Genomic DNA, 72,089 nt, shown 5'->3' on the forward strand with positions numbered 1-72,089 from the left:
AGCTTTATATAACAGTGCTCATAAATATGTGTTGAGTTGAATTAAATAGTGGCAAAAGGCTCTGCCCTGCATGTTTGGCCTGTGTCCTGAATAGATGCAAGTGTGCAGGGAAGAGTGGCACGCTGAGATCGTCACTTAACTTGTCACTTTGGTTCTTTTCTCCAAGCATTAGTCACTGGGCCCAAAATTCACTTTTAATCACTTCCCATTTAGTGTTACTTTTGGCCTTAGTGGCCTTGTCCAACTAAAAGCAACCCTACAGCTAAGTATAAAAGTAAGACCTTTCATAAAGGGTAATAGGAAGGAAATTCTGACATATTCTATAACAGGGATGAACCTTGAAAACATTATGCTCAGTGAAATAAGCCAGTCACAAAAGGGCACATACTGTATGAATCTATTTCTATGAGGAAAAAAGAAATGACCAGGGACTAGTTGAAGCAACTAACAGGAGTTCCTGTGGTTGCCAGGGGGCTAGCAGGAGTTTTTAATAGGTACAGAGTTTCAGTTTTGCAAGATGAACAATTTCTGGAGGTGGATGGTGGTCATGGTTGTACAACACTGTGAATATGCTCAATGCCACTGGACTGTGTACTTAAAAATGGCTGAGGGGCTGGGGTGTGGCTCAGTGGCAGACTGCTTGTCTAGCATTAGTGATGGCCTGGGCTGAACTCCTAACAACATAGAAAATCAAATAGTTAAGATGGTAAATTTTATGTTATATATGATTTACCACAACTTTTTAAAAAGGAAAAAAGAGAGATATCAGACTGTCTACAAACTTTACAGAAAACTTCATGAAGGTTGAGCAATAAACTTAATCATTCATTTTATTGTTAAAAGAGAAATATCAGCATGGGTCCAAGAGAATGCACTTTCCAATCGCATTTTGTAATGCACTGTCACCTCTCTTTATTTGCTCCTTCTGTCTTCTTTTCTTTAGTTTTGAAATGGATTTGAAATGTGCTCAAATGGGTAAAAATTGCCACTTTAGTCAGATTGTGTCAGGTGTTACAGACACCTAGTAATAGGTTGAAGGTAGCGGGGAGTACACAGTGGGACAGAGGACAGCTGTTGAAAAATACAGCTAGGAGTGCCACCCACCACAGCATCAGAGCAAGACCATGAGAAGGCTCCTGCCAGGTGGCTTAGTTATTAGGAAGGGACACTTATCTTGTCTTCCTCATGGCCTCTACCTAAGGTTTCTGGCACTTCTGTCAATCTGGGAGGTAGACTCAAATGAGCCACTGACTGCTTAGTGAATTTGGACTTGCACCTTTGAAAGTCCATGGCTCTAAGCCTCAAAAATTCTTACCAGAGTAGTCCCTACAATATGGGAATGGTGCTTTTCCCAGGGACCAAATCACATGCTTGGTGAGTGTATGGGTTGAACTAGGACCCCCCTCTAAGATATGCTGAAGTTCAAACATGTACTACCTCAGAATGTGACCTTATTTGGAGTTAATGTCTATAATAGTCAAATTAAAATCAGGTTTCTAGGATCTGTGTGTGTGTCTGTTTCTGTGTATGAATTTCCCCTTTTGTAAGGACACCAGTTAAATTGAATTAGGGTCCACCCTAGCATGCATAAAGCTCTGGGTACACACACACACACACATACACACACACACACACACATGAGTTTGTGGTACTTTGTTGCAATAGCCTTAGAAAACTTATACAGCAGGAAAGCAGTGTCCATCTCAGTGGTCACTCTTTCTCTTATTCTCTGCTAAGTTCAAGAAATGCAAGGAGGGAGAGAAGGCTGGTGACAAAGAGCTTCTTTATCAAAGTACTATAAGTACTTTCTTGGCATAGGGATGTCATCAAGTGCCCTTACCTTAATGATTCACCATTACATCACCAGTGCTTCCCTGGCACAAGCTTCTTAACATATTCTCATCACAAAGGGGAGGAATATTCAGTGCTGAGTGAGAGAGGTGCTGAGCTAAGGAACAGAATGCTCAAAACTGTCATGCAGACTTCGTGCTGCCTAATCAGCAGCACTTGGCTATTGATAAGGTTTTAGTCCATCAACAGCCTCTCACCTCCTCTCAGTTCATTACTGCATGCAGCTAGAGTGCCTATTATGGGAAATATGTACTGCCATTAGTGGCTTGGACATAAAATTATGCTCTGTACATAGTTGGTCAAAGCACCTCTACTCAGCTCATCACGATTTTCAACTAGGACCAAGAAAATTGCCATCTGATTATTCTCTTCAAACCTATCAGTTAGGGAGCCTTTTCCAGTCCAGTGTCTTTTAAAGACTTGACAAAAATAGGTTTTGTCTAAAAAGATTGATCCTGATAAATGAGATGAAGAGCAGTTGAAAGTGTTTTGGGGAACGAACGTCATTTCATCTCATCAAAGTACAGTATCTTCCTCATGAATTCCTTTTAGTTCAATTTCTCTTTAGTAAGTTTCACTGCCTGAATTTGTACAAAATATATAGCAGTTGTGATGGCAATGATATCATGCTGGAAATTAAATCAAATGTGTTGATTATCTATTGGAATACTGACTCTTTTCAAAGGTTGTTTTTGTTGCTATTTTTGTTTAAAGAACAGTTACATTACATAGTAGGATGGTTATAGATGATAATAATATATCAAAATTTTCAAAAAGCCAGAAGAAATGATTTTAAATGTTTTCACCATGAATAAATGATAAATATTTGAGGATATAGATATGATTACCCTGACTTAGACATTATACATCATATACAATTATACAAACATCAGATGATAGCCCAAAACTATCTGTAAATTTTATATATAATACATATATATGCATTATATATATATATATATATATATATATATATCAGTTAGTTAAAAAGCAGATGTAAATTTTATTTTATTTATTTATTTTTTTCAGATCTAAATTTTAAAAAGGAATGGAGTGTTACACAGAAGAACAAGGTGAATACTAAACAAGAAGTTCTTTAATTCTGTGTTTACTAAATTGTTTTCTGTTCTCTATCCTATGCACTCGTGTCTACTCGCTGGCAACTATGCTTGTTATGGTAATAATGCCAAAATACACTTCTTCAGCCCAGACCTCTCCTCTGAATACCAGAGCTGGGAGCCATCTGCCTCCTGCTTACTTCTCCTCAGGTGTCCCTGAAACTCCTTAAACCCTCATCCTATCCCCCACAACCTGCTTCCTTTCCACTACCTAGAATCTCATTGTCTTGCTAAACTCTTGAAAAATCCTTCAATTCTCATCCTCCACACCTTTCCTCACTCCTTTCCCATATCAGTAACCAAAGCTTGTAAACTCAATTCTCTAAATCCCTTGCAAATTCTTACACACCCATTGATCCTCATGCTTGCAGTTATTTAGTATGGTGCACTGAACAAAAAGATATCCATCAGGGACTCATATTTGCTTTGCATGATGCACACAATGGACTCATTCATGGGTGGGTCTCCCCAGGTTTCTGTAGGTACAATGATGTTTTCCTTCACAAGGGTATGTCTAGGGCAAGGGGAAAGGGGGAAGCTCTGCCATGTGGCAGGACAAATTGTACTGGTGCACTGTATCCTTCCACTCTCAGACCCTGCAACTCTACCAAGGGAAGATAGAGTTGGAGCCAAAATACTTCTTTCTCCTTGAAAGGCATCTCCCATGTGCTATCTGGGAGGAAGTGGAAAACAACACAGGTCCTGAGCCTCAGTTAGGAAGTAGATGGAATTTCTTTGGTGCCTCCTCTTCCTTTCTTTATTTTTTTCTGAAGCACCCTAGGCTTATGTCCTTATGCTGGTTGTAGGTGTGCACAACCCTTGATTGCTTCCTAATCCATCTCCTTCAAATGGTTCACTGTACCCTTCCAGTACTGGATCCTAAATTAATTCCTTCCCATTCTCCATCATACATTTCCTCAGTGGGATGGTGAGTGGTTTCAGGTAGCCAACAGAGGTCAATAGTATGCTTATGCTACCCAGCCCCACCCCCACTACTGCTGTCCAGTCTTAGTCTCTAGAGTTTGGGTTATACTACAGAAAAGTCTGTGGTTAATTAATGGTGGTGATGGCATAGATGGATCTTTTTCCCTGTGTTTTGTTTTAACTATTCTCAGTCCTGTGCTAAGAGAATATCAACTTGGATGAGGTTGTCTTTAAAGTAAGATGAGAAGGGCTGGACTGTCGTTTGAGCTTACACCTGTTCCAGTCACTAACGAAACACTAGCCCCAAGGGCATGTCATTCACTTGGCACAGTCCTCTTCCATGCCTATTGGCAGTGAAGTACATTGGTATATGTCCCAGCTATGTAGGAGAACAAGAATGACATGCTGCACCCACTTACTTGAATTTAGCTGCTTACTTAAACTTAAAAAAAAAAAAACAGTTTTAGTTTCAAAGCAAAATTGACAGGAAAGTACAGAGACATTCCCTAAGCTTCCTCCCCTACTCATAGGCACAGCTTTTCCTGATATCAACATTCCCCACCAGAGTAGTCCATTTGCTACAATTGGATTAATTTTTAATTATGATATATGTCTGACATATATGTCTAAAAACATAACAATGCAATCAGTGTTTACATACCCACTAACCAGCTTAAGTAATTAAATTGTACAAATACAATGAGGTCCCCTGTCTGCCCTTCCTCAATTACATTCTCCTGTCTGTGCCCCAAGGTAGTCAGTATTCTGAAATTAGCGATTTTCTTTTGCATCTCTTTCTCTATTTTTTGTTCAATATTTATGTATCACTAAAATATGTCCTCTTATTTACATATTTAATCCTAAGAAAACAGAATTATACTTTTTTATCCTTATACAATATGCTTTACTTACTCATATGCTCTTGAGATATATCCATGTTGATGCATGTGCTTTTGGCTCATGTATTTTAACTGCTCTATAGTATTACATTGTAGGGGTTTACCATAATGTGTTTATCCATTCACCTCTTTTTTGGGTACTAGGAATTTAACCAGGACACTTAACCACTGAGCCACATCCCTCACCCCTTTTTTATTTTTATTTTTTATTTTGAGACAGGGTCTTGCTAAGTTATTGAGGCTGGTCTTGAACTTTTGATTCTCCTATTTCGGCTTCTCAAGTCACTGGGATTAAAGGCATGTGCCACCATGCTCAGGTATCCATTAACCTCTTGATGGTGGATTTTGATGTTTCTCATTTTCTGTCTTCACAAACAGGTATTTGTGTGAACATTCTTGTATATCTCTCAATGCAGGAATTTCTCTAAACATTTTTTTCTCTACTTAAAATGTTTTTATTTTGAAGTGATTTTGGATTTACAGAAAAGTTTCAAAAATAACACAGACTTCTTTTATACTATTCACTCAGCATTCTATAATATTAATATCATATAACCATTGTACAACATTTAAAACTTCAACTAATATTGGCACAATACTATTACTAACCTACAGACTTTATTAGAATTTAAACAGTATGAACAGTGTATTTCAGACTTTATGTTGTGACCCATTAATGCAACAATTATCAATTAGGCTACATATTGAATCACATGGGGAATCATCAGATATTCTAATTTAATTTGTTTGGGTCATGGCTTCAGTAATGGAATTCAAAATCACCCCAGATGATTGTGATATGCAGCCAAAGTTGAGAAACTCTTTATTAATAAATCATGAAATTAGTTTAATTGGTCATGTTTAAGTATTAAAAATGAAATGGAATAGAAAATATCAGAAGGCTTTGCATGCAGGATTTGAGTTCTTGGAGAACTTTTGCTTTAATTATAAACATATATTGAGTTACAGTGTAAAATCAATTTCATATAATGACTCATGAACAAAAAACGTTAAGTCTCTATCCAGGTTATAGATCAGGGAATGAAATTTTTAGGTTACAAAATACATGAATCTTTCATTTTACTGGATGTCACAAAATTGTTTGATAAAATATTTGCACTCAATTTTACACTATGAATACCATGTATTGTCATTTTTTAAAAATATTTTTGCCTATTTGGTGGATGTGAAATTATTTTTTATGTTCAGTGGGCATTTCTCAGGTGACTGAGGTACGGCCATACTATGGAATTCTACTCACCAATCACAAGGAATGAACTTACAATACATAAACTAGACCAGAAAACTCTGCAGAGAATTGTTCAGAGTAGGAGAGCCAATTCTGAAAAGTTACATGCTGTACGATTCTATGTATGTGATATTCTTGGAGTAACAACATGACAGGATAGCAAGTAGGTAAGTGTTTGCCAGGGATTCAGGCAGGGACCAGAGCATCAACACTGGAGGAAGGTGGGTGTGATTATAAGGGCAACATGAGGAAGCATTGTGGTGAGGGAAGGACTACTCATCGTCTGGATGGTGGTCGTGGGTAGTCATCTAGGGGATAAAATTTTATAGAGTTTAATATCCATGCATGTGAACACACACATACACACACACACACACTACTGCCCAAGTTTCTGACAGAGCATTGATGTCTAAAATAGATATCAGTACACTAAATAACAACTCATTTTTTCTTAAATGGGCAAAAGATATGAAAAGCAATTCCCAAAGAGGAAGCCTGATTGATATACATGATCTATTTTGAGTTGATTTTTATATAAAGTGTGAGGTTTCGGTCTATCATTTTTTTTTTTTTTTTTTTTTTGCCTAGGGATGTCCAATTGCTTTGGTAACATTTGTTGAATTTTGCACCTTTGCCAAAAAAAAAAAAAAAAAAGGGCATACTTATGTAGGCCTCTTTGGATTTTTAACCTATCTATTTCAGGCTTTTACTGCTCCAGGCTACAATATACATTGCCTTAATTTCCTCAGAGATATATAAAAAGTGAATCATTATTTTGTAATTATACCAACATTGTAATTAACAAGGATTTCACAACAATACCTAATTAAACACTGATCATGCAGTGTGAATTTAACTTGATCACTGCTGGTTTCTCTCAACTCCTCAGGGGGCTAATTCTAACAATTAAATTAGCCTGAATCCTTAGATAATTGTGAGATGAATCCGAAATTATATGTATAAAAATATGAAATTTTACTTTCAAAGTCTAAAAAAGTAAACTTCAAAACTAGTAGATCATAGAATTGTCAGAAGGGAAAACAGCGGGTGGAAGTGGCCTGGTTTTGAGGTTCTGCTGGCAAATGAAACTAAAAGTCCCTTCCTATTTTATGTACCAGACCTTTACTTATATATAGTTATGTTGCCCTGCACAGAAGTTGTGTTGTTGGAAGTGTGTGTGCATACCACCTTATTATGTAATGTGTAGCAAGAGTCATTTCTAGTTTAGGAGATAACAGACCTAGTATCTAGTCCTACTTCTGTCTCTAACCCTCTGTGAAACCTCATGATCTTTGGACTTCTTTCAGCTCAATAAAATGGAGTTGAGGTTAGCAAGTATCTTCAAGTCCTAATGCCATGACAGGCCCTGTGAGCTCTACTGACAGGAACAGTACACAAATATTACTTTCAACTTAATTTCTAGGTTATAAGAGTTACTACAATTGATGGGACACTTTAATTTTCGCAGTTTCCTTGTGATATAATTTCCATTTTACAAATGTGGAAATTAAGGTTTTAAGATGTCAAGTTTAGATGGTCAGATTAGCTCAATTTGATCTGGGCTTAATATGTAAGGCAGGGTGTTGATCTGATATCTGATATTCTACCAAGGGTAGAATTTTCACAGCAGAAGAAAATAACAGTAGTTAGATATATTTATTAGCCTCTTTTCCTATTCTGTCTTTCTCCTTTACAGTTCCACTGTCTCCCTTCTTAGTCCTGTTGAATTATTTTTATGTGGTGCTGAATTCAACCTGTTTCTGCTCATGGGGGATATGAGTTTATAATTTTCTTATAATGTCCTTGCCTGGTTTTAGTTTTACTGGATAAACTAGCTTCACCAAATTAACCATAATATGTTTTCTCTTCTATTTTCTAGAAAAGATTGTATTAAGTTCGTTTTAATTCTTGAATGGTAGAATTTTCAAGTGAAACAACCTAGGCCTGGAGATGTCTTTTATGGGAATTTTAAAATTATGAATTTAATGACTTACTAGTATTAGGTACTATTAAAATTATCTATTTTATACTGAATGAATCATGGTAGTTAGTGTTTTTCAAAAAACCAATCTATTTGTCTAAATAATCAAATTTATATGTCTAAAGTTTTGGTATTCTCTTATTATCATTTTGATGTCTGTAGGCCTGACAAGATATGCTGTTTCATTTCTAATGTTGATCATTTGTGTTTTCTGTCTTTTTAATTTTTTGGTCAGTTTTGCAAGAGGTTTGTCAATCTTATCGATCTTTGCAAAGAACCAATTCTTTTTTAAAATTGATTTTTCTGTTGTTTCTACTTTTTTCAGTTTCATCAATTTCTGCTCTCATCATTATTATTTCCTTCCTTCTGTTTTGCTTGGGGTTTATTTTGATGTTTTCCAAAGTTTTTTTTTTTTTTTTTTTCATTTGCAGTTCTGAGGATTGAACCCAGGGCCTCACACATGCTAGGCAAGCACTCTACTCCTGAGCTACACCCCCAATGCCTCTAAGTTCTTGAGGTGGGAACTTAGGTTATTGATTTGAGACTATTTCATTTTCTCTAACATATACATTTTCTAATATATGCATTTCCCTCTCAGTTGTTTATTTGTGTGTTATAAATTCTTATATGCTATGGTTTCCTTTTCATTCAATTTGATGTATTTTTTTTTAAATTTCCCTAAGACTTCCTTTTTGACCTGTGCTTTATTTAGAAGTGTTTTGTCTAACTTCCATGTATTAATAGATTTCTCTATAGCCTTCTCTTATTGACATTTAGTTTAACTCCATTTTGGTCTGTTAAAACACTACATGATCTGAATTATTTTAAATTTTTTGAGGTTTGTTTTATGGCCCAGAATGTACTCCATCTTGGCATAGGTTTCATGAGTCCTTGAGATCAGATAAGATTAGCCCTCTGGCTTTATTCTCTTTTTCTAAAAAAATTGGCTATTGAAGTTTTTGCCTATTTATTTGACAATTTAATCTGATATCTACTAAAACCTTGTTGGGATTTTTATTGTGATTACATGGCATCTACAGATCACTTTGGGGAAAATTTGATATCTCAATAATATTATATTTCAAAACATGGACTTGGTATATAAATTCATTTAGTTAGAACTTCTTTTATTAATTTCATCAGAATTTTGTGATTTTTTTCAGACTTATAGTTAACTATTTAAATTTTGATACATTTATAAATAGTACTTTAAAAAGTCTTAATTCCAATTGTTCATTACCAATGCATGAAATAAAAATTAATTTTTATATGTAAGTCTTTTATTGTCAAATTGTAAAAATTAGTAATTCTAAGAAACTTCTGATAGATCTCTGTGATTTTTCTATGTAAACACATCATTGCAAGCAGAGAGTGTTTCATTTCTTCCTTTTTTATCTGTTTGAAAGTGCTTCTGTCTTTTATTTGCCTTATTTCATTGACCAATACAATGTTAAGTAAGAATGGTGATAATGCACATCCTTTTCTTTTTCTGATTTTAGGGAGATAGCATTCAGTTTTTTACATTGAGAATGCAGATCATATTGTTTGTGCTCTGTATCAGGCTATTCCTAGTTGTGCAGAGTGTTATAAGGAATAGATGTGGAATTTTACGCAGCTGTTTGCAAAACTCCAGTGGATCATATGCTATTTTTCTTCTGTTAATATGGTGAACTGATTGTTTTTTTTTAATGCATAACCAGTCTCATGTTCTTGGCATAAACCCCATTTAGCAGTGTTGTACTATTCTTTAATATATGTTGCTGGATTATACTTGACATTATTTTGTTAAGAACTTTTGAATTTTTACTCATAAGGAATATTGGTTTGTGGTTTTTCTTTTCCAATAAGTCTTAGTTTGGGTACAAGGACAATTTTGACCTCATTAAATGAATTGGGAAACCTTTTTAGTTATATTACAAAGGGGAATTAATGTTATAGATGGAAATAAGGTCACTAACCTGGAGATGGGTGAGATTATTCTAGTTTTTCAGGGTAAAACTAATGTAATCAGAGAGGTCCTTATGAGTGAAAACGGGAGGCACCACAGAGAGAATCAGATAGATTGGCGGTGTGAGAAGAACTGGGCCCAGCATTTGTGATTTTGATGATGGAGTAATGTTATAAAAGACAAGGATGACAGGAGTCCTTTAAAAAGTAGAAAGAATAAAGAAATGAATTTTCCAGTACAGTCTTCTCAAGAGACAGAAAAAGAAAAAAGAAAGGAAGAAAGAAAGAAAGAAAGAAAGAAAGAAAAGGGGAAAACACAGAAAAGAAAGAAAGAAAGGAAGAAAGAAAGAAAGAAAGAAAGAAAGATAGATAGAAAGAAAGAAAGAAAGAAAGAGAGAAAGAAAGAAAGAAAGAAAGAAAGAAAAGGGGAAAACACAGCTCTCTAGATACTTTCTTTTAGTCCAGACAGACCCAGTTTGGATTTCCCAGAACTGTAAGATAATAAGTTTATATTGTCTTAGTTCATCAAATTTGTAGTGATTTATTATAATAGCTATAAAAATTCATATATGGGCTTTGATATTTGTAGAGCTACTCAGGATAACTTTGTGTTATTATTTTCAGTCTTACCCTTTTTTATCTCAAAGTGTTTTTTTTTTTTGTATAATTGAGAAATTAGCTTCAAATGATGGTTTACAATGTAGAGGTGATCATACCTTTTACCAACACTCAGGATTTGAGTTGGGTTTACCTTTAGAGGTAGGTAATCTTTGGCCAGTTCTTAAAATTTTAGTTGCAGATTATTAAGAATACAAATAACAATAAATGTTGGTGAGGATGTAGGAAAGAAGGTATACACTCATACATTGCTAGTGGGACTGAAAATTGGTGCAACCACTCTGGAATGCAGTGTGGAGATTCCTTACAAAATCTGGAATGGAACCACTGTTTGACCCAGCTATTCCACTTCTAGGTCTATAACCAAAGGACTTCAAATCAGCATACTACAGTGATGTAACCACATCAATGTTTATGGCAGCTCGATTCAGAATAGCTAAGGTATGGAACCAACATAGGTGCCCTTCAACAGATGAATAGATAAAGAAAATGTGGTGTATATACATAATGGAATATTACTCAGCCATAAAGAAGAATGAAATCATGGCATTTGTAGGTAAATGGATGGAGTTGGAGAATATCATGCTAAGTGAAATAAGCCAACTCCAACAAATCAAAGGCTGAATGTTCTCTCTGATATGCAGATGCTAACACTCAATAAGGGGGAGGGGGAGAATAGATATTCATTGGATTAGAAAAAGGGGAATGAAGGGAAGGGAGGTAGGTGGGAATAGGAAAGATAGTAGAATGAAATGGATATAACTTTCCTATGCTCATATATGAGACCAGTGTAATTCCATATCATGTACAACCACAAGAATGGGAAGTTATGCTCCATGTATGTATGATATGTCAAAATATATTCTACTGCCATGTATAACTAAAAAGAACAAATAAAAAAGTAATTTGGCAATAGATTCAGCAACAGATGTCATTTTGAGAGATATTTGAAATGTAGAAGTCTAATATGATCTGGGCAAATTAGTTTACTAAATGTAAAACATTCCACATAATTCAATTTTAATATTAATTTTATAAATATAGGAATAGGTCATGTCATTGCACACTGTAAAAAATTTGGGTTGCAGTTCTCTACTACTTTAAAAATCAATCCATAATTCATATATCATTAAATCTATCCATTTTAAGTAAGCACTTCAGTAATTTTCATTGTGTCCACAAGGTTGTGCAATCATCCCCATTCTCTAGTTCTAGAATATTTTCATCATGTGCAAAAGAAACCCAGTCTTCCTTTCATCCAGTCACTGGCAACTACTGAACTACTTTCTGTTCCTATGGATTTGCCTATTCTGCAGTAAATGTAATCCTACAATATGTGGCTTTTTATGTCAGACTTCTTTCACTTAGCATGTTTTCAGGGTGAATCCATATTATAGCATGCATTAGTACTTCATTCACTTTTATGGCTGAATAATATCCCCCTGTATGAAGGTAGCATATTTTGTTTACCCATTCATCATTATTCAAATGGACATTTGAGTGTCTTCCATATTGTGGCTATTATGAATAGTGCTGTTATGGACATCTTTGTACATGTTTTTGTGTGGATATGTGTTTTCAATTCTCTTCAATTACTGATTTCAATTACAGTAGCTAGTAGTGGAATTTCTGAGTCATGCTATTTCTGTTTAATTTTTTGAGGAACGGTGAAACTGATGTTGGTAATGTAATTTTGAGTTTCCTGGTGAAAAAAAAATGAATCATGCAGCTAGGACAATGTTATCAATCTGTCCAATTCCGCCCTGCAGTGTTCCTCAGGCGTTGATGAGAATGAATGGCATTTTAAGAATGTCAGACAAGACAGAAAGCCTATTTCCCTGGGGCCTCTTCAAAGGCCACTCTAAGCAAGAAATGAGGGTACCTGGCTCTGAATGAATTTGACTTGGGTGGACAATGCCACCCTCCTCTTCATGGAGTTTTGATTTCTATCCATGAAGCAAAATTGCACAGTTTGCCATTGAGCTGTCAACAATTAAGAGACCTGGCCCGTCTAGAAGCCAAAAAGTTTGGCCAGCTTTGAGTGCACAAAGGTAGCTGTGTCATTTGTCATCAAGACCAAACTGAAACCTACTCTTAAATCAAATGGTGGCCTCAGTTATCAGGTTTTTTTTTCTCTTCAACAGGTAATGTTCTTTCTAATATCCATCATCAGCTGGCAATTCCCTCAGAGCCCAACTGCCACCACTGGCTTCCCACAAGCCTCTCAACTCCCCGCCCCCCCCCCCCACACTCCTCCTGCTCTTGAGGCTGATTGGCTGGGTTGTGTGGGCGGAGCCAAAAGAGTCCCCCAATGAGCAGATCCATGGTCTCAAAGGGCAGGGAAACAGCCCAATGAGCTTCACCGCAGAGGAGCCAATCAGCTAGGTGTTGCTGGGGCCGCTGTGAGCCAATCATCAGCTGGCAGCTGGAAGTTTGCTGGGGCCCCTTCAGCTGTGGCTCTCAACAATCCATGTCTTTTACAAGTCCATGAATCCATAAATGTACTCTCTAGTCTTGGAATTCAAATTGGAGTACTTTGATTTTTCACCAAGAAGATCTGACTACTTTTACATTTAGAATCACAGAATCTCTGAGCTGGAAAGTAATTAACATCTTTAATTGAGCTCCCTCAGTCAACAGGCTGGGAAACTGAGGCTCAGAAAGGAATAACTGCAGAGGCCATGATCACTCTTCAGATTTCAGAAGAGATGTCAAGGGGCAGAGGAAGAAGATAAATCTTCAAAGCTTGGGAATAGAACCCACAGCATCTTTGGGTGGGCTCTGAGGAAGCTGCCCACACTTTTTTTTTTCATTCCAGACTTCTTTGGCTTCAGAGACATGCAAGTGAGATGGCTAATGAGGAATCATGCTGGGGGAAGAAGACTCTGCCAATCAAGTTGTGGAAGTCAGACAAGACTGGGCAGGAAGCCACTTAAGTGGTTTTTGAAAAGTGATTTAATAACAGGTTGTGGCTCTGATCCCTCCTTTATTTAAAATATCTACTCTTGAGAATATCAATTTGGGAGTACTATACACACTTATCAAAAATAGGTACAGATAGATATGCAGAGAACATGAGGAGATACATTCCTCTCCAGAAATGGGCAACTGAGAAAGTCCATTGGAACAGATCCCTTTTGTTATGGTTACCATTGTCCTTCATTTTGCAAATGAAATAAGAGACCAGGAAGCATTAGCACTGGCACTGAAATCCAGCTATGTGCTGGGTCTGTGCAAGGATGGTGTCACAAGTATCAAGTGAAGAAAATACGAAAACATAATCTCTAGGAGTATGTCACAGAGGCGACCTTCAGGAAAGGGTATTGAACTCAAATTTTATGGAATGAACTGCAGAAAGCTCTGAGTCCATTAGGTAGAACTCACAGTGGCCAATAATGCCCATGTGTTCAGATGGGCATTATTGAATTGAGCTGGGGTATTGTACTGGTATTTGTAAAGCACTCTAGGATCTTCATCTGTACAGCTCTCTGGGCTTACCTATAAGGTCTCACAATGAGTGGAGAGAGTATAGCTAACATTGGGGGGCGGGTTAGTATTCAACTGAAAAATTCTGCAGTGGTAACCAGTTGAACCTGGATGGCAATTAAATATGGGCACAAATCAACCTGTTTTTATGTTTTTCTTATTATTTGGCAACATATCTGGCTGAAGCTAGGAACAACAGAAGGCATTGGGACTAATGGGAATTTTCCTGGGAGCTTTGTTCTTGAATTGCTAGAAGACCACAATGGTTACACAATGGTGCACAGATAAAACAACTGGGGAATTTCAACAATTCAGTGATAGGAAAGGGAAAAGTAGCCAAGGCTGGAGACAAAATACCCTGAGGCTTCTTGGGGATGATTCTATCAGATTAAGCTAGACTCTCAGGGCTAATAGAACTGGCTTGAGATGTGTCACTTTTGAAATGAGTGCCCTGCCTCTAGCCAAGGTCTTACAAAGAAAAGGTACTTAACAAATATTTGAAGAATGTGTCCAATTGGAGATTCATGGATTAACAAGGACCACAAAGAACTTTATAGGTTATATTATTTAATGTAATAGAAATTAAAACTGAGAACATTTAAATATATTTTTAGACATTTGAAATAACATTTTAATGAAAATAACCATATTTTCCAAGTGAAAAAAAAAACAGTGAGAAGAATGGCAACATTTTATATCTTTGCAAATTTCTGTAACTTCTGGTTTAATCCAGACAGCTGAATTTTCCTTTCCTGTTTCTCCCTTCAGTAGACTGTGATATCAATTATCATGTAGCCTTTTGAAAACTCTGTAGCACACTCTTGAGAGGATAAAAAGCAAATAGTGTCTTATTGTTATGAAAAAAACCTTGATCTGGTGGCCCTTAAAATCTCTTAAACAGCCCCAGAGGTCTGCAGAACCACTGTTCTAGGGCATAGGTCTAGGAATGTAATTATAGAGTCCATAGTGTATGCACATTTTAAACCTTGCTAAATATTCTAAATTGCTCTTCAAAGAGATAATACTGATTTATATAACCAGCAGCAGTATTTTACAGTTCCACTTTCTCACATCTGAATCAATTTGATGTTATCATTACTTTAAATTTTACCTATCTGAGGAGTCTATTTTTAACTTTCATCTCCCTGATTACTAGTCTTTTCAGAAGTTTATTCTGGTTTCCTCTTCTACAAATTGTGTTTTTATTTTTCACACTTTTTATAGTTTTTTCAGTGCTGGGGATGAAACCCAGAGCCTTGCATATGTCATACAAGCACTCTACCACTGAGCCACATCCCTAGCTCAGATATTTTTTTCAGGATCAATTTGTGTTTATAAATCCCAGATACTAATCCTTTGTCACAGTATTGCTTCATATTGTATTTTCTCCAGATATCTTCTGATACACAGAAAATTTTATTTTGAATGTAATAAAAATCATCCATAGTTTTATAGATTACAGGTATTGAGTTTTACTTAAGTATTTCTTTCTTACCCTGCAGTCATAAAAATATTCTTCTAATTTTTTTTCTAAGAATTTTAAAGATTTTATTTTCACAATAAAAATAAGCCTGAAAATTAGCAAAGATTTTTGTCATTATGTTAGATAAAATATACTTCAATACTTTTTATCCTTTTACATAAAGATAACCAATGATGTATGATTATATACTGAAAATTCCAACATCTCTTCTCCCTCATTTCCATCTCTGGGGAAATTTTTCTAGAATCTCTATTCTGTTCCCATAGTCTGAGTTTTCCAGCATTATTTCTGTTCTTCAAAATAGTTTGCTTATTCTTAGCACTTCACTGGTAAAATTTTCAGGAGGTATATAATACATACAAAAGAATTTATACATTGTTCATGTACAGTTTAAATTATAACATGAACAATTAACTAGTACGTGGGGCCCCCATAAAGCTATACCCAATCACATCACTCTTCATCCTTGAAACACTATAGGCAAATACTAGTCTTCAGGTTACATTAATCTGCTTTTCTTTACAGTTTAACCAACTTTTTATGTTTGTCCCACAATATATTGTTTGTTGTTGCCTGTTCATTAGCCTTATATAAATGGAATCATTTCTTCTTTTTTCCATTTTCTCTAATGACTGGCTTCTTTAGTTCATTGCATTCCTAATATTCAGCTTTGTGTGATGACTGTGGTTGGAGCTCAACATTTTTCCTACTGCCTGGTGTTGCTGTGTGAATATATGATAATATAATCCTCTATTAGCAGACACTTAGGCCATTGTTTCCAGTTTATGTGCATTGCAAATGAGCCTGCCATGGCTATTGTACATGCTTGTAGATGAACACTCGAGTGAGTTTTTCCAAACTAAGGAATATATGGATGCATAAACTGGAACCCATTATCCAAGTGTCTGTTGGTAGTATTAGACTACTAACTGCAGGTCACCTTGTGTGGCTCCTGATCTTATAGGGAATACTTTTGAATTGTCATGGTTAATGATGAATTTATGTTTCCTTTTCCTTTTCTTAGAAGCCATTTATCAGATTAAAGACATTCTCTTCTATTTCTGCTTTGGCAAGAATTTGTATCATGCGTTAATTTCAAATTGTGTTGAATGCTGTTCATCTTTTTAGGTGATTATTTGGATTATCTTCATTGTGTTACTGAGATGAATTCCATTAATTGATATTCTAACCTTGAATACTAGTATTAACCTTATGGGGTAACATTTGTTTAGGATGTCTGCATCTATGTTCATAAGGGATGTTGATCAGTAGATATTTTTTAATTACAATATCTTTGTCTGGTTTGGGTAGCAGAGTAGGGCTAGCCTCATAAATATTTGGGGGGCACACTTCCTCCTCTTCTGTTTCTGCTATTATCTCTTCTTTAATGTTTAGGTAGAATTCACCAGGGAGGTTATTGGGCCTGAAGTTTTCCTTGTGGGAGGATTTTAAGTATGAATTCAATTTATTATATATCACACTACATATTAATTTACTATATATAATATATATAACATATATAATATATAAAAACTATATATAACACACACACATATACATAAAAAGTTATATTTATAAGATTTAACTTAGATATCATATATTACTCTTGTATATTAGGTATTATATGTCAGATATATATATATATTTGTAAATTCAGGTTTTCTTTTGTATATGTGTAGAATGTGGAGTGATGTTTCTTCTTTCATGTCTGATTTTGATGACTTGCACCTTCTCTTTGCATTTGTCATTAGTGTCAAAAAACTAACCTTCCTAAAGGCTAGCTTTTGGATTCATTAATTTTGTCTATTGCTCTTTTGTTTTTCATTTTATTGATTTCCACTTTGCTTTTTATTAACTCCTTCTTCAGCTTACTTTTGGTTTCATTTGTTGTTTTTTTCCCTGATTATTTACCTGTAGAAGCTAAGAAACTTCCTTTTCAATAAAGATTTTTAATTATATAAATATCCTTCTGAATACTGATTTATTAGCATCTCACAAATTTTGCTATGGTGTATTTTCATCTTCTTTATTTTTACTTAAAAATCGAATTATCTTTTGAAAGGATTTATACAATAAGAAAATGACACATACTCACTCAAATAGTTACCATTTCCAGTGCTATTCATTCTTCTGTGTACATCCATATTTATATCTGGTATAATTTTCCTTCAGTGTGAAGGCTATCTTTCAATATTACTCATAATGTTGTTCTGTTGGTGATTAATTCTTCTGGCTTTGATGTGTCTGAAAAGATCTTTATTTTGCCCTTATTTTTGAAAGATATTTTCCCTGGGTACAAAATTATAGGTTTGCTGACTGTTTTGCTCACTACTTTAAGGTCATTGCTCCAATGCCCTCTTGTATTATTTCCAATGAAAAATCTGTTACCTTCATTTTATTCCTCTGTATATAACAGGTCTTTTCTTTCTGTGGCTGCTTTTAAGATTTTTTTCTTTTAATCACTTGTTTTGAGCAACTTGGATCTGATATGCCCCCGATGTAGTTTTCTTCATGTTTTTTGAAATTTGGTTCCATTGAACTTGCATCTATGAGTTTATATTTTCATTAAATTTGGAAAAGTTTTGGTTATTATGCCCTCAAGGTTTTTTTTTTCATTCCTCTCATGTTTTGGGGACTCCATTTTATATATTAGACTGCTTGAAGTTGTCCCACACCTTACTAATTGTCTTTTCTCTGTCCTTTCTTTCTGTAGTGTTTTTCCCTCTGTCTCATTTTTCAATAATATCTATTGCTATGTGTTTCGATCTGAAATTTCAACTCTCCCATTAATCCCATTCAGTGTATTTTTCACCTGTGGCACTATAATTTGCATCTCTAAAAATTCAGTTTAGGTCTCCTTTTATGTCTGCCATGTCATTACATAATATGTTAATTCTTGTTTGTACCTTTTGGAATATATAGAATACAGTTGGAATAAATGCTTTAATATCTTTAATACTTTTAACAGCTGTGTTAGTTCTGGGTTGAACTGAATCAGATACTTTTTCTCCTCATTTAGTCATTTTTTCCTGCTTCTTTATGTGTCCGGTGATGTTTGGTTAAATGCCCCATTATCGTGCAATTTACCTTGATGTGTGCTGCATATTTTTAAAAACAGCTTGTTGAGTTATGCACATGCCATGGAACTCATCCATTTAAAATATAATTCAATGGTTTTTAGTATATTCACAGACATCTGTAATATCACTACAATCAATTTTAGAATACTTTCATCACTTGGGAAAAATACAACCCTTTATGCTTTAGCGATTCTCCCCTTTCTTCACAGGCCATGAACAACTACTATGCTGCTTTCTTTATATATTGTCTATACTGAATTTTCAAGTGAATGGAATCATATAATAAATATGTGGGCTTTGGTAACTGGCTTCTTTTACTTGGTGTAATGTTTTTGAAGTTCATTCAAGTTGCATTGTGTATCAGTATTCTCTTTTTTTTATTGCCCAAATAGTATCTCCTTGTATAGAGATAGCATATTTTGTTTATATATTCATCCACTGAGTTGTTTTCACATTTTGTCTATTATAAATAATGCTGTTATAAATATTCATATAGCATATATAAGTTTTGTGCGGGTATGTTTTCATTTCTCTTGGGTACATACTGAGTAATACAATAACTGGATCAAATGGTAACTCTTTAATTGTTTGAGGAACTGCCAAACTGTTTTTCAAAGTGACTGCACCATTTTTTGATCATATTAGCAGGATATGAAGGATCTGTTTTCTCTGAATTCTTGTTATTCTGACTTTTTATTCTAACCATTCTAGTGGGTGTGAAGTGGAATCTCATTGTGGTTATGAAGTATTTCTTTCATGATACTGAACATCTTTCAAGTGATTATTAGCCATTTGTATATTTTCCTTGGATGAATGTCTATTCAGTTTCTTTGCCCACTTGTCAATTGTGCTATATGTTTTTATAACAGCTATTAATGTGTTCTAAATACAATGATTTGCAAATAAATGTTTTCTCCATCACGTGGGCTATCTTTTCACTTCCTTGATGGTGTCATTTGAAGATAAAATGTTTTTAAATTTTTTAAACTTTTTTAATGTTTATATTTCTTTTGTTGTTTATGCTTTGGTGCCATACTTAAAAATAATCTTCTAGTTCCTTTCCAATCAGAAAAGAGACAGAAAATGAGTACGAGGCTCAGAGAGGTAGAGGCTGGATGGAGGTGGCCAACTGTCTCCAGAGCCAGAGAGGAAGGGGAGCCTTGAGTGGGCAGAACTGAAGTGGGTGAGTCTCCATACCAAGTCCAGAGCAGATGGAACCCAAAACATGCAGCCCAGGACCCATCAGGAGTGCCAGGACCAGCGACCTGAGGGCAAAGCTTCCAGAGAGAAAGCTCAAGCAGGGCCTCAGGAGCTGCCATGGGGGCCAGATGATAGTATCTTACAAGGGCCAGGCACAATGGCACACGCCTGTAATCCCAGTGACTCTGGAGCCTAAGGCAAGAGGATCACAAGTTCAAAGCCAGCCTCAGCAACTTACTGAGTCCCAGTCTCTACATAAAAACTAAAAAGGGCTGGGGATGGAGCTCTGTGGGATAGCATCCCTGGGTTCAATCCCAAGTACTGAAAAAAAAAAATGGCAGCACAGTTTGGGCAAACTATAGGTTCATAGATCAATAGAACAAATATAGTCAATAAATACACACACACATAGACAATTGATTTTCAAAAACGATGCAAAGTGAATGTAATGGAGAAATGATAGCCTATTTAACCCTTAGTGCTACAACCATGGGATAGTCAGTTCATATGCATAAACATTAAATTCAACTCATACCATATAAAAAATTCAGTAAAAAATTTAGTAAAAATGTAACTGCTATAAGAATGAAACTTTTTAGAAGATACAATCTTTGTGACATTGGATTAGGCAAACAATTTTTAGACATGTTACTAAAAGTATAAAAGTTGAATGAATAAAAGGATAAATTGGGCCTCATCAAAATTTAAAACCCCTCTATGAAAAATGCTACTAATGAAATGAAAAGACAAGCTGTGGATTTGGAGAAAATATTTCAAAACACATATCTGATAAGGGACTTAAAAACAGAGTATATATTTTAAACTATGAAAAATCAGTAATAAGAAAATAAACACCCTAATAAAATCTTCAGAAAGATTTGAAAACAGAATATTGGATGGCAACCAAGCTTATGAAAAGATGGGCTCAACATCATTAGTCATCACAGAATTGTGAATTAAAGTCACCATGAGATGCGCTTATCAGAGTGGCTGCAATTCTGTGTGCTAAAAGGAGGCAGAACAACTGGAACTCTCATATATTGCCAATGGGAATGCAAAATGGCGCAGCCACTTTGAAAAATATTTTGGCCGCTGCTTCTAAAGTTGAACCTGCAGTACCTTTCTACAGCCCAGTTATCTCTCTCCTAGGTGTTTGCTCAAGAGAAGTGAAAACTTATGTTCACACAAAACCCTGTATGTGAATGTTTGTAAAGGCTTCACTTGTAAGCCTCAAGACTAGAAACAACACAAATGGCCTTCAACAGATGAAAGGGTAAAAGCAGAGTGGTACTGTCATAAATGGAATGCTAGGCAAATATAAAGTAATGAAGTACTAATACGCAGAATCCACATTGATGAATCTCAAATACATCATGCCAAGTGATAGAAGTCACCCTCAAATGGTTATATACTGTATAATTTCATTTATATAACATTCTGCAAGAAGAAAAACAAAAATGACAGAAAAGAATGAACAGTTATCAAAAGTTGGGGCTATTGAAAGGGTTTGACTACACAAAGCATAACAGTATTTTAGGGCTATTGGGAATGTTCTGTCTTGATTGTAGTGGTAATTACACAACCCTATGCGTTCATCAAATCTTGTAAACTTATGCACTAAAAAGGGCTCATCACAGAGGTAAGGGTATAACTCAGTGGTAGAGCACTTGCCTGGCATGCTTGACACTCTAGACTTGGTCCCAGCACTACCAAAAAAGGAAGAAAGAAGGGAGGAGAAGGAAGTGGGAAAGGAGGAGAGAAGAAAAAGGAAGGAAAAAGAAGGAAGAAGGAAAAAGGTAGAAGAAGGAGGAGAAGAAGGATGAATTCTCTGTGTAACAGAAGACAGCTTTGAGCTGTGACCAAATGTAAAATGGAAATTTTTGCAAAAATATTTTTCAAATGTGCCTAGTGCACAAATTTAACCAAATAGACTTTTCTTGGTTTCTCTAGTTTGCTCCAGGTGTCTCTGAGGGTTTTGTTATGAGAGCAGCTTTAGAAAGTTACAGCTTCTAACCTCAGACCTCCAGATTCTATCTTTACACAAGCTGAAATCAGTCATTGTTATTTTAGAAGCTTGAAGCTTAAGGATTCCCTCAGAACTCTTATGGGGCCCATCAAAAGGAATCAGCCTACCCTGGACTCTGCTCTCCTGTTCTGTCTCAATTTTGTAAAGTGCCAAGGATATTCAAGAATTATGGTAACTTGTCAGACACAGAGAAAGACTACATCTGTCCCAGGTCCTTGGGGCTTCCAATTCTCATTATTAACTTTGATAGAAACTTTCCAGTAGGGTCAAGTTGGACAATAGTCCATAAGCCATTGCCTTTACATGGACTGCAGTAATAGAAATCAGCTTCAGACTTTGTAACTGCTCATAGGTTCTCTTAATAATGCACCATGAAATGAGTACCTCTAATTAGCCAGCCATGGGGTTTTGCTGCAACAGGAGAACTGCCAAATGCAGTTCATTAAACCTTAGGGGCCTGCTTCTATTTAGTCCCAGGCCTCTTCTGCTCTTCCCCACCTCTAGCATACAACCCCAATACTTCCTCCCTTCCAGCCCTCCTAGTTATGCCTGTTTAATCTTCCCATTCTTTTGTTTGTTTTTCTTGTGCCTTTTCTTTCCTTTCCTTTCCCTTTTTTCCTTTCTTGTTTTTCTTTCTTTCTTTCTTGAAAAAGAAAAAGACAAAATCTAGGGGATTAAGCATGCTCATGTGGGGCTCTACCACTGAGCTCCACCTTCAGACCATCTTATAAAGTCAAATTCCCATCACTATCCTCCAGGATGTCCTCTTGAGACTTTTTCCCTGAAACAGTGTCTCGCTGTATTTACTATCCCAAGTGATACAAATGCCCCCATCTTAATATTATTTCTACACTATGAATGATATAAGGAAAAGGCAGGGTTTAAGTCATCCCTGTTCTAGTCCACCCCTCCTCATCTTCCATCTCCAACTCCACATTCCAACTCAGGATATACCATGGGGACCTCTTCAGAATGGGCAATCAGAAAATGCTACCGACAGAGAAATCCAGAAGTCAAGATGAGCAAATGAAATTCTGCTGTGTGCATTTGCCCATGGGAAATTAGACAGGTTTTGAATATATTCTGTATGCATTCGAATATCTAATATTGTTTTTTAAGTGTTTAGAATTTCAATATATGAATTTCAGTTATAATTATGACTTCTAAACTCTATGGATTTCTTCCACACAGAAACAAAAACTTTTCAGCAAACACCAATGAACATCTACTTGAATTTGAAAAACTTGTGGATTCTAATTGTTTAAAGAATACTTCAAAAGCAGAAGGGAATTGATCAGTATGTAATGCAAAGAGCTCATCTGATTACAGGTGAGACACACAATTCCCTGTACAAATGATAGCAAAAGACTGCACCGTCAATTAGACAAGGGAACACAAATCTGGAAGTTTTATTCAGACCTTATCTGATTTGAAGCCTGAATTATTTACTGTTGAGATTTGTAAGAGATTAGAGCTCTCTGCTTAAACACTAAATCAAGCTTAACAGGAAGAGATATTGCAAATAAACAATGTTCCCTCAAACTATGTTTTTAATTTTTTTATTAGAAAGGAAATCTATCTGAGCTTTTTATTGCAGACATTGATGGCTCTATAAATTTTTATGAGACACGTACTAGAATTCATGTGCCTTGTAGGAAGAGAAAGTGATCGGCATTAACTTAAGGCTATAGCATGGCTTACAAAGCTCCGAGCTAGTGTCCAGGAACGTGTGGGTTCTGGGTCCAGCTCTCCTGCTGACTTGGACAAGTGCCTTCTCCTCCTTGGGCCTTAGTTTTCACATCTAGAGACGATGAGCCTATGTGTTTATTTTCTTTTGATGAACCTTGGGCAACAAACTATAGTTAAGTTGCAGTTCTCCCACTGTTTTATGTCATTGTTTGATATTTAGTTTATTTTCAACCATACTCAATAATTTTTAAAAATACTAACAACTTCAAAGATTGATATGATGTCAATATTTCTAAAATATCTCTGGCATTTTCTGTCCTGGAATGCATTAACCTTCTCATCATTTCAATGAGTCAATAATTAAGTCAAATAAAATGTCAGACTTCTATCAATTTCCTCAGTTGCATTTGTTACTATGGAGAAACACCATTGAAAGAATTAAAGCAATATCCCTCAACTTCGTCAATCTTCATCTGTACTCGGAATCCATAGTTTAATACATGCCTCTGCCATGATGTGGCAGTGAGGGACCAAGAAATTTTGGGCATTGAAACATGCTTGGATTGCTACCACTCAGAATCTGGTGAATATACTATTGACATCAGTAGATGATCCCTCTGTGGACCTTAACATGATATATTGTGCTCTAATGTTTTAGGATCTAACCAAGAGTGGCCTGGTCACCAGGTCTAGAAATAACATCCTGAATTGGACACATAGATAAGTTATCTGTGTCAGAGGAAATCACCTACCTTTTAACCCATATTTTGGCTTCATGTATCTGGGCCTTATTGAAGTGGGATGTATTCAACTTGAAGGGCCATTTTTGTTCCTTTGCATTGATTGATTATCCAAAGACAGTTTCCTTCTAAGAATTTGTGAGCTTCGAGCTATCTGATGTCCAAGGTCCAGTGAGAGAATCTCACTATACGTGACCCATGGAAACAGAAATTTCATATTTGATGAGTTGGTGGTTTTCTTGGTGGTTGTTTTTGTTGTGCTGGGCAACTGCTCTACCACTGAGATATACCCCAGCCCCTTTGATGAGTTGGTGTTGCTGCCCAAATATAAATCCAATCTTCCAGGAAACTGTGGGCTATTACATGCAGGAGAGCTCCTTGGAATTCCTACAAAGGGAAGTGGATGTGAAATGATTTTCTTTCAAAAACCTGGCTTATTGCTCTGCAAAGTAGTCAAGTTTGGACTGACAATATGCAATTTTGACAGCAGAAATAAGAAATGAAATTTTCTTATTTCCTGGAATTGTATAGACTTTGGGGTTGATAATAAATATATTCTTTAAAGTTTTTTTTGACACTTTGGGCTTAGAACTGGGTTTTTTCTCTAATAGGTATCAACTGTAATGTGTATCTCATATATATTTCTATAAATAGCTATATATCTATATATCTGTGTGTTTTGCAGTGTTGGGGATGGAATCCAGGGCTTAATGCATGCTAGACAAGTATTCTAACACTGAGCTTCATCCCAGTCCCAAAACAAACATATGTAACATACATATGTTTATACACACACACACATTAACTATGCATCAAAACTGTTATAACCATTTAAAGCAGGTTCAGCTATTACTGAAGCTATTAGTTTCTAAAATTAAAAAATATCTTACAGATTCTAAGAAGCTATTAATAAAATTATTGAAAGATCATGAGAATATTTCCATTTTATCCATCTTGAAAAGATTTTAATGATAAAGAAAATTAGTGTCTATTAGAGGCATACTCAGTCATATTTTAAAGTTTGCACTACTTTAGAAATTGGTGTTAGTCATCAATGTTTATATCAGCTCAATGAAAAATAGCTAAGCTATGGAGTCAACCTAGCTGCCCTTCAACAGGTGAATGGACAAAAGAATTGTGGGATATATACACAATGGAATATTACTAAGCCATAAAGAAGAATGACTTTATGACATTTGTTTATAAATGGATGGTCTGGAGGCTAGCACACTAAGTGAAATAAGCAAATCTCCAAAAAATGAAGAGTGAATGTTGTCCCTGATATATGGAAGCTAACCTACAATAAGGCAGGGGAGAATAATATTTCAAAGGATCAGACAAAGGGGAATGAAGGGAAGGGATGGGGGATAGGAATAGAAAAGATAGCGGAAAGAATCTGACATAACTTTCCTATGTAGGTATATAAATGCACCACAGTGAATTTCACCATCTTTTATGTTCACAAGAATGGGGCCCTAATTAGAATAAGATATACTCCATACATATATAATTTTTTCACAATGGACTCTACTGTCATGTATAACAGAAAAGAGCCAATAAAAAAAAAGAAAAATTGGTGTTGGTATAGCTGACATTGCTTAGTGAAGTATTGATCTGATTATTCTTTTTGTAGAAAAATCTCAAATGCTGTCTATTTTTATGCCAGAATCTTTTTTGAGCTTTGTTCTGTTTTGAACTTTATAACCACTTCAAATATTAAATTACTTTTTCTGTGTTAAATGTCAAACCAACCTGGCCTATCTTCACCTCACTGCTGGGAATGGACCCCAGGGCTTTGCACATGCTAGGCAAGGGCTTTACTAGTGAGCTATACCCCAACCCCCAACTTGACTTTTTTTTGTCTTTGAAAACTATAGGTGTAAAATTATATTACTGTTAGTGCTATTATTTTCTCATTAGATTAATGGATACTTGTGTCATTAAGAACGTACCAGGCATCTTGTGTTTTTTCAGGGGTCTGGCACCAAGTGGAGGGCAAGGTTCTAGAAAGTGGAACTCAGTAAATGGCAACTCTCAAAGAAACATCCCCAACTGGTTGTAGCTGAGTGATGTTCTGATGAAGTAGATCAATGATAATAGCCACGAGCCCAGACTCAAAATAATCTAGATTTAAATCCAGGCTCTTTAAATATTGTGTGACTTTGCACAAGTCTCTCATGTCCCTTGAGTCTCAGATTCTTCTCTTTAAAGTGGGAGAAGGAAATAATAGTCCTATCTCAAGGGAAAGGTATGGAGGTCCTACACATAAGTGCATGATATGGTGCTTGGGTACACAGTTGGTACTCAGTAAGTGGCAAACTGGGGCTCCAGGACTTAACAAGGTTCTGACTAAACATCATAATAGCTCATAAACTTGAAGGCAGGAAATCTGGGCAAGACAGTTAACCTCTCCTAACCTCAGTTTTGTCACCTGCTAAATGGAGATTCTTTTTACAAAGCTGACATACAATTCACACACTATAAAATATACCCTTTTGGCACCACAGTGTGCTACCAAAGTCACAAATTAACTTTAGAATATTTTCATTAACCCCAAAGGAAACCTATACCCATTTGCAGTCACTTCTTATTCCCCCACCCAACCCCTGGTAATCACTAATCACCTTTCTGCCTCTAAGAATGTGCCCATCCTGGGGCTGGGGATGTGGGTAGTTGTAGAGTACTTGCCTACCATGCTCCAAGATTAGATTTGATCCTTGGCACTGCAAAACAAAACAAAACTACAAAAAATAAAACAATCAAGAATTTTTCTGTTTGGGGCTTTTCATATAAATGGCATCATGTACCATATGGCTCTATGTATCTATCTTCTTTCATTTAGCATAATGTTTTAAGGAATGATATAACTGTACATTATTTTTTGAGGGGAGAGGTTACTGATGATTGAACTCAGGGGCACAACCACTGAACCTCATCCCCAACCCTATTTTGTATTTTATTTAGAGATAGGGTCTCACTGAGTAGCTTAGCATCTCACATTTGCTGAGGCTGGCTTTGAACTCGCAATCCTTGGGATTACAGGCATGTGTCACCATGCCCAGGTTGTACATTTCTTTTTAAGGCCAAATAGTAATCCATTCTATGAATATATTACATATTATTTATGCACTTATCAAATGATGAACATTTGGGTCATTTCCATTTTTTTGGCTGTTATAAATAATGTCAATATAAACATCCCTGTACAAGTCTCTACGTTAGTCATAGGTTTTCATTCATCTTGGGTGCCTACCTAGGACTAAAATTGCTGGGTAATATGGGAACTCTGTGTTTAACCTTTTAAGGAATTGCCAAACTTTTTCCCAAAGTAATTGAAATGTCTTACATTCACATCCAACTTATGAAGTTTGTAATCTTCACATTTTTCCTAACACTTTATTGTCAGACTTTTTAAATAATAGCAACTCCATAATCAATCATATTATAGTGGACATGCAGTGAATAAATGGGAATCCTGACTTTTTTCTTTAGTGAAAATTATAAAAATTTGATAATAAGGAAGATTTTAGAAAACTGGAATTAGTTCATCAAGTAGAGTATTTGTAAAAACAAAAAGTGAGCTCATAACTTGGGCTTAATCACAAATGTCAGATTGGGGATTTCTTTTGTAATTAATGTGGAACAGTGTCTGTCAGGATTTATATAAAGAAAGTGTTTCTAGGAATATTCTTCTGACACTGGTGAAAAAATTTCAGTATTCAGATAGCTTTGTATTACATGTTTATGTGGGTCAAGGAAATTGGTCAGATTCTCAAAACTATGACACAATAAAAGAAAAATAGCTTGGTCTTTCCAGTGTTGGCATAAAGTGAACATTAGTTAAAATCATGCCCAAAACCTGTCCCTTCATTGACACCTGGGAAAACAGCTACAACTTTGCCAAGAACAAACTAAATGCTCAATAAAGGAAACTGTTTTCTTCTTTTCATTATCAGCCTGGCCAGTGGACCAAAGTTAGGGCTAAACGTAGAAGGAATGTATACTTTGATGAAAGGTTATAATTTATTATCATATTCTTTATCATTATTTCTAATACCTTTGTTGAGGTATAACTGATACACTACAAACTGAGCATATTTAAAGTGTACATTTTGATAAATTTTGACACATGTATGTATCCAGGAAACCATCATTGTAATAAGGTAGTGAATATATCCTTCACCTCCAAATCTTCCTTGTGCTCCTTTGTAATCCCTCATTCCTACTCTCCCCACTTCCAGTTCTCAGGTAACCACTACCTGCTTTCTGTCACTATACATCAGTTTGAATTTTCTAGACCATTGTGTAAATAGAATCATTCAGCATGTATAATTGTTGGCCTGGCTTCTTTCACTCAGGATAATTATTTTGAGATTCATCCATATGGAACACATCAATAGTTTATTCCTTTTATTGCTTTTCATTGCTGAGTGCTATTGTATGACTGTAACACAATTTGTTTATTCATTCATCTGTTAATCGACATCTGTAAAGTTTTTAGTTTTGGACTATTACAAATAAAGCTGTTGTGAACATTTGTGTATAAGACTTCATGTGAACATGTGCTTTCATTTTCCTTGAATAAATACCTAGGAGTGAAATGGCTAAATCATATTGTAGATGTATACTTTCAATTATTTAAGAAACAGCCAACCTGTTTTCCAATTTGTGTGTGTGTGTCATTTTACAGTCCTCTCATGTATGCCAGAGTCTCAGTTCTCCCACTTTTTGTGAATTTGGGATACTCAGTCTTTTTTTTATTGTAGCCATTCTAATGATCATAGAGTTATGCCATTTTAGTTTTAATTTGCATTTCTCCAGTGATCCTTTTCATGTGCTTATTAACCACTCATATATCTTTCTCAGTGATGTGTATTCAAATCTTTCACTCAAATTTTAAAAAAATTGGCCTGTTCATTTCTTGTTATTAAGTTTTGAGGGCTCTCTCCATGAATTCAGACACAATTTCTTTATCATATATATTTTCCCTCTGTTTGCTATTTGTCTTTTAATTCTCTCAACTGTGTTTTTCAAAGAGTAAAAGTTTCTTTTTGTTGTTGTTGTTTTGTTTTCATTTTTGTACCAGGGATTGAACTTAGGGGCACTTAAATCACTGAGCCACATCCCCAGTCTTTCAAATATAGACAAATCCCCAGTCTTTCAAATATAGACAAATAGAGACAAGGTTTCACTGAGTTGCTGAGCGCCTCAATTTTGTTGAGGATGGCTTTGAACTTGATCCTCATGCCTCAGCCTCCTGAGCCGCTGGGATTACAGGCGTTCACCACCTCACCTAGCTAGAGTACATTTTAACTTAGATGATGTCTGTTTTGTCAATTTGTTCTTTTATGAATTGGAGTTTGGTGTCATATTTCAATTTTTTTTGTCTAAATTAAGGTCACAATAGTTTTCTCCATAGTTTCTTCCAGAAATTTCATATTTTTAGGTTTTACATTTTGGCCATGATCTATTTGAAATTAATATTTGTATATAATGTGAGAGACCAATCAGGGACTTTTTCTTGCATATTGATATCCTATTTTTCCAGTATTATTTGTGGAAAAGACTACGTTTGCTCCACAGAATTTCCTCTGCATGTTTGTCAAAATTCAGCTGTTTATGTACATACACATATATGTACATATGTCAGTGTTCTCCACAGAAAAGAATCAATAGAATATATTATAATACATATATACATACATATGTATGTGTATGTATATATATATATACATACACATACATATATATGAGAGAGAGACTTATGAAGGACTTGCTCACATTCCAATATTTCATTTCTTTTTCTTGCCTGATTAAGCATTAAGCATGATGTGGTGCTTTTGTATATTGCCTTTATTAAGTCAAGGAACTTCTCTTCTGTTCCTAGTTTGTTGAGTGTAACATGAAAATATTTGAATTTTGTCATCTATGTCTATTGAGATGATCATATCTTTTTCCTTTTGATCAACTCATATGGGTATCAGATGCATTGATTTTTAGGTATTAAATAAACCTTAAATTTCTGGCATACATCCCCTTGGTCATGAAGTATAATCCTCTTTATATGTTGATGTATTCAGTTTCTAGTATTCTTTGATGATTTATGTGCCTATGTTCATAAGGGATATTGTTTTGTAATTTTTTTCTATGATATCTTTGGTTTTAGTTACAGGGCAATATTGACCTAAAAGAATAAGTTTGGAAGTAATGTCCTCTCCTTTTTGGTCTTTTAGAAGATTTTGTGAATTACTCATGCCAATGTATCCTTAAATATTTGATAAAATCCATCAGTGAAACCATATGGGCTTGAATTTTTCTTTCTGGAAACAATTTAAACTGAAAGTTCAAGTTCATTAATGGTTATAGTGTCATTTGTATACTACATTTCTTCTTGAATGACCTTTGATACTTTGTATCTTTCATGAAATTGTATATTTCATGTAAGTTGTCAAAATAATTGCTATATGTTTTTCATACTATTTTCTTATTTTATTATGTATGGAATATCTTGATATCACCTTTCTGATTTCTGATATTGAATCTTTGTGTCTTTTATCCCTTTTTACTCATCAGTTTCCCTAAAAGTATTCTTTCCACAGAATCATTTCTTTCTTTTTCTCATCACATTTTATTTATTTTTATTGTTTTTAGACATACATGAGAGTAGATTGTATTTTGACATAATATACATACATGGAGTATAACTGATTCTAATTAGGATCCCATTCTTGTGGTTGTACATGATGTGGAGTTTCACTGTGATGTATTCATATATGAACATAGGGAAGTTATGTCCAATGCATTCTAATGTCTTTCCTACTCCCACTCCCACTACCTTCCCTTCATTCATTCTCCTTTGTCTAATCCAATAGACTTCTATTCTTACCTGCTCCTTTTTGTGTGTTAGCATATGCATATCAGAGACAACATTTAGCCTTTGGTTTTTTTGGGGGGGGGGTTGCTTTATTTCACGTACCATGATAGTCTCCAGTTCCATCTAATTATAGGCAAATGTCACAATTTCATTCTTCTTTATGACTGAGTAATATTACATGTGTATATACACCACATTTTCTTTATCCATCCATCTGTTGAAGGCACCTAGGTTGGTTCCACAGTTTGCCTGTTATTAATTGAACTGCTATAAACACTGATGTGGCTGTGTCACTGTAGTATGCTGATTTTAAGTCCTTTGGGTATATACTAAGGATTGGAATAACTGGGTCAAATGATGGTTCCATTCTAGGTTTTCTGAGGAATCTCCATACTGCTTTCCAGATTGGCTGCATTAATTTGCAGTCTCACCAGCATTGTATGAGTGAACTTTTTCTTCCACATCCTTGCAATATATTTACTGTTACTTGCATTCTTGATAGTTGCCATTCTGACTGGATGAGATGGAATCTCAGTGTAGTTTTAATTTGCACTTCTCTAACTGCTAGAGATCTTGAACATTTTTTTCATGTATCTATTGACTATTCATATTTCTTCTATTATGAAGTGCCTGTTCAGTTCCTTTGCCCATTTATTGATTGGGTTATTTTGGGGTTTTTTTTTTTGGTGTTAAGTCTTTTGAGTTCTTTGTATATCCTGGAAATTATTGCTCTTCAGAGGTGCAGGTGAAAAAGAGTTTTCCCTATTCTGTGGACTCTTTAATAATTAAAATCAGAACCAAAATCAATGAATTTGAAACACATAAATTAAAAAGTTGATTTTTGAAAAATAAATAAAATTATAAACTCTTAGCCAAGCTAATGAAGAGAAAGAGAGACAACTCAAATTATTAAATTCATGATGAAAAAGGAAATATCACAATGGACACTACTGAAACACAGATGATAACCAAAAACTATTTTGAAAATTTATACTCCAATTAAATAAAAATCTTGAAGACATTGACAAATTTATAGAGGCATAAAACCTATCCAAATTGAATCAGGAATCAAATCAAGCAATGAAATTGAAGACATCATCAGAAGCCTACCAAGAAACAAAAGCCCTGGTCTAGATGGATTCTCAGCCATGTTCAACCAGACCTTCAAAGAAGAAGTAACATCAACCCTCCTCAAATTATTTCATAAAATATAGAAGGAGAGAATCCTTTCACACTCATTCTATGAAGTTTGTATCACTCTGATGTCAAAATCAGACAAAGATACATTAAAGAAAGAAAACTTCAGACCAATATCCCTGATGAACATAGATATGAAAATTCTCAATAAAATTCTGGGAAATCACATACAAAAACATATTAAAGGGCTAGGGATATAGCTCAGTTGGTAGAGTGCTTCCCTCACGTGCACAAGTCCCTGAGTTCAATTCCCAGCACCACACATAAATAAATAAAGAAAGAAAGAAAGAAAGAAAGAAAGAAAGACTGTGTGCCACAATCAAGTGGGGTTCATCCACTTGATTGTTGGTTCAATATACGGAAAGCAATAAACGTAATTCATCACATCAATAGACTTACAGACAAGAATCACATGATCATCTCAATAGATGCAGGAAAAGCATCTGACAAAATTCAGCATTCATTCATGCTCAAAACCTAGAAAAACTAGGGATATCAGGAACATACCTCAACATTGTAAAAGCTACCTATGCAAAACCCAAGGCCAACATCATTCTAAATGGAGAAAAAAATGAAAGCATTCCCTCTAAAACCTGGAACAAGAGAAGGATGTCCCCTTTCACCACTTCTATTCAACATAGTCCTTGAAATTCTAGTCAGAACACTTAGATGAAAGAAATTAAAGGGATATGGATAGGAAAAGAACTCAAACTATCCCTACTTGCTGACAAGATGATTCTCTATTTATAACACTCCAAAAACTCTACCAGAAAACTTCTAGAACTCATAAACAAATTTAGCAAAGTAGGGCTGGGGTTGTGGCTCAGCAGTAGAGCACTTGCCTAGCACATGCAGGGCCCTGGGATTTATCCTCAGCACCACATAAAAAAATAAATAAATAAAGGTATTGTGTCCAACTACAACTAAAACTTTAAAAAAAATTTTAGCAAAGTAACAGGATATAAAAGTAACATCCATAAATCAATTTTGTTCCTATACACTAACGATGAAACAATTGAAAGAGAAATTAGGAAAACTATCCCATTCACAGTAGCTTCATAAAAAACAAAATACTTGGGAATAAAATCTAACAAAAGGGGTGAAAGACCTCTACAACGAGAACTATACAACACTGAAGAAAGAAATTGAAGAAGACCTTAGAAGATGGAAAGATTACCCATGTTCTTGATTGAACAGAATTAATATTATCAAAATGGCCATACTACCAAAAGCACTATAGAGATTTAATGCAATTCCTATTAAATTCCAATGATGTCCTTCATAGAAATAAAAAAAAAGCAGTCATGAAATTCATTTGAAAAAATAAGAGGCCCAGAATTGCTAAAAAATCCTTAGCAAGAAAAGTAATACAGGAGGCATCACAATATCAGACCTTAATTTATACTACAAGACTGTAACAAAAAACAGCATGGTGTTGGCACCAAAACAGACATAAGGACCAAGGATACAGATTAGAAGACACAGAGACAAACCCACAAAAATATAGTTTTCAACTAGTCAAAGGCACCATAAACATACATTGGAGAAAAGATAGCCTCTTCAACAAATGGTTCTGGGAAAACTGGAAATCCATATATAGCAGTGTAAAATTGAATCCCTCTCTCTCAGCCTGCACAAAACTCAAACTCAAAGTGGATCAAGGACCTAGGCATTAGACCAGAGACCCTGTGCCTACTAGAAGAACAGGTAGGTCCAACTCTCCATCATGGAGGCTTATGAACCAACTTCAACAGAATTCCCTTTGATTAAATATATTTTTCTCTTTTGTTTTTGTATTTTCAATACTCATCCCCCCGCCCCATTTCCTTCCTTCCTTCCTTTCTGGTGCTGGGGATTGAACCCAGAGCCTTGTGCATGCAAGGCAAGCACTCTACCAACTGAGCTACATTCCCAGTGTGTGCCCCCACCTCCAGCCATTTTCTTAGGATTTAATGAGCACGTATTTTTCTAGGTTCTTTTAAATATATATATTTTTTGTAGTTCGCAATGGACCTTTATTTTACTTATTTATATGTGGTGCTGAGAATTGAACCCAGTGCCTCACATAGGCTAGGCAAGGGCTCTACCACTGAGCTACAGCCCCAGCCTTTTTCTATATTTTTAAAGGAGAAGTTAAGATTGTTAAAGTTTTTCTCTTCAATTATAGGCATATGCAAATTTCCCTATAAGTACAGATTTGGTGGTTTCACACAAATCCTGTTGTTTTTTATTTTTATTCTGCTTAAAATATAGTCTAGCTTTCCTTTACTTTAGTCTTTGTTCTATAAGTTACTTAGAGTGTATTTTTTAGTTTTCAAATATTTGGGGATTTCTCAGACACCTTTCCCATATTTACTTCAAATTTAGTTCCATTGTGATCAGAGAACAAACTCTGCATCACTAACACCTTTCTAAATCATTGAGAGTTGATTTATGATCCAGAATATTATCTATCTTGAAAAATACCCAATATCTGATTGGAGTATAAATTCTAATGTTATTGTGATTATGCTATAAATGTCAATTATGTCAATTTAATTGATGGTGTAGTTTCAATTTTGTGTGTCTTTGCTGGTTTTCTGTCTACTTGGTTTTCCACTTATTGAGAGAAGGGTACTCAAATCTCTATGAGTGTGGACTCGTAGTTATATTTCTCCTTGTAGTTATAACATGTTTTGTCTCATGTTCTTTGAAGCCTTGTGATTAGTGACATTAAATCAAGAATTTTTATTATTTTTTAATTGATAGTTTTAATATGAAAACTTCTTTGTCTTTAATCCTTTTCCTTCCTCTGAAATCTATCTTGTCTCATATAGCCACTGTGGCCTGTGGCAAACTCCATCATCCCATCCCTTGCATCCAGGGACAAAGTCTCGACTGTGAGCTCCTCAAACCAAGGGAAGTAACCAGACTTCAAGGTGTGTCTTCAACACAGAGTGCTTTCAGGTGCGACAGACCTGAACTAGGTGCTGGTGGCCAACAAAAGCGATTGGACCATTGCAGGGGGTGTCTGTGGAGAGGCGTGAAGGAAACACCCTCTCTGGGCCTTGTGATGCACCACAGTTGAGCCTGGGGACATGAGGAGGCATCCCGCATCACTTTGGGAAACCTCTCCAGGGGCTGGGCGTATCCTTCCTTTCTCCAACCAGACTGACTCTCCTGGCCTCCAGGTCACAGGCCCCTTCCCTATGGTCCTGACAGATGGGGATGCTTTGTGATGTCTCAGCCCTTCCCCCTCCTCGGCAGGCTTAGGGGTGTGGCCTGGGGTGTGACTTGCTGACCCAACAAAGCCCAAGGGTGTGGCCCCCTGTTGTCCTGGGGACCATAAATAGAGGGAGCTCAGTGGCCTGGACAGACTACCTGGAGGTGCTGGTCCAGAAACATGGGCAGGAGACCCATGGCATCCATTTCACACTGTGCAAATTCCAATTCTGGCAGCAAAGCGGGCCAAAAGAAGATGTGCATACATCATCGAACCAAGTACAAGAAAAGCAAGGTGAGCTGAGCCACCCAAGTCCTGCTCTTCTGCCCCTGGACTGCCTTCCCTACCTCCCCCTGCACAAAGCCCCTGTTGCCACCCATCCTCCACGTGAGCCCCCAGACCAGTGCCCCTCTGTGATCTCCTTGTTGTCCTTCCAGGGCCGAAAGATGACAAGAAAGTCTAGAAGGCCCCTTCGAGGGCGTTGTAGGAACAAAGAAGCTGCCAGAGCTCCGACCACCGCAGCTGATAGCAATAAGAGAGGAGCAACCCAAGCCAGCCACAGTCTCCTGTTGAGGAAGAAAGTCCACTGTTCAGAGGAGCCAGAGGGGGATGACCAGAGCCTGGAAAGCAGCTGCTGCGGTTGCTGCAGTGAGGACCTGTAACACCAGCGAGGCCTGAGACCTCAGAACCTTCCCTGAAGGCTCCACAGGTCTGGCCACAGAGAGGTGGTCACTGCGCAGAAGAGAGTGCACATCAAGAGTACGGAGATTGTGAAAATAAAATCAGCCTCTCTGGCATGTGTGCGTGAGTGTGTGTGTGTGTGTGTGTGTGTGTGTGTGTGTGTGTGTCCTCTGACGGTGGGGACAGAGGAGCAAGGGGAGGTTGGTGTGTGGGAAGAGGGAGGTGGGTCCGTTGGGGCTGTGGGTCTTCCAACAGGGCCACAGAACCAGACGTGGAGGATGAGGACAGATGGGCGCTGAGCACTGAGGACTCATTTCCTCCACATGGGCTTACCAGGAAGGAGGGCTATTTTGCAGGTGTAGGTTAGCAACATCAGGGTACAGATTGCTAGGACCTAGCTGAGGTGAGGTATGTGGGATGACAGGGCCACCCCCACTGGAAATGCAGACAAGTCTATTACCTCTCGCTCAATTTAAAGATGTTTTTTTGCATCCAATCCTATGCTAGAAGAAAGTAAACACTTTTCAGAGGACTAAAAATTTTACCCTAATGTCAATGACAGTATCACCAAGGACTGTAATAAAGGCATTTGGAGGCTGCAAAACCAACATTGATTAGGCTACTTTCTTGTTCAAAAAACAATTGAAATGAAACAATTGCCCTACTAGGGACAGGGCAGTGAGAATATTTTGCCACTGGTATTTGGGGGGATTTGTTTCAATATGTAACACATTAGAAAAAATAAATCTCAGCTCAATAATATAAACTTATACCATATGAAACTAGAAACAAAAAAGTCAATCCAAAGCAAGCAGAATGCCAAAGTAAGGACATACTAAAGATAATAGCAGAAATCAATGAAATCGAAAACAAAATTATCAGGGAAAATCAAGCACAAAGCTGTTTATGAAAATCAATAGAATTGATAAACCTCTAGCCAGATCAACCAAGCTAATTAGAAATATGTCAGATTACCAATATCCAGAATGAAAGGGAGGGTATCAATATAGGTACTTCAGACATTAAGGAAACAATATACCAGCTACTTGGATGACTCAGATAGGAGGATTGCAAGTTAAAGTTCAGCCAGAGCAACATGGCCAGACCTCATCACCTCAAAAAAAAGAATCTAAAGGAGCAATTAAGGAACACCATGGACAATTCTACAGTCATGACAGCCTGGATAAAATGGACAAATTCCCAGAAACATATAAGCTTACAAAGGAAATTGAATTCATAGCTTAAAATACCCAATAAAAGGAAACTTCAAGTCCATGTGGTCTAATTGGTGAAGTTTCCCAAACATTTAAGGTAAAAATATATTCATTACACACTACAAACTCTTGAGAAATTACAAGTGGAAATATTTCCAAATATTTTATGAGGTTATAATTACCCTGATTACCAAAACTAGGCAGAGACATGACAATAAAGATAGACACCAGTATTACTTATGAACATAAGTGTGAAAGTTCTCACGAAAATATTAGCAAATTAATCCATTAATGTTTAAAAAGGACAATGCGTCATGACTAAGTGGGCTTTATCCTGGAAATGCATGTTAGGCTCAATATTCAAAAACTGCTGAAAATAACACAGTAAAGAAGAAAACCATGCAATCATACCAATGGATGCAGAAAAATTAGTGGATAAAACCCAATACCCATATGTGATTTAAAAAATATAAACTCTGTAAACCTGGAATAAAAGAACTCTCATAACCTAACATAAAATGTCCATAAAAACCCTGAAGCTAGCACTATACTTCAGTGTGAAAGACTGAATGCTTTCCTTATATGTTGAGCACAAGGCAAGAATGTCTGCCTTCACTATTCCTATTCAACATTATACTTGAAATCCCAGCAAGTGCAGTAAGGAAAGAGAAAATAAGTAAAATGCATACATATTTGAAAGGAAGAAATAAAACCATCTTTATTGGCATACAGCATCTCTAAGTAAAAAAAATCCAATAAAATCTAAAATTGTTCTTAAATGTACTCAGTAAAAGAATTTTATTGCAAGCTGATAGTGTAAAAGATCAATAATAGATACAGAAATCTATTTTTTGGCACTGGGGATTGAACTCAGTGGCCTTAACTAGTGAGCCACATCCCCAGCCCTTTTTTATGATTTTTATTTAGAGACAGGGTCTCACTGGGTTCCTTAGGGCCTCATTTAGTTGCTGAGGCTGGCTTTGAACTCACACTCCTCCTGCTTCAGCCTCCTGAGCTGCTGGGATTACAGGTGTGCACCATTGTACCCGGCTAGAAATTAATTTCTTTTGAGACAGGGTCTTGCTATGCTGTCCAGGCTGGCCTCATACTAGGGATACTTCTGCCTCAATGTAAGTAACTAGGATTATAGGTAACTACACCAGACAAATTAATTATCTTTCTATATACTATCAATTCATATTTGTAATTTTACATTTTAACAGCTTTATTTGAGGTTTAATTTATGTACAAAACTGCACATTTTTAATGTATATGATTTGTTTTTTTGGATATATGCATACACCCATGAAACTATTATCACAGTCAAGGTAATAAATACATCTATCAACTCCAAAAGTTTCCTCAAGTACCTTGCTCTTATTGAGGTAAAAACACTTAACATGAGATCTTCTGTCTTCAAAAATTTTGTAGCTCATAATATCATATTGTTAACTATAGGGATTATGTTGTGCATTAGATCTCTAGAACTTACTCATCTTGCAAAATTGAAACTTCATACCCATTGAACAGAAATGCCCCATTTGATACTCCTCTCAGCCCTAGCAATCATCGTTCTATTCTCTGCCTCTATGAGTTTGACTATTTCTGATACCTCATGTAACTAAAATTATGACATATTTATTCAGTGACTAGTTAATTTTACTTAGTAAATGTAAAAAGCAGTATCATTACTGTAGCCCCCACAGATGGAGTTCTTAGCAATAACTCTAACAAACTATGAAAATGCTCTGTGTGATGATGGTGAAAGTAATAAAAGATCTAAATACATGGAAATACATACTATGACCATGAATTGGAAACCTCAATATCATTAAGATAAAAATTCTCTACAATTTGATCTATGGATGCAGTCCCATCAAAATCACAGCAGATTTTTTTGTAGATATTCACAAAGTGATTATAAAATTTATATGGAGAGGCATCTGAAATATGATATAGGTAAATTTTTTGAAAATAGGAACAAAATTAGAGGACAGACACTGCCTGCTTATAAAATTTAGTATGAAAAAAGCAAGAAAACAAAAACAAAAACCTGTAATATTGGTAAAGGAACAGACACTGATATAAAGAACCTAGAAGTACAATTAGACATACACAACTATGACCAATTGATTTTTGATGAAATTTCAATGGCAATTTGGTGGGAAAAGTACAGCCTTTTCAACAAATGACAATTAATCAATTGGACATCCACATGAAAAAAAAAAAAAGAACCTTTACTTAAGGTGGTACTAAGGATTGAACTCAGGGTCTCACACATGCTAAATATGTGCTCTACCACTGTCCTATAACCTCAGCCTCAATATCTTATGTATAAATTAATTCAAAATGGATCACAAAACAAAATGGAGAACAACATTATGAAATTACAGATAAAAACATAGAAAAAATCTGCATGACAACACCAAAACCATGATCTATAAAGGAAAACAAATTGGATTTTATATAAATTTAAAATATTTCCTATGCAAAAGACCCCGTTAAAAAATGGAAATTCAACCTACAGAATGGGAGGGATGATTTTTTTAATAGTAGGGATTGAACCCAGGAGTGTTTTACCACTGAGCAACATCCCCAGACCTTTTCATTTTTTATTTAGAGACAGGGTATTGCTAAGTTGCTTAGAGTCTTGCTAAGTTGCTGAGGCTGGTGTTGAACTTGCAATCCTCCTGCTTTTAGGTGTGTACCACCACTCCCAGCAGTAATGACTTTTTAATCACATATCTGACTTGTATCCAAAATATATCAAGAACACTCAAAATTCAGCAATAATGTCAAACTAATTAGAAGAATAGATAAAACAGATACTTCACTAAAGAAGATAAATGATGGGACAAGAAGATACATAAAAGAAATACACAGCAAAACAAAAAGTTCATATGAAGACATTTAGCATCACTAGTTAGTTGTTTTGGAAATGTGTAGAACCACAATGCAAGAGGCTGGGGGTTTGGGGTGCAAGTTGGTGGTAGAACATGCATGAGGCCCTGGGCTCTATCTTAGCACCAAAAAGAAAAAAAAAAAACACATTGAGATATCACTACCCATCTATTAGAAGGAATAATCTTTGGGAAGAATTAGTAAAAAAGGAAAAAAAAAAAACCCTGATAAATCAAGTGCTGGTGAGGTTGTAGAGCTACTAGAAGCCTTATCTAATGCTGGTGGAAATGCATTCAGCAGCGTTTTAATAAAGTTAAACATACACTTCTCATATGATCCAAACCTACTCCCATGTATTTACTAAAGTGAAATGAAAACACATGTTCATACAAAAGCCTGGGTATGAATGTTTATAGTGGCTTTATTTATTTATTTATTGTTTTGATTTTTTTTATTAGCTACACATGACAGTACAATGATCTTGACATATCATACATTTGAATCAAATGGGGCATAATTTCTCATTTTTCTGAGTATAAGTATCAAACAAAAACTGGAAATAACTCAAACATCCCTCATCTGAGCAATGGATAAATAAACTGTGAGCCATCCATCCAATGGAATATAACTCAGTAATAAAAAGAACAAACTATTGGTATGCACAGCAACATGGATGAATCTCAAACGCATCATGTTGAATAAAAGAAGCCTGTCTAATAAGACTGTGACTTCTATGATCTCATTTCTATAACAGCATGGAAATGGCAAAACTATAGGTATGAAGCGTTCATCAATAGTTGCCAAGTGTTATGTGGAAGGAGGGCAGGAAGTTTGCCTAAAAAAGGGGCAGCATGAGAGAACCTTATTTGGCATAGTGATGTGTATTCACTGTAGTGGTGATTGCGTGAGAATTGTTAAAACTCATCAAAGTGTACACCTAAAGACTGCATTTTTTCCTGAATGTAAATCAATCTTAACATAGAAAGTTATTGATGAAAAAAATTACTTGAGTTTTTATTAATCAAAGTGAGTATTGCTTCCTCCATCTCCTCCTTCTCTTTTCTTCAGTACTTCCATATCATCTACCACTGAACTACATTCCCAGTCCTTTTTATTTTAATTTTAAACTTTGAGATAGGGTCTTGCTAAGTTATTGAGGACCTTGCTAAGTTTCCCCAGCTGACCTTGAATTTACCATCCTCCCACCTCAGCCTCCTGAGTTGCTGGAATTACAGGAGTGCACACCACATCTGGCTATTACTGCTGTTTTTAAAAACAGAAAGCAGAAGATAAGGGCCAAGATTTGGGTGAAAGATAGTCTGTTCATTTGGGGACACAGGGCTTGGTGGAATAATTTCTGTAAATGTGATGTTAAGGTAGAGATGGTTGGAGATGCCTTGAAAATCTGAGTTTGGTGCTCAGAGCAAAAATAGACTGCATTAGAGATCATGATTTGGGGATCCCATCAGGTCATGTGAGTTTGGAGAGCCCACCTGTACAAAAAGAGCATGTCAGGGGCTGGGGATGTAGCTCAGTGGTAGAGCGCTCACCTAGGACACACAAGGCCCTGGGTTTAATCCTCAGCACCACATAAAAATAAGTAAATAAAATAAAGGTATTGTATGCAACACTAGATATATATTTTAAAGAGCTTGTCACTGGGTAGGTGTTTTTAGAACAGTCTGTAATTCTGTAGGCTCAGGCTCTTCTCCAGTTGTTGCTTTGTTTGTTTTGCCCTCAAATTCTTTCAACTTTTCCAGCTATCATATCTCAGAACCTCAAGGACATTTAGAAGCTCCTATCCTAGATCTGGGCCTCAATATTGCATCAGCAAGCACACAACTAACCTTTGCTGCCAGTCACCTGAAACATGTCTGTTGCCTCCTGCCCACCTCCTGCCTAATCCCATCCTATTCCAGGAGTACAGATGCACTATTAGGATGGAGCCCCATTTATCACCAAAGCTGCCATATCTGCTTCTGCCAGGCCCCAATCTGTATCCGGGACAGATCCTGGTGGAATTCTTACCACCAAGTCACAGATACCTTCAGCCACTTGTGGCTCTCTCTACCCATGAGGCATTTGGCTTTTGAAACAACAGCTTTATTTTTCTACATGACATGTCTACCTTTTCAGTCCTCCTCTGAAGATTATAGGACATTTTCTAAAAAGGATTTAAGATTTCTATTTTTTTAGACATCCAGCTGAGTTAGTCCAAGGTTTGAAATGTCCACCTCTAACAAGCTCTACTATCAAATCCTGGAGGCTAAATAGAAGGTGATTATTTTCTTACACAGGGATGAAGAAATTGGAGTCATCTGTTCATGAAGTGGCTTGGGTTCCCAACCGTGTTCCAAATTATCAGCACTTCTCAGGGGCTTCAATTGGAAAGTGCCTGCAATGTAACCCTGTGACAAATGTATTCAGATCATCTAGTGAACATGGGAAAGCTGATGGACACGCTAATTCCCTCATTATGAAATTGTGTTTATTTATCCTCCTGTATTAAACTCAGATATCAGAACAGACAATCTGAACCTTGTTATCTTCCCACCTCATAGAAATGCCTCTGATCTCCTCTTCCTACAAGGTGCAGTCTACACATACAGCCTTTACAATATGAGTCTTTCTTCTTTTCTTTTTCCTTCCTTCCTTCCTTCCTCCCTCCCTCCCTCCCTCCCTCCCTCCCTCCCTTCCTTCTTTCCTTCCTTCCTTCTTTCCTTCCTTCCTTTCCCTCTTTTTCTTTCTTTAAGGATTTGGCCTTGTTCGATGTTACCTTGGCTGGTCTCCAACTCCCGGATTCAAGTGATCTGTTTGCCTCAATCTCCTGAGTTGCTGGGTTTGTAGGCTCAACCCGTTATGCTAGACTCATCATTCAGGCTTCAACTTGTTAAACATGATTTCACCAGTGATGTCTCTGTTCTTTTCAAACTGAATTAGGGGTTCCCTTTTTATTCTGTTTCATAACATTCCGTACTCTTCTTGAAATGATCTGTCATAATTTATAATTAATTTTGTAATTTTCTGTTCAAGATATCTCTTATCCACAAGGCTCTAATCTCTAGGAAATTAGACCCAGTTTTGGTTTTGTTCTCTGCTGTATTCCTGGTGCCTGGAATATACTAGAAGCTCTGAGCATGTTTATTGAGTGAAAGAATAAATGAATGGCTACCCTGAGAGTCAGGCACAATGTGTCAAAGTTTTGCTGTGGTCAGATTCTAAGAATGGGTCATGTCACAGAGGTAATGGGTGTCATATGTAAAATAGAAGAGAGCCTGAAGGATACATCCAATTCATCCAATGAAACCATACAATAAAGAGGGGCTTGCAGCCCACATTTGAGTAGGCAAAGTTAAGAGAGCATCTCACAGTTTTAAAGAAATTAATCCCCTTGTCCAGACACAATTCAGTCCTAGGGCCTGAGAAATTTTTTTTAAAGAGAGAGAGAGAGAGAGAGAGAGAGAGAGAGAGAGGGAATTTTTTGATATTTCTTTTTTAGTTTTTGGTGGACAAAATATCTTTGTTTTTTTTTTATTTTTATGTGGTGCTGAGGATCGAACCCAGTGCCCTGTGCATGCCAGGCGAACGCGCTACAGCTTGAGCCACATCCCCAGGCCCCTGAGAAATTTTTAGATGAGGTAAGAAATACATTATTTGTAATAGCAGCACTGGTAGTCATTAAATAAATATTTGTTGAAGGCATTTTTTTTCTTTTTAAAGTCACAAAGAATGAGGCTTGAAGGAGGCAGAAGTTACTCTGATTTTCCAAGAACAGAAAGGGAAAAGTTCCAGAAACTAAAGTTGGGCTTTTTGCTGTTTTCTGGCTTTCTTTTTTTGTTTTTTGTTTTTGATGGGCTGGGGTTGGAACCCAGGGCCTCTTGCATGCTAGGAAAATGCTTTATCACTAAGTTATAACCCCAACCTCAAGGCTGGGTAAATTTGAAAGCTCATGTAAAGGTAAATCCAAATGGTTTACTACAGGTCAAAAGAGAAGGTTCCTATATACCCAGTTTCTTTGAAAAGATCAATAAAATTGACAAATGTTTAGTTAGTTATGCAAACAAAAATGTGAGAAGTCTCAACCTCATAAAATCAGGAGTGACACAGAGAACAACACTACTAATCTTGCAGAAATAAAAAGAATTATAAAAGAGTACTATGAGCTACTCAGGAGGCTGAGGGAGGAAGTGCACAAGATAAAGGGCCAGCTCCAGCAATGAAGTGAGATTATATCTCAAAATTAAAAAAAAAAATTAAAAAAGGGCTGGGTTGTAAAGCACCCTGGGTTCAATCTCCAGTACAAGGGGGGGACTATAAATAATTGTATACCAACAAATTAGCTAACAAACATGGAATATAAAAATTCTCAGAGATACATAAAATACCAAAGCTAATAAGAAATCTAAATAGAATAAAGGCAAAGAGAATGAATTTTGTGTGTGTTTGTGTGTGTGTATGTGGGGCTGCAGATAGAATCCAGGGCCTTGTACATTCAAGGCAAGCATTCTACCAACTGAGCTATATCCCCAGCACTAGAGATTGAATTTAATAAATTAAATAACTTCCCATCATGAGTAAATTGGCTTCATGGTTGAGTCCTACCCAATGTTAAAAGAAGAATGAACACCAATCCTTCTCAGGCTTCTCAAAAGACAGAAGAAGGAACATTTCCCCACCCATTGCATGAGGCCAGTATTAACCTGATAACAAAACCAGAGAAAAACAGCAACATTCCTTACAAATATTTACCAAAAAATTATCAACAAAATAATAGCAAACAGAATCTGACAACATATAAGAAGGAGTTTATACCATGACTAAGTGAGATTTAGTCCAAGAATGCAATATTGAGATACATAACTGGTTGAGTCCCATACCACTACAATAAAGTGAATGTTGCAATAAAGAAAATCACACAACTGTTTTGTTTTCCTACTGTATATAAGTTATATTTAGACTATGCTACAGTATTAAGTGTATAATAGCATTATGTCTAAATGAAGAATGTACATAGTTTAATTTAAAAATATTAAGTACTAGGAGTGTGGTTCCATGGTAGAGCACTTTCCTAGCATACACAAGTTTCAGGGTTCAATCTCCAGCACCAAATAATAACAACAACAACATTTATAAGCAGGGTGCAGATCTCAGGAGTTCAGGACCAGCCTGGGCAACCACTGTGAGAACCTGTTTAAAAAACTTTATGCTAAAAATTGCTGACAATCATCTGAGCCTTCCGCCAGTCATAATATTTTTGCTGGTGGACAGTCTTGCTTCAGTGTTGGTAGCTACTGACTGATCAGGATGGTTGTTGCTGAAAATAGAAGCAGCTATGGACATTTCTTAAGACAACAATGAAGTATACCACATTGATTAACTCTTCCTTTCATATAAAATTCATCTGTTGCATAAGATACTGTTTGATAGCATTTCACCCACAGCAGAGTGCCTTTTAAAATGATAACTGCTATTATTATGTGTAATTATATACATCAAGAAAAAATACATTTAAAAAATTATAGTCAATCCTCTTGAACCTGCCCCTGTTTTGTCAACTAATTTTATGTAATATTCTAAATATTTTCTTGTCATGTCAACTGTGTTCATAGCATCTTCACCAGGAGTAGATTCCACCTTAAGAAACCAGAGTGGCAGCCATTATGAAGTCACACAACAATAAGTGCTGGCGAGGATGCGGGGAAAAAGGTACACTCATATATTGCTGGTGGGACTGCAAATTGGTGCAGCCAATTTGGAAAGCAGTATGGAGATTCCTTGGAAAGCTGGGAATGGAACCACCATTTGACCCAGCTATTCCCCTTCTCAGACTATACCCAAAAGACCTAAAAACAGCATACTACAGGGACACTGCTACATCAATGTTTATAGCAGCACAATTCACAATAGCTAGACTATGGAACCAACCTAGATGCCCTTCAATAGATGAATGGATTTTAAAAAATGTGGCAGTTATACACAATGGAATATTACTCAGCACTAAAAAATAACAAGATCATGGCATTTGCAGGGAAATGGATGGCATTAGAGCAGATTATGCTAAGTGAAGTTAGCCAATCCCTAAAAAACAAATGCGGAATGTCTTCTCTGATATAAGGGGGGTGACTCAAAACAGAGTAGGGAGGAAGAGCATGAGAAGAAGATTACCGTTAAACAGGGAAGAGAGGTAGGAGGGAAAAAGAGGGAGAAGGGGAATTGCACGGAAGATGGAAGGAGAACCTCATTGTTATACAGAAGACATATATGATGTTGTGATGAGAAAAAGAAAAAAAGAAGTGTGTCACATTAGATTGGATAGAGAGAAAAGATGGGAGAGGAGGGGAGGAGTAGGGGGGATAGGAAGGGCAGCAGAATAGAATAGACAATATGATTGATGTATGTACATTCCATGTATGTATTATATGTCAAAATACATTCTGCTGTCATGTATGACTAAAAAAAATAAAAATAAATCGTATGGTAAAAAAATTAAAAAAAAATAAAATCTAGATGACAGGTAAAAAAAAAAGAAACCAGTTTTTTTTTTTAAAAATTAGTTTAGTTTTGGTTTTTTTTTTTGCTCATCTATAAGGAGAAAACTCATCTGTTAAAGTGTTGTCATGAGTGGCTGCAGGTATGGCTCAGTGGTAGCGTGTGTATTTAGCAAGCAGAAGGTCTTTATTTCCATTCCAAATACTCCCCCTACAGAGTTATCATGAAATTGAGGCAATGCAATTCTAGTTCTCTTATTATTTCCACAAAATCCAAATTTGATCCCTCAGTGAAGTCTTGAAGATTCAATTTGTAAAAAAATGTAGTATTTTGAGAAGTGTGATAAAGTGTGGTACAATAAAATGAGGTACCTAGTGAGCGTGCATTTGTGTGGCTTTCCCTGTAGAATACTTTAGAGATTTCATCTTGATTCAGTTACTATGAAAACACTGTGATTTAGGAGCCAGAAAACCACAGCCCCTGTGGGATCAAATTCTGTCACCTATTTTAGTAAAGTTTTAGTAGGACACGTACAACACAGCTATGCTTGTTATTCCCATATTGTTTCTATCCCACAAAGCCTAAGATATCTACTATTGGCCCTTTACAAAGTTTTCTAACCTGTTATTTTCCAGATCTGACCATTATACTTTTGACTGGGGCACAGAAGTGTATGCCTATACTTCTAGCTACTTGGGAGGCTGAGGCAGAAGAATCTCTTGAGCCCACAAGTTCAAAGCCAGCCTGGGTAACATATCCTATCATATATTGTTAAATCCAGAATATTAAATGTCTTAAGTTGGATATCCTGTTCAAATTTATATTGCTATGAATGTGACAGAGTTCAGATATGGATGCAGGCCACTTAATTCTTGGGCCCACTGTTATAATATATATCATACTATCTTATTATTGTATTATCAAACCAGGCCCATTTTGCCTACAGGATTGTATTCCCATGACCAAGTCTTCCTGATGTCTTCTGCCTCCTACCTGCACTGTCTCTCCACAGGATACCAGGAATGCTTTCACATATATGATTTTGGAAGAGGAGATAAATGATAGTAAGGGAAATGAAGAAGCCCTGGGGCAATGCAACCCCAAGGGCCCTTAGTGGTTGAGTTAGTAAGCCTTCCATCTCTGTGAAAAAGCACCTGAGAAAGTCAACTTAAAGGGAAAAAGATTTTTTTTTTTTTTTGGTTAATGGTTTCAGACCATGGTGCCACTAATAGTCTAGCTCAGATAGCCTGCTTGGGTCTCAGCTGGCTGGATTTGGCTACCCACTCACATAAAAAATAATGAAAAACAATAATGCAATTTATGTAGTTTGATCAAACTTGGGAAAACTGCTTCTCTCCAACAGCCTGTAGAATCAGTTACAATTTATAGAAACACAAGCAGGGGATATACATATTTAGATTTAGTTAGGCAGCCTGTGTTAGGCCTGAGGGGGCAATCTCCACTCCCATCTTCTTCAGCCTGTGTTGGTAGGAAGAGTTCCAACCTTTGGACTTCTTTTCTCAGCAAGATGAATGTGTTCTGAATTCATAAATGGGTGGGCAAGTTCAGCCTATTTCAATGGTCACTTTGTTTTATTGCTTCTGGAATTGTGTTGAGACAGAACATCATAGGTGGAGTGAATCTTCTCACCTCATGGCAGTCACAAAGCAGAGGGAGAAGAGGAGAATGGGCTGACGACAAAATATACCCTTCAAAGCATGGCCCCAGTGACATACTTCCTCCAACCAGACCTCACGCCCTGCAGTTTCCTCTATCTTCCAATAGCCCATCAAGCTATGAGTCCATGAATACATTAATCCACTGATGTGGTCAGAAACCTCATAATCCAATCCCTTCCCAAAGGCCCCACCTCTAAACACTGCCGCATTGGGGAGCAATACCTCAACATGTGAGGTTTAGAGGTCATTTAAGATCCAAACCATAGCAGAAGGCACCCATCTGAACTCATTGGGAAAAAAAAAAAAACTGAAGTGTGAGAACCATTTCATGTCTGATTTTTCTCTTGTGCTCTTTTCAAACTTGAGAATGTCACAGCAGCACCAAATATTCTTCACAAATAGAACTTTTAACCCTGCAAAGCATTTCATCCTACTACTTTACTGTAAGTTATACTACCCTTCCTGAGATGCTGGTTTATGTAGGTAAATGCTCTACTACTGAGCTGCATCCCCTGCCTTGCCTGGGTTATTTTTATAACTTAAATTACTTTGCTGAGCTTTTCCATTTTTTTTTCATTTGCTTCAAGATCATCTGTAGTTGCTGGTTAGAATATTTTTTAATGATGATGCCTATTGTGGCAGCATATCCCCTGTCAGGGCTGTTGGACCATCTGGGGTCTCTGGGTAGAGGAAGGGATTTCCTGGTCTGAAGAGATGGAGAGAAGTTCCAGGGCTGGATCAGTTTTTCCAACAGGACCTATCTTACATTTCCTCTGGGCCTGTTGGTTACTCTAAGGTAGAAAGTGAGTCCCATGTACCATGGTGAAGGTGAGCATTTTCCTTGGCCATATATTGCCTCTGGAGCTTGTGCTCACTGTCTTGCTGGGGTTACTGATATTCGTACTATTGTTGATTGGCTTCCAATAATCCTGGAAAGAAATGTATATCCCTGAACTGCTTTCAGTTAATCAGTTAGGGATTGGGAAACATGGAGTCCATGTAATGTTCTTTTGTTAGGGAAGGGTTTTATAAGATACCTTGCCACTATAGTATTCTACTAGTCCTAAGGTTCGTAACCTATTCTCCCTTTTCCAGCTTTCAGAATCCTTCTTTGGTTTCCTCTTGCATTATTTACAAAAGCTTAGACGTTTTCATTAGAAGTGCCAGCAGAAACAAGTTTACACGATCTCTGCTAACTCTACTTATAAGAAAAAGATTTTATAGTTCATCAGATGTTTTTATTGTAATCACTGGTTATGCTGGTGCAAAATTCACTTAATCCACCATAATAAAAAAAATTGATATACATATTTCAAACTAATACAATGCATTTTTCTGTTTTGCCTCTCCTTTCTTTCTGGCTTTTTTTTTAAAATGGTACCAGGGATTGAACCCAGGGGTGCTTAACCAATAAGCCACATCCCCAGCCCATTTTATTTTTTATTTTGAGACCAGGTCTTGCTAAGTTGTTTAGGGCCTCACTAATTTTGCTGAGACTGGCTTTGAATTCAGTGTCCTTAGCTGCTGGGATAACAGGCATACAATACCAGGACAGGAGTCTTTCTGGATTTTTTTTTTTTTAAAGAGAGAGGGAGAGAGAGAGAGAAAGAATTTTAATATTTATTTTTTTAGTTATCGGTGGACACAACATCTTTGTCTGTATGTGGTGCTGAGGATTGAACCCGGGCCGCACACACGCCAGGCGAGCGCACCACCGCTTGAGCCACATCCCCAGCCCTTTCTGGATTTTTTAAAATGTGATGCTGGGGGCTGAACTCAGGCCCTCAAACATACTACTTTACCACTGACCTAAATCCCCAACCCCTACTTTATTTCTGGTACTTGGATTAGTATTGTTACTCACAGTGAAGCCCAAAGAACCTGCCTGGGTACTGGCTGGCTGGACTTGGTTGTCCACCCACATAAGGAATAGGCAAATGGTGGGAAAAGAAAAGTGAATTTTATGCAGTTTGATCAAACTGGGGAGAAGCAGCTAGACTGCATCTCTGTAGATCCACCAGAAGTGGTTACAACTTTTAGAAAAAGATCCAGGTGATATACATAGATAGACTGTTGCTGTAGTCATCATAGTTAGCCTGGTAAGCCAATTGTCAAGTTAGCAAACACATTAAACATTTGTATTAAATCAGAATGCACTTTCAGATATATATGCCATGCTGTAATCAAAACAACTCTATGGAACTCTAAGGTAGAATTAGTGCTTCTCATTTTTGTAACAGATCTCAAACATCCTAGATCTCTACTTCTCATAGTGTCTCTTCCAAACAAACAAATTGGCACCACCAACAAACAATCCCTGTCAGAGGTAAGGCCCAATTTTCCTGTCACACAGTTTAAGAAAAAACTCCAACTTGGTTTCAGGGAAACCAGACAACAGGAAACAACAGGGTTGTGAGGGCTGTGGCAAACTGCTGGTGCCAAAAATTTATTTTTCCATTCTATCAAAAGTGACAAAGGGAAGTCAACATTGGTTACAGGGATGGCCTGTTCCCCTTCTCCAGCCCTGGGAATCTTCCTGAATCTTGGTTCAGCTATCTAACAACATAAGAAATATGCAAATGATGGGAAAGAATAATGAACTTTATGCAAAACTATTGTCTTATGATTATCACATTATAGTAGGGGAAAGAATCTAAATATCAGATAGTATTTCTAAATTAATTATGGTATCTCCATATAACATGTTATTATGTAGCCTTTCATGACAGATTACATAATTTTATTTAATTACATGAGGATCCTTATAATATTAACATCTAAAATTGGAATATAAATTGTATGAACAATAGGACTCAAGTAAAATATAAATGCCAGGGAATGTACCTAAAGAGTATCAATGATTTTCTGTGCATGATGAAAGTTTTTAAAAACTTATTCTTTAAACTTTTTGTTATTCTGCAACAGGTCAGCATTGCTTTTATAATCATAAAAACAGACGAAGCTGATATATGCTCAATTATCCCAAAATGATTACAATAGAGTACTTGAAAAATAATAGTGGAAAATAGCTTTATTTTCTTTCTGATGCAATACGGAAAATAATTTGTATCAGTCCCATTTTCAGAAAGCACAATATATACTCATCACAGAGTTGCCAATACAATGCTGGGGTAATATTGGTAAAAAGCCCAAAGCATAACCCCAGAGGCATCTCTGTTTGATTAACTGACCCTTTGAAATCACTACATGAAAGGGTCACTTACTCTCTAAGGAAAATAACATTTTTTTCCATGTCCTCTAATTTCAAACAATGAGAGTGTAATTTAAATATATATGTTTTTGAAATTTTCAATTTAGTTTGAAGAGGTATTACATAAATATTTTGAATATTCAATTTAAAGTTCAGCATAATGGAAAGCACCTATTTAACAACCATGCTATTCCACATGGGGACAAAGACAACTTATGCTGCCTTTCACAAGTTTTAATTGGCAGGGACCTTTTTGCATAGAAAGGTTACCTTCATTTGAATAGTCTTTGTATTTATGTGGTATTGTCTGCTTTAGGAGCTCACGAATCAGCTGATGGATCATCTGTCCCCATTTAATAGATACATCTCTCAGATGCAGATCAATTTATTTTGAAATGAACAAAGGGGCAAGGGTCCTTTTTGAGCTGTTCCATAGGAGATGAGAATGGAAATGAATGCTCAGAGGGCCCTTCATGCATCAAGTTGCTGCTGACTCATAGGCAGAAGGTGCTATTTGTTTAACCATGTGGGCAGATGGAGGTAATTCAACATTGCACATTCTCTTCTCAAGCTGTTTTTGTGATCAAGGAGATGCATTTCCTTTTCTTTCTCTTTCTTCTTTCCTACCTTCTTCCCTCCCTTCCCCTCCCTTCCCCCTCCCTTCTTCCCTCTCTCATTTTCTCTCTCTTCATCCCTCCATCCCTCTCTCTTACTCTCTCTCTCTCTCTTTCTTTCTATAGTTCCTCACACATATAAGACAAGTTCTCCATCACTGAGCTACATCCAGCTTGGGGGATGCATTTCTTAACTGGGTGTCTGGTGGCAATAATTAGCAAGGCAATAGTACACATACCCTACTTCTTGCACCTTATTCTCATAGGAGTCATTAAACTAATTGTCAAGGGAACTCCATTGGGCCCTATTCCCAGCCCTTCCATTCTCTTTTTGTTTTAGCATCTCTTTGTTCTTGACTACCCAGTCCTTACTCTTCAGCATCATCTCATCCTTTTGTGCTCTATTCCAACCTTCCAGCTCTCCATGTGACATGCTTTTTTCTGAGTTCCCAGGACCAGATCCTGGCCTGTCTCTGGTTTGATTCTGCTTTCACTCCTTGACCCTGACCCCCAGCCCCTTCTCCCTTGCCACACAGGCTTTGTGTAGAGGTTCCCCAAGGAACTCTAGACAGAGTTGGCTTCCAACATCTGCTGAAATTAGCCCTTCACATTTCACCACTGACCAGAGCTGAGACTAGTTCAAATAAACAAATAATTAGAGTTGAAAAGAGATCTGTGGATGTTCTACAACAACCCAACACGCAACATTATCCAGAGGGGCCATCTAAATTAGAGCTTATTTCACCACATCAGTAAGGAAGTGTATAATTTGAAAACATTCAAAGGGAATCATTTTCCTCTCTGGAGGTTGACACTAAACATTGTCCAGTCCCCCAGGCCAGTGTTGCACATTAATACATTTTCAAGTTTTAGGTGTAAATAAATAGTGCATTTTTTTAAGGGAAGGACAAAACTTGGTGACCTAAAATTTGAAGCTGATTATACTCTATTGAATATAAAATCATGAAACTTTTTAGGAAATCACAAAAAACTCTTGACCATTTCTGTCAAGGCTCTGCTTATCATGGTCCTCTTCCCTCCATGCACTGGGCAGTTTATGATTTTTGAGGTGCTTGTTAATATTGAATGTTCTGTCTCTTGTAGACTACTAAGTGATTTAGTACTGGTGGGATCCAGAAGTACTGACACAACAGAACTCAGAGCTTCTATCTCTCACAAAATACCTGTGGGGCTGGAATTCAGCAAATTCCTCCACAGCCAGTGAATATTAGCAAGCAAGTTTATTAACTATTTTCTGCTAGTCCCACCAAGCCAAGAAGCTAATTGCTCGTAGGCCAGGCAGGGTGGGCCTTGCTCTCTGGTTCTTAGTGATTGAGATAACTAAAACTCTTGTATTTTCCAGCCAGAAGCCTTTCAACTTAATGCTTTCAATATGGAAATGCTCTGGTTAACACACTGAACAGGATTTAAAGCAATTGTTGAGTCTTCAAAATTAAAGTATAAACAGAGGGCAATTTTAAGAATTTGTAAATCCTTCTTCCTGGTTCTGAAACCTTTCCCTGAGGCTGACATTAGGCAGGGCTTGGTCATTTTCCTTTACAGGAATGACCCTAAGTCAAGTTTCCCTGGAGATTTTTCAGCTTGTGCAGCCATGAGTTTCTCTACAACCAAATGGTACAAATTCTTAATTTTGAGATTCTGAAGTTATGGTGCATCAAGCCAAGAAATAGACTGAAATTTCATATTTGGTAGCAATCAAATATGAAAGTTTGCAAAGTTATGTATGTAAATGAATCTGAGGAGGGGGCTAAGGAAGACACATAGAGGAACATAACTGATTTTTTTCTCCCTCTTATAGTGTTTTTTTTTTAAACACGAAATTTGCTTTTACTATATTCAACATTAATGAGCCAGGTTTATTACTGAAAGATACAAAAAGTTGCCCCTTGTCAATGATGATAATACTTATATTTTGTGAGTAAAGTAAAAGTTAAGAGCAGAATGCTAATTTATTCAGGAATAATATTACTTTGCATTAGCAAGAGAAAGTAAATCATATGCATTAGTATTTTTTCTAATTAGTGAATACTATAACTAAGGTCTTAAAGTAAATTTAAAACATCCATTTACAAGTGAGTAGCATCCTGTTTACATTTTATACTCACCTCCTTGGCATGGATTCTGGTAATTGTTTTTCCATCTTTATTTGCATTGGTATTTGTTAGTGAAAATGGAAACAAGGAAAGTGCCTGTCATTTAAAAAACTAAACAGTGTTTAACAGTTAAAACATTAAACTTAACTTTTGAATGTTGTAGAACAACTTCCATCTTCTGCTACAATTTTTGAGACTTGATTGCATCTTTGAACAACTGATAATAAGTTTTCTAGAATTTGAAGGAGTCAATGTGTGTATCAATTGTTACAGTTTATTTCCAGATTACACTGAATTTTATCAAACAATTAGTCCACATTTACTTATATTCTCACAGCATGCCCCAAAGCAAGAAAGCACTGAAATAGCAAGCTTGATCCCTATTTCTTGCAAAATGACAATCTGTCTGGAGAGGTAAGTCATGGGAAATGTCTATAAGCATAAATAGATAATTTAATAGGAAAAATATATGGCAGGATCAATATTTAAAACAATTTTTTTTTTTTTTTTTTTAGTTCTAGATGACAGAATACCTTTGTTTTATTTATTTTCATGCTGTGCTGAGGATCAAACCCAGTGCCTTACACATGCAAGGCAAGCACTCCACCACTGAGCTGGAACCCCAGCCCCACAGAATCAACATTTTGGTTAGTCAGAGACTAACAGAAACCAATGCTAGAAAAAAATGAATTGAGCCAAGCGTGGTGACACCTGCCTGTAATTCCAGTGGCTTGGGAGGCAGGAGGATCACGAGTTCAAAGTCAGCTTCAGCAACAGCAAGGCTCTAAGCAACTCAGTGAGACCCTGTCTCTAAATAAAATACAAAATAGGGCTAGGGATGTGGCTCAGTACCCCTGGGTTCAATTCCCCACCCCCCAAAAAAGAGGGTTTAATGAAGGAAATGAAACTTGAGTGGGATATAAGGGGAGCTGAAAAATGATTCCCTTCCATGTAAAGATACACATTTTCTCAGGGTTGGATAACTAACCTAGTACTTCATGAACGCTAGATAAGCACTCTATCATAGAACTACATTCCCAGCTCCCAAATAGTTCCTTTTGACTAGAAACTGGAAGATGCAAAAAATGCAGTTAAAGAACAGTACATTTGTTTAAAAAAAATGGTGCGCTTTTGTTTTTATTAATCTGTAACAATTCTAATGTTAATAAACTATGTTGTTCCTCTCTTTCTTATTTTATTGCAGATGGGGTGGAAGGGTCTTGTTAAGTTGCCCTGGTTGGCCTCAAACTAATGATCCTCCTGCTTCAGCCTCCTGAGTAGCTGGGATTACAGGTACGCACCACCACACCCAGTTAAGGTTTTTTATTTTAAATATCTCTGAAATGTTGCTGCTGAAATATTTTTGATGAAATATTCCTGATAAAATATGTTGTGTTGTCTATCATACATATTCAATACACTTTTATAGAATTAAACTGAATTGAGAATTAAAGCAACTAGCTTTATTTTGTATGGTTATGAATAAATTAGCAGGGAAGAAAGGGACTCAGATTCACAAACATTTAGTAAATAATGCAAGAGCATGAATTTATGGATATGGATATAGCTTTTGATTGTCAGTTGATAATAGGTATATAGATAATATATACATAGATTAAAAATCTTGGACTCTTACTTGGCAGGTATACTGTGTCCCAAAAATATGATGTCTAAAGTACAATAGAATTTAAAAGAATCATCTGCAAACTGATCCTAGAAAAGCATTAAAATATATTTTAATACTTGAAACTTTGTATTTGAAGTAATATCCATTGGGAAGTTTATTGACCATTAATAACAAAATCATCAAGGATTGCAGAGGTGGTTAAGTAATATAGCACTTGCCTAGCATGTACAAGGCCCTGAGACAGAAACAAAAACTTGCCCTAGAAAACTTTTGCTTCTCTTACATCAAAGTAGATGATTTACCAAGAGAAATGACAAATGTTTTTTGAGACAACTTGCTAAGTTGCTGAGAATGGCCACGAACCTGAGATCCTCACATCTCAGTCTCCCAAGTCACTGGATTTACAAACTGTACCGGCACATGTGGCTGAGAAATGACAAACTTTTAAATTGGCTTTTTACTGCTTTCCAAAAATACCACAAAAATGATAGTGAATAAGACAGCCTTTTCATTTTCCTTATTTATTAAAACCTCCATAACTTCATCTTCTTATATTGTAATTCTCAATTTATTAAGCTTCATTTTTTCCTGGAGTCATTCGTATGATGTATAAATATGTAAATAGTAGCTTCGCCTGTGTATTTTTCCTCCTTCTGGGGGTTATGATCAGAAAGGAGATCACTGTGCCAAAGGTGGCAGCAGATGTTTTCCAAGAATGGACAGACATTCTATAAGAATGACTCATCCACTATTTAATACAGAGAAGCAAGTGGTTCTATGTCTCCCAACAGTCAATCCCTAGCCCTTTCAAATCCTCACTCCAGTTCCACAGTTTTCCTTAGCTCTCTTTGCCAACCTATCTTGTTTTGGTTCTTCCTCATCTGTGCCCCCATGATATATGAAACTTTGGTCAGTAATTTACCTTACGTTTTCCTGCTTTTTACCTTCCAGGAATGTTTTCACATTTTCTCCCACTGATTTTCATCAATCTTTTAGAATCTGTTAACTGCCACAAGAAACATAGTCCTAAACTCTCTCTCATCTGCTCTCAATAGTACATTCATGTTCTAATTAGGTTTTATTCCACATAGAATCCTTCTCTGTGTTTTACCAAATCACATTTTAATCTTTTTTTAATATGTGCTCTTCTTTCAAATTTTGAGTGACTTTTTGAATTAAAAAAGATGGAATGTGTTATGAATAAGAAACAGATTCAGAAGTTCCTAACCCTACAATTAGGTAATTGTGAGCAGAATTAGCTACCGGCTGTTCGTTCTGAAGTAACAAGTGTTTGCCTGTGTTAGTAATTATTTATACATACGATTTTGCACTTTTGCATTTTGGCAATTAATTAAATCATGAAGTTAAATTATGTGTGATAATTGAGCATGAAAGAACAAAATGCAAATAGAGAAAACTTAGCAAAAGCAGCCCTCATGAAGAGTAACTTTTCTAGTCACAAATGAAGAGGAGTCTATTGAGCAGCTATTTGATGCCTTTTCATGGAACAGGTTATACAATTCAGGTGAGAGATTTGCTGAGAATTTCCCCCTTGTGTGATTTGTATCGTAATTTCCCCCAGGAATACTTGGGGATGCAAGAAAGTTTTGGGGTATCTCGAGTACCGATCTGTTTCTCTCTGACTGCTGAAAACTCCTTTCTGTTTCAAAACACAGAAGTCTCTGTGAGGTGACTTGCCATCTTTTCCAAAACCCTGTACTTCCTGATGGGCTGTAGTTGCCAGGCACTGTTCTAGGCCCTAGAGATAGAACACTGAACAAAGCAAATTCCATGTTCTCAGGGACTTAGCTTTCTAAAGGGAGGAGACAGAATAAATACTCCTGGGGTGATAAGTGCTCTCATGAATATTAAAGTAGGAGAAGGGAGTGGAGTGAGAATCAAGCCTGCAGTGGTTGTTGGGAGAGGCCTCTTTGAACAGGGGATTTCATCAGGGTCCTGAAGGAAATGAGGTAGGAAGACAGGCAGATGCCTTGAGGGAAGGGCTTTCCAACCAGAAAGCAAAATGTGTAAGTTGTTTTAATAACAAGCAAGAATACCAGTGTGCCTGGAGCAGAGATGGTGAAGGGAGAGTAGGATGTATTAGAAAGGTAGCAGGGACAGGATTATGTAGGATCTTGTAGAGTACAGTAAGGGCTTATTTTGCATTTTACTCTGAGGACATGCGGAAGCTAAGGAGAAAGTTTCAAACCGTATAAACAATTACCAGTTGTGAGGTTTTTATGGTCTAGACTCTTCACCCCATAGAACTGAAGGGTGATGTTTAGATGTTTTGTCTGTTTTGTTTGTTATCTACATCCTGGTCCAGTATCCTCAAAGTAAAATCCAAAACAAATCCTTCCTTTCCCTCCTTCCTTCTTTCTTGCTTTCCTCCTTCCTTTCTTTTGTTTAACCTTTTTTAAAAAATTTTGTTCTTTTTAGATATACATGACTCCTTCTTTCTTTTGGTGAGAACACTTAATATCTACTCACAATTGATTTTTGGAATATTAACTGTGTGACCTCTGACTCTCATAAATTTACCCTTGATTCTAGTGTTTTTTTTTTTTTTTTTTTTAGATTCTGTAAGGTTTTCTGGGTTGCTTCCAACTTCAGACTATTATAGATAATGCTGCTATAAAAATCTGTGTACAAATATCTGTTTAGTCCCTGCTTTCAATTCTTTTGGATATACATCCAGAAGCAGAATTGCTAAGTTATGTAATAATTGTATATTTCATGTTTTTGAGGAAACACCATACCATTTTCCACAGTAGCTGCACCATTTCACATTCCTACCAGCAGTAGACAGGACTTCAAATTTCTCAGCATTCTCACCAGCACTTGAAATTTTCTATTTTTGTTTTTAAAATAATAGTCAAGTTAATAGATGTAAAGTGGTATTTTTTAAAATTGTTGCTGTTGTTATTTATTTATTTATTTTTGCCATTGTAGTTTTTGCATGACTGGGGATAGAACCCAGGGCCTTACACATGCTATTGAAGCCCAGCCCTTATTGTATTTTTTTTTTTTTAATATTTGCTTAATGAGTAATGCTCTTGAGCATCTTTTCATGTGCTTGTTGGCCATTTGTATATCTTCTTTGGAGAAATATCTGTCCAAGGTGTTTCCCACATATTGAATTTTATTGTTGTTGAGTTGTGGAAATTTTTATCTGTTAGGGATATTAATCCCTTATCAAATACATAATTTACAAATATTTTCTACCATTCCATAAGTTGCCTTTTACTTTGTTCATAGAGTCCCTTGGTGTACAATTTTTAATTTTTTTCATGAAATCCAATTTCTTGTTGCTTACATTTTTGCATTTTACCCAATAAATCATTTCCAAACTTAATATCGTGAATCATTCTCCCTATATTTTCTTCTGAGGGCTTTATAGTTTTAGCTCTTGAATTTATGTCTTTGATTAATTTTGAGGTAATTTTTGCTCAGGTGTAGAGTAAGTGTCCAATTATTATTATTTTTTTCTTTCTGGTACATGGATACCAACTTTTCAACACCATCATTGAAAAGTCTGTTCTTTCCTCATTGAATGGCCTTGACACTTTTATCAAGAATCATTTGATAATATATGTGAAGATTTATTCTGGTCTGTTCTATTCCTTTTATGTGTGTGTTTTTGCTTATGTTTATGTTTTTGTTTATGTGCATCTTTTGATTACTATAGCTTTGTAGTAAGTGACATGTTCTGCAGTCTCCTTTGTCTGATATTAACATAGCCACCCCATATTTCTAATGATCATAATTTTCATGAAATCAATTGTCCATCCTTTTACTTTTAATCTTTTTTTATTTTTACATTTAAACACATTTCTTATAGATCAGAGTATAGTTCTGCTTGCTTTACTTATATAGTTGGAAACATTTTTGTCTTTTAATTAAGGTTTTTAAAAGTTCACAGCCATCCCTCAGTATTCATGGGGGATTTGTTCCAAGACCCATGTGGTTACCAAAATCCTTAGATGCTCACATCCCTTATACAAAATGGCATATCATTTCCATATAATCTATGCACATCCTCCTCTATACTTTAAATCATCTCTAGATTACTTATAATACATACTACACTTTGGAACAACGTTGATCCATGGTTGGTTGAATTCTTGAATGCAGAGTCCTTGGATATGGAAATAATACTGCATTTTCATTTAGTATTCTTTGGCAGTGCTGGAAATTTAACCCAGAACACTGAATATTGCTAGACAGACACTCTACCCTTGAGCCACATCTCCAGCCCTGAATATTTTCTTTTAAGGTAATTATTAAAGGGACTGAGCTTAAGTTCTGGAGGCAGTTTCCAGGACCCCAGCACCTCAGGATATAGGTACAAAGTCCCCCTGCCTCTGCTTTAAACTCAGCAGGCCACCTACTCTATGGAGCTCATTGTATAAGGAGTTAGCCAGAAGCCAGTTAATTTGCAAACCCTCAAGGCTTCCACAAGAGACCAGAGAGAGCAGAAGAGGACAAATGTGAGGCATTGAGGACTCAAGTCAGGAGTACAAGCAGGAGTTGATGGTGAGGAGGACTAAAACAGTGCCAGTCACAGAGGAGAGAACAGTGCACATGGCACTTTTTGTGCCTAAGGGGCATGTTTAGCACCAGAAAGCATGACTCTGTTTCTGAGACTTTTTGCTTGGGAGTAAAAACTCTGCTATATGGGAGAAGCTTTGCATCTTGAAGCATATGTTTTTTTTTTTTTTTTCAGGCACACACTCCTGGGGTTCCTGCTTGTAATAAGTAACAAAAAATGAAGGCCATCCACTATATACTTGGCTTCATGGAGTTGAAAACCATGTAAAGGTAAAGGAGGATTCTTTTGGAATTCACCATTTGACTTCCAAAAATTCAAAATGAATTAACATGGCACTCCTTAAATTACTTTTTTTTTAACTTTATCACTGAATTATCCCACATATAAAATGGACCAAACTTTTTTAAAGTACACCACTGCATATCAACATTGTACAAGGAAAAATGGGAAATTCTAATGGAAAGTCAACACATATGTTGGTAGGAGATACATTCCAGATGTAATGGAAATATTACCAAAATTCTACAAAACAGCATTTAAATGAACTGGAGATGAATGAGTGTGTGGGTGTCCTTACAAGCCAGGACTGACTTGATGTTGATTTTGTACATGGGTGCTCTGTTTTGCATTGAAAGATGTGAAAATAAATATATTTTCCTTTGGGGAGGAAACAATCAATGGGTAGTTCGTTAAGCATATAGTGATAAAACCTTACATCACTTGGCTTTCAGTGTTCCAAAGAATTCCTCTGGATATTTCCATGGCATTTTTGGGCTTGCTATACAGGCTATTCAGGACTTTCCTTTCTTTGTGAACAAATGCCTCACTTGATATTGGTTCCCAGTGAGAAAGACCAGAGATGAGATGGTACCTCCAAGCAAGACCACTGCAGTCTCTGGTGGAAGTCCCCCAAATATGCTGCGTGCAGGAAGAATGAACAACTGCAAGCCCTTCTTGCCTTTGCTGATTTTTTTTTTATTTTTTGGTGCCAGGAATTGAACCCAATAGCACTTAATGACTGAGACACATCCTCGGCCTTTATTTTATTTTTTTGTATTTTATTTAGAGACAGGCTCTTGCTGAGTTGTTTATGGCCTTCCTAAGTTGCTGAGGCTAACTTTGAACTTGCAATCCTCCTACCTCAGCCTCTGGAGCTGTTGAAATTACAGTCATGTGACACTGTGCTTGGCCTTTGCTGAATATTCTATTATGATTCCTAATGGTAATTGCAGCCTCACTGACCAGGAACTCCTTGCTGCCAAGCCCTATGTGTTATACCCCGTGTACCTGTCAGCCCATGGAATCATCCCAATTTTACAAGACCTGTTGTTGAGAGGGGGCACCAAGGCTTCAGAGATATTCATTATATTCTCTGAGATCAGTCAGGATTTATACTTAAGCCCCAATATTCCCCCTTCTTCTTTGCTGCTGATAATCTCTCTGCTTCATTTCTGAGGAAGTGTGGCTGAAACATTATCAGGATAATGCATGTAAAATCCCTCTCTTTTGAATGTTGCCTCTGACAGCTCAGTAATAATTGCATAATTAAACTTAATTTATGCTGATGATACATGTATCCTGTCATTACCTCCTTACCTGAAAGTGGCACTGAAAGAAGGGAAATGGTTTGCTTAAAGGACAAGAAGTGAGGGTCAGGGGGAAACGGGCCTAGTTTGGGGTTTTAGATGTATTACATAAATGTCTGCCTTACTAAACAACTTTTTGCCCTGTCATTTCCTGGTTATTTTAGATGCCATGTCATGCCGAAGTTTTTATACTTAATAATTAGAATCTGTGATGCCAAAGGCTGTAGACATAGCTACAAATCACAATGTTCTACTTAAAATTCACTCACAGCCAGGCACGGTGGTGCTTGCCTATAATCCTCATCTGTAATCTTACTGACTCAGGAGCCTGAGGCAGGAGGATTGCAAATTTAAACTAAGGTTCAGCAACTTAACCAGACCTTGTCTCAAAATAATGCATAAAAAGGGTAGCAGATGTGGCTCAGCGGCAGAGTGTCCCTGAATTTAATTCCCAGTTCCAATAAATAATAAAATTAAAGAAATTAATTAATTAATTAAAATGTACTCAGGAAGACCCACACTGTTCTAAAAAGAATCTCCTGTGAAACTGAGTTTAGGAGCTTGCTTTTAAAGTTCATAAAGGTTTACGATATGGAGAAAAGTACCTCCAATGACTACCACTCACCTATGTGTTATTTTAAAAGTAGAAGGACCGAATAGTAGATTGTATTCTCTAGAGCACCAACCCTACCACCACTTGACATTTTGGGGATTGAACACCAGGCCTTGCTCATGCTAGGCACACAGTCTATTATTTAGCCTAACCCCCCACCCTTTATAAGTCTCTAAAAACAGACTAGAGAAGTCAAATTGTGTTATATAAGGTAACCCTGCCATTCTCTATAGGTGTCTCTTTGAGAAAAGGCAAGACAGAAGGGTGGATTGAGAAGAATAAAAGAGAGTTGGCCTTGTGGTTGGGCTCACCATGCTTAATGAGATGGCAAGACAAGAGAGTACTGTACACTTGTCCTCTCTCTGACTTCTAGGTTTCTGATATCAGCAGATAACATCTACAAGGCCAGACTTAATACTTGACAAAGGACATATTTTGGTGTTCCTTAGGCTCCAATCACCTACAATGCAAACCTGATTGGACTTCAAACATTCTCATCTTCTGGGCTTTGTACCTCTCATCAGGTGCTGCTTGGTTGGTGCCCTAAGGTCCAGGAAAGGTGGAGGATTTGGATTGGAGTAGAATGTTGTGACTCAACAAGCCAAGGACTATGGAAGGAGCTCCCTCCATGTGGAGGAAGGATATGGGTGGAAAATCTCCCTGGCACAGTTTGCATCCTGGGATCCTGTGCAGTTCATTGCATGAGGAGTCAGCCTAAAGTCACTGAATGTGCACACCCTGAGGGTTTTTGCTGATATAGTGAAGCTAGAAAGAGCTTCTAGTTCTCTTACTGCTGCCCTAGTCACAGTGGAGACTTTAAAGCAGACACCAGTGCAGTGCAGGCAGAGACCAGTTCCCTGACTGCTACTCTGAGGTAGCACTGGTGGCAAGGACTGACTTTGGTTCTGTGCAGGTGAAGCACCCATGCTATCCCATCAGATACAGTCCCCTGCCCAGGAAAGGAGTTTTCCTGAGCAGCTCTGTAGTGATGGTTGGCAGAACTCTGGGGTGCTTGGGCTGGGGAACCCTCAAATTTTTGAGCCCCACACACCCATGCCATCAGGTGCCCTGCAAGAGGCATTTATTGACTCTTCAGGAAGTCTGGAAATTTTCCTGGCATCTAGGTGTCCTATCAGCTCAAACCTCAGGAACAGAACGGGGAGGAAAGAAAGTAGCAATATTTGGGGCCTGCATGGCAGGGACGATCCTGGTTGGATGGTTCTCCGGGAGAACCCGTGCCCTGTCGGCAAGCCAGTCAGCACCATAAAGGCAGACAGCAGGCGGGTGCAACATGCTGCAGAACTTGCAGCGAGGTGTCTGGCGGTGAGCCACGGGTACGCTGTAAACTCCCAGAATTGTGAATTTTGATCGTAACTCCAGATTTTCAAGGGAATAGTTGGAGGTAGGCATGTTTCTTTTGCTACTTTGTGGTTTTCAAATGTTGAGGGCTTTGTGTTGGGATGTGTGCGTGGGAATTCCTGGGCATGTCACACATGCATTCTTGTGAAATGGAGTAAGAGTACATGAGCGCTGTAGCCGCATGTTCCATGAATGTAAGAGCTGCGTTGTATGTGATTAAATCCCATGAAGTCATAGACGAAAGCCCTTACTTACTTACTGTGGAAGTAAGTAAGCAGGGTTTTCCCCTCCCCCAGGAAACCAGTTGCAACTAATTTTGAGGAAACTTTCTGGGTTGATTGGTAGAATAACCTGTTCTTTGAGGAATCTTGCTAAAATGGGCGCAAGAGGACTGCATGGAGGTTTGAATGTGCCTTGAGGTTTGGTTCCTTCGACACGGGACCTTCGGTCGGGGGTGGTTATGCCATGATCACGGAACTGCACTTGGCTTTTTTCAGTTGCTTGATTATTTTACTACCAACTAGTTTTCTTTTGTCTCCTTGTGCTGTGAGTCTTGATATTTCTATGAAGAAAGCACTTTTATACGGTTCTAGAAAAGTTTTCACATATGATATCTATCTATCTATCTATCTAGATTGATCAATCTATCTACATATCAAGATATACACGCATATTTCTTTTTATCTTTTGTCTTTTTCTTTTTTGGTACCAGGGATTACAGGGATTGAACTCAGGGGCACGTGACCACTGAGCCATATCCTAGCCCTGTTTTGTATTTTATTTAGAGACAGGGTCTCACTGAGTTGTTTAGCGCCTCACTTTTGTGGAAGCTGGCTTTGAACTCCGCAATCCCCCTGTCTTCAGCCTCCGGAGCTGCTGGGTTTACAGGTGTGCGCCACCACACCTGGCTATGATATATCTTTATAGATAAATAAAATAGCATAATAATAAAAGTTCCCATGTTACTCATTCAATTGAATGAGTTTCCACTTCAATACTACTTATTCTCTCTTATTTTCAATTTAATCATAAAACTCTGAATACCATGGCATGGGGAAATTCCCAGGCTGAATGTCCATTCCAAAAGATGGCAGGGTCCTTCTAGCAGGGTCATTCCCTTATTCAGTATGAGAAGGAATAGTGTGTTCTTCACCTGTCTGGGGAGCAGTTCAGTGGTTGGGGGAAGACTAAATGGTGCTGCAGCTTTGGACTCCCTGATGTACTGAGGACATGGAGTTTTCTTTCAGTATTTGGACGATACGAATCAGCTGTATAGCTAGAGAAATCTGATGAATTATTTTATAGTTATTATTATTACTTTAGCTCTTTGTAATTTTTCTTCATTATGAATAAGTGTATACTGGTATTATCCTATAAATTCACATTCTGCTTCTAAATAGTGATATAGCTAGTAACTCTGAAACTAAAGATACTGTACAGCCATGTGCTATGGATTTGAAAATTGAAGTATTCCACAAGGTACATACAGTAGCAGTGAAGTGTGATCACTTTTCAACTATTTCTAAAACAATGCCTTGATGCAATGATATGGTAGTGCAGATGTTTTTGGCTTTCACAATGGAGAGCTGTGATTAAAAGCACCAGGTGGGCCAGGTACTGTGATGCAGGCCTGTAATCCCAGAGGCTCAGGAGGCTGAGGCAGGAGGATTGCAAGTTCAAAGTCAGCTTCTGCAAAAGTGAGGCACTAAGCAACTCAGTGAGACCCTGTCTCTAAATAAAATACAAAATAGGATTGGGGATGAGGCTCAGTGGTGGAGTGTCCTTGAGTTCAATCCCCCATTCCAGAAACAAGCAAACAAACAACAAAACAAAACAAGCAAACAAACAAAAAAACCCCAAACACCAGCCAATTCAAGGTTGTATAAAAAATTAAGATGTCAAGGAAAGTAATTTAGCTCCTGTTTTAAAAGTAAAAGCCCCAAATGAACTTGCATATCTTTCTCAGGTGGAAACAAAATCTTAAAGAAGAAAATAGTAGACAGCATGAACTCAGGTAGGGCCAGGAGATATAATCACCCCTGCAAAGTCCTGCAAGTCTCTCTGCCTTCTGTTTTGGGACTTACTCAGCAGTATCAGTATAGTACTGTTTTCTTTTTTTCACCCCAAACACAAGTAAGAAGTATTTTTCATTATTTAATTAGGTGTACTTGGATTGTTGTGTTTCATTTTGTCTTTTGAAGAAAATGAAAAAAGGGGATAGATTTTAATATAGTAATTAACCTCTAAAATGATTGTATTTTTCCTTTTTAAATTTAAACAGGTGCTGGTTGCAGCAATGAAGGTTTGTAATCCCAGCAGCTCAGGAAACTGAGGAAGGAGGATTGCAAGGTTCAGGCCAGCCTCAGCAATTTAGCCAGACCTTATTGTGAAAAAACAAAACAAGGCTTGGGGTGTAGCTCAGTGGTAGAGCACCCCCAGGGCTCAATCTCTAGTACCCCCCCACACACACACACCCCAATAAAAAAGAGCTCCTTTTTTTTGTACTTACCATGGAATGAACTCAGGTCTTAACCACTGAACAACATCTCCAGCCCTCCAGCCCTTTTTATTTTTATTTTTTTTCTTTTGAGACCAAGTTCCATAGGGAGTCGCTAAATTGTGGAGGCTGGTCTTGAACTTGTGATCTTCCTACCTCAGCCTCCCAAGTTACTGGAATTACAGGTGTGCACTACCATACCTGACAGCAAAAAGTCCAGATTTCTGTCTGAACAATCAGTACATGTATATTTTAAATTGCAATTGAGATTGCCTTTGCTTGTGCCACTGAGTGTCTTAAAGTTTGGTTCCTTTGACAGGAGATCTTCAGTTGTGGGTTTTGGGTGAGGCTATGGGGGGTGGGGGGGATGTTATGACCAGGGAGCTGCACTTGGCTTTTCTCATTTGCTTGGTTGTTTTACTACCAAATAGTTTTCTTTTGACTCCTTGTCTTGTGGATATTGATATTTCTATAAAGAAAATACTTTTATACAATTTTAGAAAAGTTTTCACATATGATATATCTGTATAGATATATAAAATAGAATAAAAATAAAAGTACCCATGTTGCTCTTTAAAGGAATAAGCTTCCATTTCAATCCTACTTATTTCACCTTATTTTCAATTTAGTTATATAACTCCAAATACCATGGCAGAGGGAGATTCCCATGCTGAAAATCCATTCCAAAGGATGGCAACCCTCTGAGCAGGGTCATTCCCTTATTCAGGGGTGCAACTGTACAGATGACTAAATGTACATTTTTCTTTTTGTGGTGCTGTGGATCAAACCCAGAGCCCCACAAGTGCCAGGTAAGTGCTCTACCACTGAGCCACATCCTGAGTAGCACAACAAAAATATCTGAAGTTGTTCAGCTCTTGTATTTTAAGACACTGATATGCTGGGTATACTAACTTGAGAATTTAGTGAAAGACTTTATCAGTATGACTATGTTAAGTTTTCCCCAAATACTACAGAAATATTAAATTGACTTTCCAATGCTGTTGATAAGAGAATGTTTTTCATGCTTTTTGATATGTATTTATGGAGTGTGTTTGTTCTGACTTCAGTCTTGTTAATGTCCTAGTAGGGGAGGATGCTTTAGATGTTGATGAGTTTTCTTCTGATTCTATTTCTAACAATTAGGCATATTGTTTAACAGGTTGTTCTTTCATTAAAGAGTGTTCATGACCACCAATGAATGTCCCCATATTTAAATATAGAAGTTGTTGCTCTGAGAGGGCCATTTTTTTTCATAATATAATACCTGAGATGAAGGCACAGTAGAAATTACTCAATCAAGCTAATATTTAGCTTTACAAGTTAAAGTATAAATTAATGAATTTGATTAGTGTTCTTCTATCTGCATTGATACACACACACACACACACACACACACACACACATGATGGCCAAGATTTTCCTTTTTGAATTTTTTTGGTAATGTACTTTTTACTTGCAGCAATATTTGTTGGCTTCTAAATATTTGGTTTTCAGAAGAAAGCCATCTGAGAGGTGTTGAACTCCTAGCATGTCTTTCCTGAGGCTTTTTTCCTTTTTAAGGTAAACCCTAAAATTCAAAGTTTATGTAAATCTTATCATTTCAGGCTGTTATCAAATATGTTGGTGTCAATACAACTTTGAGTTTCCAGTGAACTTTCCATCCTACATGGCATCTGATCCTCTTGAGAGTGACCTTATGGGGTACAAAGGCTAGAATTCAACATCATTTCACAGGTACTCAGAGAGGTTAGATAAACTGCTTAAAGAATCTCAGCTAGTATGTAGCTGGGATTGGATCCCAGCAATTGTGACTTCGAGAGTAGTGTTGATTTCCATTAGTTTTGTAGTTTCTCCTACTTGAACTACTGGATTAGGAACTTTTAGGATGTGTATTAAAGTCAAAACATTTTGTTGTCTGCTTTAACTTTAGTTCAAGTTGGGAGAATGAACTCATAAGTCAGTTGTATCTTACTAGAAAGTGATAAAATTCATTGATTTGTGTATTTGGTACTGGGATTTGAATGCAGGGATGCTCTACCACTGAGCTACATTAACAGTCCTTTCATTTATTTATTTTGAGACAAGGCTTTACCAAGTTGCCCAGGCTAGGCTTGAACTTGATCTTCCTGCTTCACACCTTGAAGATGCTAGAATTAGAGGCATCTATCACCATGTCTGGCAATAAAATTTGTTAGTATGGGCAATAAATCATAGAACCTTTGCTCTTTTCTCCTTGGGTTGGGTCAAGACCACTTGGAAACATTCCTGGATATTCAGGCACATATTCCCCTTAGTCAGCACTGTTTGCTCTTTGCTGCCTTTAGTAACAGACTCCTTTGCTGATCATCTTGAGAAAACTAGGTGCAAATTGTGCTGCAAGGCAGAGACCACACAGCACTTCAAAATGAGAAAGCTTTAAAGTAATACACAGGAATTTGCCTGGGAAATTGAAAGGTCTGTCTGCACAGAATGATTGTGCTTTGAGGTAAAATTCACAAACAAAGTCAATCAAACATGAAGACTCTGGAAACTGTTAGGGAGAGCTGTTTCATTTGTCTATACATTCCACAAGCTGAAATATCTATGTAAGGATACAACATGTGTGATCACAGAAAGTATTTGAAGTGTATTGGGATGGGAGAGTGTTGGGGCTGTCTGCCAGGTCATTTGCAGAGTTTTCCTGGTGGTGTGTTGGGAAGGGGGCTTTGGCACAGAGTAGCCAGAGTCAGCAGCAGTCATAGAGGCCATTTTAAGTGAGTAGGTCCATAGCCTTTTTCTCAGGTGATGCAAAGTTTCCTTAGTCCCTCTTTCTGAGAACAGTGTGGCTAATAAATTAAGACTCTTTCAAATGAAGTGGTGTATACATATATATGTATATGTGTGTGTGTGTGTGTATGCCTTGCATTAATCTTCCTGTTTTAGTGATCACCTTCTAACTCCAAGCCTTGCCTCAGCTTGTCTGCTTGACCTCCCAGCACCATCTGTCTTCAAATAAGTTTGATCTTGTTAGTTTCTTCTCAGCAATTTGCAGTAGTGTCTAGCTGTCTTACAAATTAAATAAATTTATCCTCAGCAAAAGAATCCAGCCTGATCTGGTCACTTTGATTTTTCTTACTTGATTCTTTTTATATCTTTTAACATTCTGGCTGCTCAATATTTACAGAATCCTTTTGATGGTTATTTAGCTCTTCTTTTGAATAATAATAATAATAATATATTTTTTAAATTTTGTGGTGCTGAGGATTGAACCCAGGACTCCTACACATGCCAAGACAGTGCTATACATTAAAATATTCTTATTTCTCTCTTTAAAAACATTTTTTGCTTTCAGGGATGACAACGATGATAATAATAACAATACCAGCTAGCACAGTGCTGTGCCCATGTTAGATAACTATTCAGGGGTATGAATGATGAACAAAAAAAAAAAAGAAAGAAAGAAAAATACCTGAAATCGTTGTCTGACAGCTTGATTTGCTAAGAAACAAAAAAATGCAGGACTCAACATCCTGGAAGCAGGATTCTTACTTCCTTGGTAACTTCCTGTGGAGTCAAATAGAGTATGGCTCAAGGATTAAGGAAAAGGCAAATGAAGAGGTCATAAAAGGGGAAGAACAGGGAAGAAGGAAGGGCAAGGGGAGGTATTGGGGAATAATAGGAACCAAACCATGATATATGCTTGTACAAATACGCCACAATGAAGCCCTTTATTCTGTAAAATTAATATGTATCAATAAATAAAATTTGAAAACAACAACTAAAGACCTAAAATATTCCAATATAATTTGTAATATTTCAAGTTCTTGATTACAAACAAAGATTTTCTGTCAGTTTGTGTAAGTGTGACTTTCTGATTGAAAAGTTCTGTTATGGTATAAAATACAGCTCAGTGGTAGAGTGCTTGACTAGCATGCATGAGGCACTGGGTTTTAATCCCAGCACTGAAAAAAAAAAGGACTTCTTTTATGAAATGTTTTTATCAATTTCTTTTGGCTTGTTTTACTGATTGGCTCTCAGTATTTTAAGCTCAAATAGACTGATGACAGAGAAAACATGTATCAGATTTTTTGTTTCTGTGCTGGGGATGAAACGTAGGGTGTCACATGCTAGTAAGTGCCTTTCTGCTGAGCTACCATTTAACTACACCCCAGGTCCTCAAGTTCTTAATTTAATGACTCGTGAAGATTTCTTTAAACGATTCACATAAAATAGACCTTTAAGATAAACTGACAGCACCTGGCTTTCATAGAGGGCTAAGTAAGGCAGGTACCACGAGGGGTGCAGGCAACATGCCTATGGAGATGGAGGAGACTGGGCTGAACAAGGTTTCTTGGAGAAGGTGCTTTAGGGGATGTGCCTTGATTCTTTTTTTCGGGGGGTGGGATACTGGGGATTGAACCTAGGGGTGCTTAACCACAGAACCTACGGGATGTGCCTTGAAAGGTATACAGCGCTTCAGTGAGTAAAGCAATACAGAGAAGATTGCACTAAGCAGGGAGATGATCAGGAGGAATGAAGAATGAGGACCTGGGGAATAATGAGCACTTCCTGGAATTCAGAGGACATGAGGTATAGTGTTACTGGATGGGTGGACAGACCTTTTAGTATATGATCTTGGGTGGCAGGCTGAGACAGTTTTACTATGCTTGATGCTTAAAAACTGCAGAGAGAAGAACATATGTGACCATGATAAGAGAGGACATTCAATAAGTATTTGTGGAGAAATTACACATGGAACCTCTTATTTCCCCTTTATTACCATGATCTCTTTTGTAATGACGCAAGGTACAAATCAGCTTAGTAAATTACACCAAGGCCAAACCTTTCTAATCTGGTGGGTTCCGAAAGCCACATAACCACTTTTGCTTGCTTCAATAATGTTTGTAAGTAACAAATCCTGTCAGAGGATCTTCCCTGAGGTCAGAACTGTGCCAAACAGGTAGTTCTGAATGCCAGTCACCCATGAAGTAAGCACTGTGCATAAGTGCCACTACAGCAGACACTTACCCAGATTCTTGCAGATGCTCCTTAGTAACTGTAAATAAAAGTCATCTGATGGTTCTTAAGCTTCTATGCAGTAGCAGGTGATGGTGATGGTGGTAGCTACACCATTTTCTGGTCATGTGTTCCTCTTTCAGGGGACAGACAGACAAGGGCCCAGACAATGATCAGGCATCCTAGAAGGTGGCAAGTGCTTAGAGAATGTAGTAGACAATGAGGGCTCAGGGAGGAGGAGTCTGAGGAGAGTGGGTGTGAGAGACCATTGTACATGATTCTGAAAAAAAACTTGAAAAATTATATCTGTTTGGATCCAAGCCATATCTACAAGACCCATATACCTTCAGGCCCAATAGATGCTGTGGGTAATATTTACCAAATATCAGAAGC

Source organism: Callospermophilus lateralis, chromosome X (assembly GCF_048772815.1).
Source record: "Callospermophilus lateralis isolate mCalLat2 chromosome X, mCalLat2.hap1, whole genome shotgun sequence".
NCBI classification, from domain to species: domain Eukaryota; kingdom Metazoa; phylum Chordata; class Mammalia; order Rodentia; family Sciuridae; genus Callospermophilus; species Callospermophilus lateralis.